The 72089-nt window shown below is 40.0% G+C and overlaps 1 long non-coding RNA gene and 2 pseudogenes across 1 annotated transcript; all 3 read right to left on the bottom strand.

Moving 5' to 3' along the window:
* Positions 1-15562: 15562 nt before the first annotated feature.
* LOC119533351 lies at positions 15563-18792 on the bottom strand. Its single transcript, XR_005216630.1, has 3 exons — positions 18736-18792; positions 18497-18616; positions 15563-15607 (listed from the first exon to the last, which is right to left on the bottom strand). It is a non-coding gene; the product is annotated as an uncharacterized LOC119533351 (long non-coding RNA).
* A 12935-nt stretch (positions 18793-31727) lies between these two features.
* LOC119532790 lies at positions 31728-32439 on the bottom strand (annotated as a pseudogene).
* Positions 32440-52617: 20178 nt separating this feature from the next.
* On the bottom strand, positions 52618-53045 carry LOC119533350 (annotated as a pseudogene).
* Between the last annotated feature and the right edge of the window lie 19044 nt (positions 53046-72089).

Genomic DNA, 72089 nt, shown 5'->3' with positions numbered 1-72089 from the left:
TTATCCAGCAAAACTCTCCTTCAAATTTGAGGGAGAGCTTAAATTTTTCACAGACAAACAAATGCTGAGAGAGTTTGCCAATAAAAGACCTGCCTTACTTCAGATACTAAAGAGAGCCCTACTGACAGAGAAACAAAGAAAGGAGAAAGAGATATAGAGAATTTTAACAGACATATATAGAACCTTACATCCCAAATCACCGGGACACTCAGTTTTCTCTAGTGATCACGGATCTTTCTCCAGAATGGGCCATATGCTGGGACATAGAACAAGCCTCAATAAATTAAAAACAAACAAACAAACAAACAAACAAAAAACAATTGAATATATTCAAAGCACAATCTCTGACCACAATGGAATACAAATAGAAGTCAATAATCTTTGAATTGTAGCTCCACTATTTACTTCCTACGTGATATAAAATACACAAACTCTAATGACAAATCAGTGGTTTTGAACTCAATGTAAAATATGTAATTTTTCACAAGAACTATATAAAGGTGGGGTAATGGAGGAGTATAGGAACATAGTTTATGTGTCCTATTGAAGTTAAGTTGGTATCAAAGAAAAACAAGATTGTTATGGATTTAAGAGGTTAATTTTAAGCCCCACAGTAAACACAAAGAAATTATCAGAGAATATGACCATAGAGATATAAAGTAGAGTATGGGTTAAGAGAAATGGGGGAAGGGGCAATGGGGAGTTAAGAAATGAGTGTAGGGTTGCTGTTTGAGGTGAAGGGAAATTTCTAGTAATGGATGGTGGGAAGGTGATAGCATTACAACATTCTAAATGTGATCAATCCCACTAATGGAGTGCTAGGGAGGGGGTGGAATGGGAAGATTTAGGCTGTATATATGTTTCCACAATTGAGGAAGAAAAAAAAAAGATAGTCTAAATAGATGACAATTGAATGCCAAGGATAATCCTGGATGGGATCTGAGGATGGAGGAGAGGAGGCTCAAAGGGACATAGTTGAGACATAAGGAAAAAAAAAAAAGGAAATACAGAATGTAAGCTTTGTATCAATGTTGAATTTCTTGTACTTCTTAGCTGCACTTAATGGGATTGCATAAAAGAATGTTATTGTTCATGGGAATTGTATATCTGAATTATAGTGTTTGTTCAAGAATGTGTGCAGCTAGCCCTCATATGTTCAGAAGACAGAGCAATAGATGATGGATGGTAGATAGGGAGAGAGGGAGGGAGGGAGGGAGTGAAAGAAATAGCGGTGTGACGACATGTTAAAGTTGATGGATTGGGGTGTCGGGGGAGGGGGATCAGGATATGCTGGAGTTCTGTGTATGGGGTTTATATTGTTTTTGCAACTGTTCCCATAACTTTGAATTTATTTCAAAATAAAATTTAAAAAAAAGATCATATCATCTGCAAAAAAAAAATACAAGGATGGAATTATACATGTATTACTTGGACAGACATAAAGTTTTTAAATTAAAAAATAGATGTAATTATACAATTAAAAAAAAAAAAGTAAAGCCCTGTACAGATATACAGTGTTGAGTGATAATGTGGGGAAGTGGAAACAGTATCAGGCTAGAGGTCAGCATATTGGAGTCCGGAGTTTTCTGCTCAGCCCTGCCACATATGAGTTCAGGGGCTTTGGAGACATCGCTTCATCTGTATGGGACTTGCATTTTCTCATTGAGGAATTGGGGAGGATAGAGCCTACCTTTGTAGAGCTGTGAAAATTAAAAGAGGTAGTAGGTGTGAATGTTTAGAAAGCTGTGGTATGTTGTACAAATGAAAGGAATTGTTTATTCTTGCCTATGTTTGAATTGACTGTGGCCTAATCCAACTCTTCTTGGCCCTTGGAGATTTTGTTTGCACTGTATTATTTTCCACTGGTTTTATGTTGATTTTCAGTTCAAAAATGCCTTTTTTCTGTCTTAGGTCCTCTCAATAAGATAATGAGCCCCTGAGGCAGAGCCTGTGGGGCCAGGTAGGTAGCGGGTTCTTCAGTGTCAGTCACCCCAGGATTTGTATAAAGTGAGTGCTCAGTGAGTGCTGTAGATCCACTGAGGCCACTTGTGGACCCACACCCAACTTCTCAGTGTTACCTCATTTCCAGGAAATATTCTAGTGGTCTGACTCAAGCAAATAAAACGTTGAGATCAGAGGATTATTCTTTGACGATCTCTTCTTTCCTTGACATCCTTTTTCTTTAATTCAGTGAATGAGTCTGGTTCTCTAATCCAATTGTGGAAGTCAGTCACTCATCACAAGTTCTCCCTTCCCACTAGAAATTAAAGTCCTTAATAATAGGTAACTCTTGAGTAAAAATTATAATCTCCATTTCAACCTAATGTGACATCTTAAACTAAAAGTGCAATGAGATTAAGATAACCCTTTTAAAATTTTAAAATTTTAAGGCTATAAATCCATTGCATTTATATATATAGTTTTGAGCAGGATGAATTTCCATAGGGACTAATAGTGGTGAGTCTTGTGAATTTTGTCTGGTTATGAGATTGCTAACAGTAACTCACCACTTCAATCTATTAACTGCTTATTGAGATTCTATGAGTGAAAAACACTGTGCTGACCTTTGCGGGAGACACAGAGAATGATGAGAAGTGGGTTTGGTACTTATGTTAAATCATACCCACTCAGGACCTGCATTAATGGCAGTAGTGGGGCTGGGGATGTGTTCCTTTGCAATTATTTGTGAATGCTTTGCTTTAGTATTTGGAGACCTTGAATCAAACCCCATGACTTCACGCCTGCACACTTTATTTTGGAAAGTCCAAGACTTGGTACTGAGAGTCATGCCTTCCTGTTTTCCTCCTCGCTAACATTGGTCACAGTAATATTTGGTAAGTTTGTGACTTGCCAACAGGATCTCCATGACAGCTGACAGTATTGTTGACATTGGAAAATCATGGAGAAAAGAGATGGCAACAACAGTAAGAGGAGGCAGGAATGATTAGGAGTGGGAAGAGGGCAAGTATGGTGGGATCAAGGTAAATTTTTTTAAGGTGGAAGTAATTTATGTAGTCCTGATCATTTTAAGAAACTTTCCCAGGCTGTTTTGATGGTTGTCTCCCCTTCTTTCTTCCCCAACTCTGATCTAGTTCAACAAATCATTAGGTGGAGGCCTGTGAGTGCCCTCAGATGTGCTATTACAAGATATTAGACCAAGATTCCAATGGTAAAGAAATTTGAGTCAAAGTTATTTCAAATGTTTCCACAAAGACAGAACTTCTTTAATTATGAAAGCCAAACTTATTCAGTCCCTTAAGAGAATTAACAGAAGAGGCATAGTCCAAAGCCAAATCCATGGTGAGTCCATATTACAGGCAGGTTTATTTGGATCCAAACTGGGTTTCTAAACTGTCAATGGTTAATGCTGTGTTTGTGTATGTATGTAGAGCAAGACACGACACAAGGGAGGGGTGAGAACTTGTGACATGAGTTAAACTACTGATGAGCCCTAACACTGTATGTCTTTTAACAGGATGATGGTTAGGCATTGTACATTTGATTAGTGTAAGGTTTTTCTCTTTTATTTTAACAAAGCCTTAGGATCTGGAAAACAGCATAGGAGTATTCCACCAGAAAGTTTCCAGTTTGCTGTAAACGGAAACAATATCAGTATCATGTGGATAAATATGTATAAAGCAGTGTCATTCCTGCCCTGCTCCCCACATGGTGAAGAGAGGATGGGGGATGAGTGAAGACTTGGGAGAACATCAAGTATTCAGGCTCAGGCCACCTCCCCCAACAACCACTTCCAGAACTGCTCATCTGGAGACAGAGGAGAGGTGGTGCTTTCAACCTGCTTAACCATAAGTTCTAGCTTAGCCTTTTTTTATTTTAAATATTAAAAAATAGACATTTTCAAGTACATACAAAGGTAGAAAGATTAGTTTAATAAACCACCAGGTGCCTGTCACCTGGCTTCAACAATCACCAACATTTTGCCAATCTTATTTTATCAATTACCACTTCCCTTTATTTCCTTAAACTTTTAATTTTGAAATAATTTCAAACTTATAGGACAGTTGCAAAAATAATATAAAACCCATACAGAGAATTCCGTCATACTCCTCTGCCCCCAGATACCCAGATTTGCCACATTTGCCATATCTTCTTTCTATCTATCTATCTATCTATCTATCTATCTATCTATCTTCTACCTACCTACCTACCTACCTATCTACCTACCTGCCTACCTACCTATCTATCTATTTACCTGTCTATCTATTTATCTATTTTCTAAACACTTGAGTGTAGGTTGTATACATAATGCTTCTAAAACACTTAATACTTCCAGATGCTTTTCCTCAGAACAAGGATATTCACTTATGTAATCTCCTTAAGTGCAACTTTAAAGTTGAAGAAATTTAACATTGATATAAAGTCTAAATTCTATATTCCTCAATTTTGTCATATGTTTTAATAATGCCCTTTTTTAAAAAAATTCAGTTTTGTTGAGATATATTCACATACCATACAATCATCCATGGTGTACAATCAACTATTCACAGTATCTTCATATAGTTGTGCATTCATCACCCCAATCTATTTTTGAACATTTTCCTTACATCAGAAAGAATATGAATAAAAAGTGAAAGTAAAAAACAACTCCCAAATCATTTCCCCCCATCCCACCCTATTTTTCATTTAGTTTTTGTCCCCATTCGTCTACTCATCCATCCATACACTGGATAAAGGGAGTGTGATCCACAAGGTTTTCACAATCACACTGTCACCCCTTGTAAGCTGCATTATTACACAGTCTTCAAGAGTCAAGGCTACTGGCTTGGAGTTTTTTTCAGGTATTTACTTCTAGCTTTTCCAGTGCATTAAAACCTATATAGTATGTAAGAATGTCCACCAGAATGAGCTCTTGATGCCATTTGAAATCTCTCAGCCAGTGAAACTTTATTTCATTTCATTTTGCATCCCTCTTTAGGTCAAGAAGATGTCCTCAGTCCCACAATGCTGGGTCCAGATTCATCCCCAGGAGTCATATCCTGCATTGCCAGGGAGAGTCATACCCCTGGGAGTCAGGTCTCACATAGTGGGGAGGGCAGCGAGTTCACCTGCCAAGCTCACCTAGCTAGAGAGAGAGGGCCACATCTGAGCAACAAAGAGGTACTCAGGGGGAGACTCTTAGGTACACTTATAAGCAGGTTTAGTCTCTCCTCTGAAGTAATGAGCTTCATAAGGGCAAGCCCCAAGATAGAGGGCTTGGCAAACCAAACCATCCATCTTCAATGTTTATGAGAACATCAGCAACAATCCAGGTGAGGAAGTCCAATACTTCCGCATTTCCCCCCATCTCCCCAGGGGAGCCCTGCACAAATACTTTTATTCTCTGCCGAAATTACTTTGGGATGTATCACCATTTCACATAAAATCACTATAAAATCCTGTATCAAAATAACATCTCTTCCCTTGGTCTCACATGGAGGTTGAAGTTTTAAAACACAGTCAATATTGACGTTTACCCTTTGGCCCAATTTGCCCTAGTCCTAACCACATCTGCTTCATTCATATTTCTAACTGAAGTCTGGGCTCTTTTTCAGCTTTTTTTTAACAGTTGCTATATACGCTAATACTAACATTCATATCTGCCAAGCTCTAGCTCTGAGTTTCAGATGTCACACAGACACCCAAAGTTCCAGAGACTGATCAGGTTATACACAAAGGAATCAGCATCTCAGAATTTGGAGATAGCCATTACAATTCAGGAATAGATGTGATTGCTGTAAAAGTTTACAATCTAGGGACCATTACAATAATCGTTCCCCTGATAAGTTGTGCTCTAAGATTCAATTCTGAGTTTACACATTGTAGTTAGTCCTTATTGGTGAGGCATTATAGTGTTTTGCGGTCGCAGTTGACTCGTCTGGGGGGGGTGGCGGCCGGTTGCTAAATCCTAGGCTCTCGGGATTGCTCGGAGGGTACCGGCGGCGAGGGCTCTTTCCCGGAGGCGAGGGCGAGGCGGGGGACTGGGCCCGGTCCCCGGCGGAGGCGTGCAAGGTGTGGAGGGCGGCGAGAAGGAACAGGCGGGACACGTTTCTTTTAGGGTGAAGAAGCCAAGAGAGTTTATTAGGGGAGAGTACAAGCTTATATCGGGCGGTTTAGAGGGCGGGGTAGCTGTAGAGGTTAAAGGCTTGGATTGGTTCTGAGAGGGCACGGAGGTTGTTTGAAAAGGGGCGGGAGTTGCTCCGGTAACGAAGAGGGTGGAGGGTGCGGGTAAGGCACGGGGGGGGGGGGTTTTCTCCGGCAAGCCCTCCCCAACGGTTGTACTTTGGGGTGAGGAAATGGGGCCTGCATTCGGCTCCACTTTCTCAGGCCCGGGGGGCCGTGGAGGGCGCTACCACCCGTGCCCCACTACCTTTCCTAGGGGCTGATCAGTTCCCCTGGCCCAGGCCCGCCAAGTCGGAACTCGATAACAGTATCCCGCAGTGTTTGCCTTTGTTTCTGATGTACTTCACTCAAAATACTGTCTACAGGATCCATTCACCTCTTTTCATGTCTCACAGCTCCATTCCTTCTCACAGTTGCTCAATATTCCATTGTGCACATAAACCACAGTTCACCATTCTGTTCTCAGTTGATGTACCCTTAGGCCACCTCTACCCATTGCAAATCATGAATACTAGCTCCATAAACACCAGTGTGCAAATGTCCATTCATGTCTCTACTCTCAGCTCTTCCAAGTAGATACCCCATAATGGGGTTGCAGGACCTATGGCACCCACATAATTAGCTTCTTGTGGAACCACCACACTGTCCTCCAAAAAGGCTGTATCATTCTGTCTCCTCACCAGCAGTAAATAGGTAGATCCCTCTCTCCGTGTTTTCTCCAGCACTTTTATCCCTATTTATAATAATGCCCCTTTGAGCCTTTTCTCCTCCATTATTAGATCCAGTTCAGGAAAATGAATTGCATTTAATTGCCATTTGCCTCTTCAAAAAATTGTTGCTCTCTTTAAAAAATTTGTGGAAACATATATACAACATAAACTTTCCCTTCTCAGGGATGTTTCACTCCCAAACATACCATTCAGTGGGATTAATTACATTCACAATATTGTGCTACCCTCCCACTTCCATTACCAGAATTTTCCTATCACCCCCAACAGAAGACCTGTACCCATTATTCATGAACTCAGCATTCCCCTGCCCCTTACCCTTGGTAATCTGTATTCTCCTTTCTGTCTCTATGAGTTTGCATATTCTGGCTAGTTCATATAAGTGGAATCATACATCTGTTCCATTGTGTCTGACTTATTTCACTCAACCTGATGTTTTTAAGGTTCATGTACCAGAACTTCATTCTTTTATATTTCTGAGAAATAGTCTATTGTAGGTATATACTGTATTTTGTTTATCCATTAATCTGTTGATGGACCTTTGGGTTGTTTCCCCCTTTTGGTAATTGTGAATAATGCTGCTATGAACACTGGTGTACAAATATCGGTCTGAATTCCTGATTTAAATTCTTTTGGGTATACAACTAGAAGTGGGATTGCTGGGTCATATGGTAGTTTTATGTATAACTTTTTGAGGAACTGCCAAACTGTTTTCCACAGTTGCTACACCATCTTATATTCTCACCAACAATGTATGAGGTTTCCTACTTCTCCGCATCCTCACTGGCATGTATAATTTTCTGTTGATTTTAATAATAGCCATTCTAGTGGATGTGAAGTGGTATCTCATTGTAGTTTTCTGAAATAATTTTTTTTTTTTTTTTTTAAAAAGAACTTTTAAAAGGCTCTTTATTTAAAGGTAAAATAAAATCTATGGCACTCTTCATAAATATTGCCATATTGCAGTCCAAAAGGTTTTTTTTTTTTTTTTTTAATCATCATTTTATTGAGATATATTCACATACCACGCAGTCATACAAAACAAATTGTACTTTCGATTGTTTACAGTACCATTACATAGTTGTATATTCATCACCTAAATCAATCCCTGACACCTTCATTAGCACACACACAAAAATAACAAGAATAATAATTAGAGTGAAAAAGAGCAATTGAAGTAAAAAAGAACACTAGGTACCTTTGTCTGTTTGTTTGCTTCCCCTACTTTTCTACACATCCATCCATAAACTAGACAAAGTGGAGTTTGGTCCTTATGGCATTCCCAATCCCACTATCACCCCTCATAAGCTACATTTTTATACAACTATCTTCGAGATTCATGGGTTCTGGGTTGTAGTTTAATAGTTTCAGGTATCCACCACCAGCTACCCCAATTCTTTAGAACCTAAAAAAGGTTGTCTAAAGTGTGCGTAAGAGTGCCCACCAGAGTGATCTCTCGGCTCGTTTTGGAATCTCTCTGCCACTGAAGCTTATTTCATTTCCTTTCACATCCCCCTTTTGGTCAAGAAGATGTTCTCCGTCCCACGATGCCGGGTCTACATTCCTCCCCGGGAGTCATATTCCACGTTGCCAGGGAGATTCACTTCCCTGGGTGTCTGATCCCACGTAGGGGGGAGGGCAGTGATTTCACCTTTCAAGTTGGCTTAGCCAGAGAGAGAGGGCCACATCTGAGCAACAAAGAGGCATTCAGGAGGAGACTCTTAGGCACAAATACAGGGAGGCCTAGCCTCTCCTTTGCAGCAACCGTCTTCCCAAGGGTAAAACTTATGGTAGAGGGCTCAACCCATCAAACCACCAGTCCCCTATGTCTGTGGTCATGTTAGCAACCATGGAGGTGGGGTAGGCGAATACCCCTGCACTCTCCACAGGCTCCTCAAGGGGGCACTACATCTTTTTTTTTTTTTTTCCTTGTTTGTCTTTTTTCTTTTTTTTAACTTTCCCTTCTTTTTTCAAATCAACTGTATGAAAAAAAAAGTTAAAAAGAAAACAAACATACAATAAAAGAACATTTCAAAGAGACCATAGCAAGGGAGTAAGAAAAAGACAACTAACCTAAGATAACTGCTTAACTTCCAACATGTTCCTACTTTACCCCAAGAAAGTTACATAATATAGCAACATTTCAGTGAACTTGTTCCTACTACATCCATCAGAAATTAACAGACCATAGTCATTTCTGGGCATCCCCAGAACGTTAAATAGCTTATCTGTTCTTCTTGGATTATTGTTCCCCCCTTCCTTAATTGCTCTCTACTGCTAGTTCCCCTACATTCTACATTATAAACCATTTGTTTTACATTTTTCAAAGTTCACATTAGTGGTAGCATATAATATTTCTCTTTTTGTGCCTGGCTTATTTCGCTCAGCATTATGTCTTCAAGGTTCATCCATGTTGTCATATGTTTCACCAGATCGTTCCTTCTTACTGCCGCGTAGTATTCCATCGTGTGTATATACCACATTTTATTTATCCACTCATCTGTTGAAGGACATTTGGGTTGTTTCCATCTCTTGGCAATTGTGAATAATGCTGCTATGAACATTGGCGTGCAGATATCTGTTCGTGTCACTGCTTTCCGATCTTCCGGGTATATACCGAGAAGTGCAATCGCTGGATCGAATGGTAGCTCTATATCTAGTTTTCTAAGGAACTGCCAGACTGACTTCCAGAGTGGCTGAACCATTATACAGTCCCACCAAGAATGAATAAGAGTTCCAATTTCTCCACATCCCCTCCAGCATTTGTAGTTTCCTGTTTGTTTAATGGCAGCCATTCTAACCGGTGTTAGATGGTATCTCATTGTGGTCTTAATTTGCATCTCTCTAATAGCTAGTGAAGCTGAACATTTTTTCATGTGTTTCTTGGCCATTTGTATTTCCTCTTCAGAGAACTGTCTTTTCATATCTTTTGCCCATTTTATAATTGGGCTGTCTGTACTATTGTCACTGAGTTGTAGGATTTCTTTGTATATGCAAGATATCAGTCTTTTGTCAGATACATGGTTTCCAAAAATTTTTTCCCATTGAGTTGGCTGCCTCTTTACCTTTTTGAGAAATTCCTTTGAGGTGCAGAAACTTCTAAGCTTGAGGAGTTCCCATTTATCTATTTTCTCTTTTGTTGCTTGTGCTTTGGGTGTAAAGTCTAGGAAGTGGCCTCCTAATACAAGGTCTTGAAGATGTTTTCCTACATTATCTTCTAGGAGTTTTATGGTACTTTCTTTTATATTGAGATCTTTGGTCCATTATGAGTTAATTTTTGTGTAGGGGGTGAGGTAGGGGTCCTCTTTCATTCTTTTGGATATGGATATCCAACTCTCCCAGCCCCATTTGTTGAAAAGACCATTATGGCTCAGTTCGGTGACTTTGGGGGCCTTATCAAAGATCAGTCGGCCATAGATCTGAGGGTCTATCTCTGAATTCTCAATTCGATTCCATTGATCTATATGTCTATCTTTGTGCCAGTACCATGCTGTTTTGACAACTGTGGCTTTATAATAAGCTTCAAAGTCAGGGAGTGTAAGTCCTCCCACTTCGTTTTTCTTTTTTAGAGTGACTTTAGCAATTCGAGGCATCTTCCCTTTCCAAATAAATTTGATAACTAGCTTTTCCAAGTCTGCAAAGTAGGTTGTTGGAATTTTGATTGGGATTGCATTGAATCTGTAGATGAGTTTGGGTAGAATTGACATCTTAATGACATTTAGCCTTCCTATCCATGAACAAGGAATATTTTTCCATCTTTTAAGGTCCCCTTCTATTTCTTTTAGTAGAGTTATGTAGTTTTCTTTGTATAGGTCTTTTACATCTTTGGTTAAGTTTATTCCTAGGTACTTGATTTTTTTAGTTGCTATTGAAAATGGTATCTTTTTCTTGAGTGTCTCTTCAGTTTGTTCATTTCTAGCATATAGAAACATTACTGACTTATGTGCATTAATCTTGTATCCCGCTACTTTGCTAAATTTGTTTATTAGCTCTAGTAGGTGTATCGTTGATTTCTCAGGGTTTTCTAGATATAAGATCATATCATCTGCAAACAATGACAGTTTTACTTCTTCTTTTCCAATTTGGATGCCTTTTATTTCTTTGTCTTGCCGGATTGCCCTGGCTAGCACTTCCAGCACAATGTTGAATAACAGTGGTGACAGCGGGCATCCTTGTCTTGTTCCTGATCTTAGAGGGAAGGCTTTCAGTCTCTCACCATTGAGTACTATGCTGGCTGTGGGTTTTTCATATATGCTCTTTATCATGTTGAGGAAGTTTCCTTCAATTCCTACCTTTTGAAGTGTTTTTATCAAAAAGGGATGTTGGATTTTGTCAAATGCTTTTTCAGCATCTATTGAGATGATCAATTGATTTTTCCCTTTCGAGTTTTTAATGTGTTGTAATACATTGTTGTTTTTCTTATGTTGAACCATCCTTGCATGCCTGGAATGAACCCCACTTGGTCATGGTGTATGATTTTTTTAATGTGTCTTTGGATTCGATTTGCAAGTATTTTGTTGAGGATTTTTGCATCTATATTCATTAGGGAGATTGGCCGGTAGTTTTCCTTTTTTGTAGCATCTTTGCCTGGTTTTGGTATTAGATTGATGTTAGCTTCATAAAATGAGTTAGGTAGTGTTCCATTTTCTTCAATGTTTTGAAAGAGTTTGAGTAAGACTGGTGTCAGTTCTTTCTGGAAAGTTTGGTAGAATTCCCATGTGAAGCCATCTGGCCCTGGGCATTTATTTGTGGGAAGATTTTTGATGACTGATTGGATCTCTTTGCTTGTGATGGGTTGGTTGAGGTCTTCTATTTCTTCTCTGGTCAGTCTAGGTTGTTCATATGTTTCCAGGAAATTGTCCATTTCTTCTACATTGTCCAGTTTGTTGCCATACAGTTGTTCATAATATCCTCTTATAATTTTTTAATTTCTTCAGGATCTGCAGTTATGTCACCTTTTTCATTCATTATTTTGTTTATATGGGTCTTCTCTCTTTTTGATTTTGTCAGTCTAGCTAGGGGCTTGTCAATCTTGTTGATCTTCTCAAAGAACCAACTTTTGGTGATATTTATCCTTTCTATTGTTTTTTTGTTCTCTATGTCATTTATTTCTGCTTTAATCCTTGTTATTTCTTTTCTTGTACTTGGTTTAGGATTGGTTTGCTGTTCATTTTCTAGCTTCTTCAGTTGATCCATTAGTTCTTTGATTTTGGCTCTTTCTTCCTTTTTAATATATGCGTTTAGTGCTATAAATTTCCCCCTTAGCACTGCTTTTGCTGCATCCCATAGGTTTTGGTATGTTATGTTCTCATTTTCATTCGTCTCTATATATTTAGCAATTTCTCTTGCTATTTCTTCTTTAACCCACTGATTGTTTAGGAGTGCATTGTTTAACCTCCAGGTATTTGTGAATTTTCTAAGTCTCTGATGGTTATTGACTTCTAATTGTATTCCATTGTGGTCAGAGAATGTGCTTTGAATAATTTCAATCTTTTTAAATTTATTGAGGCTTGTTTTATGTCCCAGCATATGATCTATTCTGGAGAAAGTTCCATGAGCACTAGAAAAGTATGTGTATCCTGGTGATTTGGGATGTAATGTCCTGTAGATGTCTGTTAAATCTAATTCATTTATCAGATTGTTTAGGTTTTCAATTTCCTTATTGGTCTTCTGTCTGGTTGATCTATCTATAGGAGAGAGTGATGTGTTGAAGTCTCCCACAATTATTGTGGAAACATCAATTGCTTCCTTTAGTTTTGCCAATGTTTCTCTCATGTATTTTGTGGCACCTTGATTGGGTGCATAGACATTTACGATTGTTATTTCTTCTTGCTGAATTGCCCCTTTTATTAGTATGTAGTGGCCTTCTTTGTCTCTCAAAACATCCCTGCATTTGAAGTCTATTTTATCTGAGATTAATATTGCTACACCTGCTTTCTTTTGGCTGTAGCTTGCATGAAATATTTTTTTCCATCCTTTCACTTTCAGTTTCTTTGTGTCCCTGTGTCTAAGATGAGTCTCTTGTATGCAACATATTGATGGTTCATTTTTTTTGATCCATTCTGCGAATCTATATCTTTTAATTGGGGAGTTTAATCCATTTACATTCAACGTTAAAACCGTGAAGGCATTTCTTGAATCGGCCATCTTATCCTTTGGATTATGTTTGCCATATTTTTCCCTCTCTCTATTAATATCCTTTATTGTACCCATACCGAATCTCTTTAGTACTGAACCTTTCTCCAAGTCTCTCTGTCCTGTCTTTGTTTCTCTGTCTGTAGGGCTCCCTTTAGTATCTCCAGTAGGGCAGGTCTCTTGTTAGCAAATTCTCTCAGCATTTGTTTGTCTGTGAAAAATTTAAGCTCTCCCTCAAATTTGAAGGAGAGCTTTGCTGGATAAAGTATTCTTGGCTGGAAATTCCTCTCACTCAGAATTTTAAATATATCGTGCCACTGCCTTCTCGCCTCCATGGTGGCTGCTGAGTAGTCACTACTTAGTCTTATGCTGTTTCCTTTGTATGTGGTGAATTGCTTTTCTCTTGCTGCTTTCAGAACTTGCTCCTTCTCTTCTATGTTTGACAGTGTGATCAGTATATGTCTCGGAGTGGGTTTTTTTGGATTTATTCTATTTGGAGTTCGCTGAGCATTTATGATTTGTGTATTTATGTTGTTTAGAAGATTTGGGAAGTTTTCCCCAACAATTTCTTTGAATACTCTTCCTAGACCTTTACCCTTTTCTTCCCCTTCTGGGACACCAATGAGTCTTATATTCGGACGTTTCATATTATCTATCATATCCCTGAGGTCCATTTCGAGTTTTTCAATTTTTTTCCCCATTCTTTCTTTTATGCTTTCATTTTCCATTCTGTCATCTTCCAGGTCACTGATTCGTTGTTCAACTTCCTCTAGTCTTGTACTATGAGTGTCTGGAATATTTTTAATTTGGTCAACAGTTTCTTTAATTTCCATAAGATCATCCATTTTTTTATTTAGTCTTGCAATGTCTTCTTTATGCTCTTCTAGGGTCTTCTTGATTTCCTTCATATCCCGTACTATGGTCTCATTGTTCATCTTTAGTTCTTTGAGTAGCTGCTCTAGGTGTGTCTCTTCTGGTCTTTTGATTTGGGTGCTTGGGCTTGGGTTATCCATATCGTCTGGTTTTTTCATATGCTTTATAATTTTCTGTTGTTTTTGGCCTCGTGGCATTTGCTGAACTTGATAGGGTTCTTTTAGGGTTTGTAGACCAGTTGAAGTCCTTATCTCTAATTTATCAGATCTACAGCTTCGTGGAGTACACTTTCTCTAACTAACCAGCAGGTGGCGTCCACGAGCCACCTGTTCTCCACAAGCCAGATCTCCCCTGCTTAGCCTTTTTGGTGAGTGGGGGAGTGAGTCTTGTGGGGCCCAATTGGTGTACCAAGCTTGCGTGTGTAGTTGGTGTTGCCTGCCCTGTATGTGGGGCGTGTTTCTGGGCAGTCGGGGAGGGGGGGTGGCCCTAACAATCAAATCTCCCTGATGATCCTAGAGTTTTAAAGCTACTGCAATAGTCTAATCCTTCAGTTCAGTCCTGCCACAGTTTATCTCTGCCACTGACCCACAAGTCTTTGGTATTGGCGTATGGCTCCTGAGACTTGCAAGTGGGCCCCTCTTCCAGGCTGTGCACCCCAGGTCCTCTGTTGAGGGATGACTGTGCTATGTCACAGGTGAGTGCCGTCCCCCCAGGGCAGTTCTGGGCTGCTGGGCTGTGTTGGGAGGCTCCCAGTCTGCTCAAATGATGGCTGAATGGGGCTCTGTTAATTCACACTGCTCCCCCTTCCCAGCCCTGGGACATTCAGCTGAGGTTGCAGGGAAGGCTAATGTCCACGCCCAGTTTTGTGGTGTGTGTCTGTTATTTGAAGCACTTCCGTCACACTGGGTTGTCTGGGGCAGCTCTGGGCTATGGGGCTGGCGATGGGCAGGAGTGTTTCCTGTCCACCAGGATGGTGGCTGTGAGCGGACACCCCCCTTTTCTTGGGAAGTTGTGTTGTTTAGTGAATTTTCTCAGCCACTGGATTATTGCCTTTTGTCTCAGAGCTGTCTTAGTTCTGCTCTTGACTTGACGTGCCCAAATTTCAATTCTTTGAAGCTTTCTGTATTGAGCTTCTTAGAGTAATTGTTTTAGAAAAAGCAAAAAGGATTTAAAAAAAAAAACAAAAAAAAAAACGGCCCTCCTCAGAGATCTAATGGGTTATTGAAATGCTAATAGACAAAGCAACCAGGGCCATTAAGGAAAGGTCCACAGGGCAGAGAGATCAGCCTTGCTTCGGGATTTGCATATGCGCCTCAAGGCCTGATCTCCGCCCTTCCCCTTTCTGTGTTCACCAGAACTCCAAAAATCCTCTGCTTTTATTTTGGAGTTTTTCGTGTTGTTTTTTTTCTATGCCTGTCTCCTCTCTGCTGGGCTGGCTGCTCTCAGAGTCTCTGGTGTCTGGTCTCAGTCTATCTATGGTTGGAGTTTGAATCAGTAGAATGAGTTTCCGATAAGAGCAGCCACTGCACTTCTCCCTTCTCCTTCCTGGAGCTGACAGCCCCTCCTCCCCCGGGACTGAGCCTGGCAGGGAGGGGCGCGGGTCCCCTGGCCGCAAAAACTTACAGATTTCGCTGATCTCAGCAGTTCCACGTTTTCATGAGTGTTGTATGAAGTATGCCCAAAGACAGATTGCTCTGTGGTGTCCAGTCCACGCAGTTCCTGGCTTTTTACCTACTTTCCTGGAGGAGTAACTAAAACATACAGCTCACCAGTCTGCCATCTTGCCCCGCCTCCCTCTCTGAAATAATTTAAAGCAAATCCAAAACAACACATGTTGCCACTTGTCAATACTTCAATCTACATCTTTGGTAAGAACTTAAAAAATGTACATATACACCATGCTATTATCACACCTAATAAGAATTCCCACAACTATTATCTAATGCCCAGTTCATATTCAGTTGTACCAGTTCTCAAAAAGTCTTTTTGCAGTTGATTTGTTTGAATTACATCTAAACAAGCTCCGCCCATGCATTTAGTTGATTATCTTCTAAATCTTTCTAATCTATTTGCTTTGAGAAACTGGGTCATTCTGAAGTTGCTTCTTCCTAGAGTTGTTTACCTAATTTCTCTATCCCAAGTCCTTTCTTCTTTGCAGAAGTAAGTTCTAACTAGTACTTGTATCCCCAGTGGAGATGAAGACTTGGCAGAAGAAAGACCTCTGGATTGGGACCAGGAGACCTGCTCTCAGGGCCCATCTCTGCTAGTAATTATCTTTATGACCTTGGGATACACAGTTGACATTTCTGGGTCTCAGTTTCCTTATTTAAAAAAGAAGGGGTTGGGCCAGGTGGTCTGTGAGACCCCTTCCTATGCAGCAAGGGAAAACAGGACAGGAATGACTGCTACACTCTACATTCCAGACTCAAACTCTGAACCTCCCTACAAGGTAAATATAGTTTCTATGTCTGAGCCTGCAAAAACCAACCAACCAACCAAAGCCAGTCAGGTTTGGAGGAAGGGAGGCCTTCCTTACCAGTAGTTTTTCCTGACTTTCCTAACTTGAAGCCTCCCTGAAACTAAGGGAGAGAAAAACCTGGGGGACTGGAGAGGAATTATAAGTGGTCCACTGAGTCATTTCCTTTATCTCAACCTTTCTCAATGCACTGACAACAACAGACAGGCCACTCATGTTTGAAGTTCCTTCATTTGTCTATATAATTCATTAAGGTTTAAGTGGAAAAGATGTCAGGACCAAAGAACATCCGAGAGGGAGGGGACCATAGCAGTAATTTACTCCAATTCCTTATATGATGAACAGACTCATTCTACAGTGTTCCCCAAAGCACTTCTTGATTGTAGGTTTACACTCCCTGTGGAGGCAGCTTATGACCTTCTGCGGCAGTCCGTTCCAATTTCAGGTTAGCCGTTAGAGTGTTCTTTCCTCCGTGAGACTTTGCCTCCTGAAACTCCCACTTTTTGGGCTTCCCTCTTTTCTCTGTAAAATCTCTTAATTGAAGATGTAGACTGTATTTATTCTTGTCTTCCCCAGCCTACAACCTTCAATGGCTCACTGTATTGTGGTGGACTCCTGGCTGCCCCAGCTGCTTTCCTGTGGCTGTGCTCCACTTGTCAATGCCCCTTGTAAAGTGTGGCTCTCACAAATAGACACCACATTTAAGATAGTGACCAGCTTGGAGAGGGGACTATTACTGACTTTGTTAACATACAGTGTATATAGCTCAGGTGTAAAGCCCAATATCCCCTGGAGGATCTGTCTGAAACTTTTCTGTGGAAAAAACATGGTTGCAGAAAGCAGAAGACAGGGACATAGGACTCCTAGAATATTAGTGCTGGAATCCTTCAACTGGAAAACTTATCACCGAACCTTCACACCCTCATTTCCCCACCCCCACTCCTACAACACTATAATTCTGAATTTGTATTTCCAAAGACTTTAGACTGGAAAGTCATCCCGAGGATGCACTTTTGAAATGTTTAGTTATCCTAGACTTCCTTGTCTGTATAGAATGCCTTGGACCAACCTATGTATTAACCCTTGGAAATCTGCCCAACTCTTCCATCATAGGAAGTCTGGATTATTATGATGATTTAGGATTGATTGACTCCTGACACTGGGGGAAATTCTTCTGGAATATGCAAATATCTCCTATAATGGAGAAAAATGTGGGGAAGTTGGAATATATTGGAATAGCCTAAAATCAGAGGATAGCCTCCTGAAGTATTTTAAATAAACTATGGAATGAATGAGACTCAAATGAGATAATGAAGGTAAAAGCCACAGACAAGTTTGAAATTCCATGAGAACATACAGAGCACAGTGTTGTGAGCAGGCTCTTGCCCAATGTACTAGGACTGGTGCTAAGGAATACACTGCAATCTGCTCTAGTTTCTGTAATTTACAGTGCCTACAGTTTTGTCTTTGCCCTTCTCTAATCCTAACTGATAAACTGAACAACTCAATTAAACTTTGAGCTACATTTTTCTCTTAGAGTTGCTATGGTGATTATTTTACTACTAATGACTATAACTGTCTCTCCATGTTTCTTCCTTATGCTTTCCACTCTCATAGACAGTTATGGAAGGGTGTTTCATGGGAGCTGGTAATCTTGATCGCCTTGCTGTGACCTCCATGATGTTTGGACTGGGGTGCCCATTGGAGCAGTGTTGTCCTGGGCAGAGTGGGGAGGGGCTATATATTATTAGCTCTTGACCAAATTTCCTTGAAGCTTCTAGACCCTGCCAGGGCCTCCCTGCCAGCAGTGGTAAGGGGTAGGGGAAAGATGTAGAATATAGGCACAGTTTTCTTTTCCCTGGAGAAAGGCTAACCAAGGAAGGTTAACATGTCCTTGGGTACATTGCCAAAACCTGACTTTCCCACAAACGTGAGAGTAGGAGAAGGAAATAGGACTCTTTGTGTGACACCCAGAGGTCATGGCAACCCACGAAGTCTTCCTTCCTGAGTGAATGTGGTGGTTTCACAGGGACCAATGTAGGAAGGGCACTTCTGTGATGCCAGTGCACTCAGGAGCTCCCAATTCAGCCAAGCCAACCCTTCAACATAAATCATCGCTTCCCAGGTATTTGTTTTTCACCCAACAAAACCATCAGATTCTTACCTGAAATAATGCAAGGAATGTTTTAGAGGAGTCCTGTGGAGCTAGTTCCTTTCCTCCTTCTGCCCTTCTGAGATTCCCATTGTTCAGCAAGGGGTTACTGTGTATTCTAGTTTGCTAATGCTGCAGAATGCAAAACACCAGAGATGGACTGGCTTTTATAAAAAGGGGGTTTATTTGGCTACACAGTTACAGTCTTAAGGCCATAAAGTGTCCAAGGTAACACATCAGTAATCAGGTACCTTCACTGGAGGATGGCAAATGGCGTCCGGAAAACCTCTGTCAGCTGGGAAGGCACGTGGCTGGCATCTGCTCCAAAGTTCTGGTTTCAAAATGGCTTTGTCTCAGGACGTTCCTCTCTAGCAAGCTTGCTCCTCTTCAAAACGTCACTCACAGCTGCACTGAGTTCCATCTCTGAGTCAGCACATTTATATGGCTCCACTGATCAATGCCCACCCTCAATGGGTGGGGCCACACCTCCATGGAAATATCCCATCAGTTATCATCCACAGTTGGGTGGGGCGCATCTCCATGCAAACAACCTAATTCAAACATTCCAACTTAATCCCCACTATTCTGTCTGCCCCACAAGATTGCATCAAAGAATATGGCTTTTTCTGGGGGACATAATACATTCAAACCGGCACACTGTGCAAACCAGGAAACCTCTCTTTCACTCAACAAAGAAATTTAGCATCTCTGAGGCTGTGTCACCTTGCCAGCAGAAACAGTGAATGGCAATAGCGCTGCGAGTCAACACTAATAGCCGACACCAAATTAAACTGCCAGACTTGCTGTGATGTAGCTCTGTCACCTCTTGACACCTCTGATGTGAGTACAGGGGCTTCTGCAGGAAATTCATCAGCTGTAGTTCATGACGCATCATCTTTACATATCTGTCTGTCTACATTTGTCAGCAACAGGCAAGCCTCAAATGACTTCAGTGATTGGTATATAGATTGCATTACCTCCAGACATAGTAAACAAGGTTTTAACTCTTGGAGCTCCTTCAGCTCTGCCTTCCTTGCTGACAAGGCCTGGTTACTGGTATTGCTATTCTCCTTGTGCTTAGAGGGTGGGTTGTAATTGACAAGGCTGATTATGAAGGTCTCCTTTCCTTTCCCTACTAACCAGTATTTCAAATGTTTCCCTTCTTTCCAAGTTAGATACTCTGCGAACACATTCTCTAGATGACTGTTTCTGGAATGTCAACTTAAAACATATATTTGTTTTAAGTTGACATTGTTTTCTTCCCAGTGGAGACTGTTCTTGATTTTTCTATGTCTTCCAGGCAGATTACTTTAGTATAGTAATAGCTGGTAATGTGCCAAGACCAGGGGATTGTTGATTTTAAAATATTTTCAGACTTGAAATTCTTATTAGTCATTACCAGCCTTAGATATTTATTTTGTAGCTTTACTGGCGCTCAAGCTCACGACACCCTCTTCGGTGTAAGTTAAGTAGCTTAGTAGGGGATGCATGCTTTTCTAATGTGATTCCAGAAAGAATAGTCTTAAATATATAAATACTGGTGAGGCAATAGGAGTCTCCAGCTTTTGGTACCATCTTGTAAGTTCTATATTGCTATTTATTTATTTTTTTTGGTGAGGGGCACTGCTGTCAAGGTCAGTACAAGGAAACCACTTTCTGTCTTCTTTTCTGTAGAATGAAGGTTATACTAGTTCACAAACCACGTGTGTGTGTATGCATGTGTGTGTGTGTGTGTCTGTGTTTTACTTAAGGAGACAGTTTCTCTATGGTAAAGATGATGTTTTCTTGTATTTAATTTTTTGATAATTGAGCACTTGATGCTGTTGCCTTCATGATTGGGAAATGGGGAGCCTAGTAGAGCCAATACATGCTGCTCATCCTGGTTTGTGCAGGCCATTTGCAGAGTGCAGGCAGTACTGCCCCCAGGGTGTATTATCTGGCAGTTGCTTATACTTGGGCACCCAGTCAGTTCCTCAGATTCTGGGCCTTTTTTGAAGATAACCCCAAGAGGACATTGCTGGCATTGGTCAGTTATGAGCCCTTCTTGGGGGTGTTGGAGGTGTGAGGATACAGCAGAGGATATCCCTAATACTGGAGGTGGCAGTTCATCCCAGAATGGGCTCTCAAAGGCAGGAGAGATCCTGTTAAATTTCTTGAAATGGTCTGAAATTAGCTTTAAAATAATCTGGGGGTGGGTGGGTAGAAGTGGTAGTGGGGTTATAGATTAAACACGATTGATCTGGAGTTGATACTTGTTAGTGTTGAAGCTGAGTGATGGGTACATAGAGTTCATGCAACTATTTTCTCTACTTTTATATGTTTTAAAGTTCCCATAACATGAAGTTTAAAAAAATATTAAATTTCTTGAAATTTGGTTTATGGATCTGTGAATTGAAATGACACTGGATTTAAGCATTGTTCGTGGACTTGTATTGTTTAATAGATGAATTCACATCAAGCATCTTTAATGTAATTTCACATGGATTGCAAAAAGTATTCAACACAGGCTCTATTTTCATAGTACCTTTTGGACTTCCCTCATTTCATAAAACCACTGGTTTTGATGTCAGACTTAAGCTTAGGTCACTCCACGTGGCCTAAGGGAAGCCTGACATTTGATATACTTACCTAGGGTATTGTCTACTTCAGGAAAATGAGGTTCCTCCTCCCCACCCCGTCACCCTTGAATTTGCCTGACAGTTGTGCTGCAGAGAAGGGGCTTGCTAGGAAGGGAGACAGTGCTCACATGACTGCATCCACATGCATCGAGTTTTAAGGCATATATCATCCTGCTTGAGTTTTATTCCTGTTCTTCAAAACTCTCTCCTGATTCAGAATGCAAGACACCTATTACACTTAAGACATCTATTCTACACATCAAGGCAGATCATGGCATGTAAAGGTTTATGGTATAACAGTGAACCTTTATAACATAAATATCTAACACAGTTCAAATTCCAAGAGGCTTTCATGAATTAACAGACAGCACACCTAGGATGAATTCGCAAAACACAAGCTGCAATTGATTAATACTCAAGACCACAGACTAATATGGCAAAAAACAAACAAACTCCTGTTTCTTTGGACTATTGTGGAGAGTTTAAGACCCAGAGTATAGAGCCAGCATAAGAGAAAGCAGTGAATGAAGTGGGAGAAGAAAATGCTAAAATAAATAAATAAATAAATAGAATAAATCTAATTTATAACTCATATCTTAGAAACAATTGGGAAGAGAGTACTTAGAACATTCATGTAAAATGATAGACATCTCTTAGCAATGAAATAGCTGTGGGAGTCCTTGTTAGTAAGAGACTGATATGCTTACATATAAATTGGAGATGCGTATGAAACATGGAGATGGTTGGAATATGTCACGGGGTGAAAATAAATCAAGACTGGCCACTCAAGGGTATGTTTCAGAGTCTGTGACTTGAAGTGACTGAGATAAACACTTAGCTCACTCAACTGGGGATTATAATGGGAGTGCTGACAACATTCACTAATTAGTATGCTCTGGGACAGCTCTGTAATTGCTGCGGGGGACCTGCTGTCAGTAAACAGCATTGTATTTGGGGGGGAGGGGTCATTACATCGGCCACCTCTCCACACCTCAGAGACTTTGTTTTCCTGGCTCCTAGCAGTCATCTTGCTTCCAGATCTTCCTCTAACACCCCAAGGATCTCAGTGCCCTTCTCCAAGATACATAAAGGATGCTGCGCTTACTGGCAGCCTCCTCCACAGGCAGAGGGTGAAAGATGACACCTGCAAACACACAAACTAATTATAACCCTATTTAGCTCCTGTGGACAAATCTCTCTGCTCATCCCCTTTGCTCTTTCCCACATTTAATTCCTATTTGGTTAGGAAGGAAGGATTGTTTCTGGAAACCAGCCTTTCCTCTCAAGCTCCCTTCAGCCGCCAAACACATGCGAGTCATCCTGTGGTAATTAACAATCTCATCTTTAGGAGTACATTTTATGGTACTCTTGGTCAGGTAAATTCTAAATTAGCTCAGTTAAAATGGGTCATAGGGAACAACACTGCCATTCCTGTTAGCTCCTGGACTTCCGCCAATACATCGTACTATTTCGGGTTCTGGGCTTCTGGCCGAAGGAATCATTACCCAGGATTGTGTGCAGTGAGAGTGAAATGGAGGACACCCAGTAATGGTGCCTTCCCTCCTTCTGGCTTTGCTTTCAAATTACGGTGTGATAAATGAAGGGTTAGAAGCACTGACTGTGGGGAGGGGAGGCTATAGGGATGCTGAGGGAGTGCTTAAGAACCTGAGGTCACTGTCTCTGCAGTCACCCAGGAATGCTGGGTATAGTCTGCTGCCAGGTACTCCCTCAGGATTCCCAATGGCCCTGAAGAGGAGTGACCGGCTTTCCAAACATCTCCAAGAGTGGCTTGACCACCCCAGGCCATGCACATAGGGTAGGATGTGGTGGAAAAGAGTGATAGGCTAGGAATCTGAGGCTGGGCAAGTCATTCTCCCGTGTTTTGTCACCTATCAATTGAAGAGGTTGGGCAATAATGACCCCTGAGGTCCTTTTCATCTCAAACATTAAGGGATTCTGTGGAATTCTCTGCAAACCAGTGGAGTTGTCCTGGGATGCTTGCCTGACTGTCTGGAGACAATCTTGGGCCTGTGGGCCCAGGCTGGGGGACCCCTTTAGAGTAGTTTTTATGGCACAGTTGCTTTTGGTCTGGGAATACGTATTTCTAAGATTTTTTAATGGCCAGTTTTTTTTTCTTTTTAAAAAAACTAACTTTATTTTGAAATATTTTCAAACTTATCGGACAGTTACAAAAATATTACATTCCCCATACATTGAACTCCAACATACCTCTATCTCCCCAGATACCCAGATCCATCAATTTAAACATTTTGCCACATTTGTTGTATCATTCTACCTATCTATCTGTCTATCTATCCATCCATCCATCCATTTTCTGAAAACTTGAATGTATGTTGTAGATGTCATGCTCCTTGAATACTTAATATTGCCATATACATTTCTGAAGGACAAGGATAGCCACTTAAGTGCAGTTATAAAGTTCAAGAAATTTAACATTGATATAAAGCTTATAGTCTTCCAATTTTTTATTGTTTCAATAATGTCTCTTTGAGCCATTTCTCCTCCCTTGTTAGATCCTATCCAGGATCATGTATTGCACTTAATGGTCATTGTCTCTTTAGTTGCTCGTTCTTTCATTTTTTAAATTGTGGGAACATATTACAACATAAACTATCTCATATCAGTCACTCCTTAGCATAAAATTCAATGGGATTAATCACATTCACAATATTGCACTACCCTTACCACCTTCCATTACTAAAACTTTCCAATTTCCTTAACAGAAACCCTATACCCATTGTGCATTAATTCTCCATTCCCCATGTCACCTGCCCATGTCAACTGGTAATCTACTTCCTGTCTCTATGAGCTTGCATATTCTCTGATATTCCCTTTGCAGTTATCATGGGGTTTAAATTTAACACCCTAAATCTATAACAATCTCATTTGTGTTGGTACCAACTTATCTTCAACAGTATCCATAAACTATGTTCCTATACCCCTCCCCACCTTTACATAGTTCTTGGCACAAATTAAATGTTTATGCATTATAAGCCTGAAACCACTGATTTATCATTATACTTTATGCATTTGCCTTTTAAATTCTCTAGAAAGTAAAAGTGAAGTTAAAAACCAAAAATACAATAGTATTGGCATTTATATTTGTTCATGTCGTTACCCTCACTAGAGATCTTTATTTCTTCATGGGACTTCAATCAATTGTCTATTGTCCTTTCCTTTCAATCTGCAGACCTCTCTTTAGCATCTCCTGTAGGGTTGGTTTGGTGGTGACGAATTCCCTCAGCTTTTGATTATCTGGGAATGTCTTAATCTCTTTCTCATTTTTGAAAGACAGTTTTGCTGGATATAGAATTCTTGGTTGACTGTTGTTTGCTTTTAGCACTTTAAATATGTCACCCCACTGCCTTCTTGCCTCCATTGTTTCCAATGAGAAATTGGCATTTAATCTTATTGAGGTGCCGTTGTATGTGACATATTGTTTCTCTCTTGTGGATTTCAGAATTCTCTTTTTACCTCTGGCATTCAACAGCTTGAGTATAATATAATAATATGCTGCAATGTTGTTCTATTTGGGTTTACCCTGTCTGAAGTTCATTGAGCATTCTGGATATTCATGTATCATGTATATTCGTGTCTTTCATTAAATTTGGGAAGTTCTCAGCCATTCTGTCTTTGAATATTCTCTGTCCCCTTTTCTCTCTTTCTTCTCTTTCTGGGATACCCACAATGCATACACTGGTATGCATGATGTGTCCCACAGGTTCCTCAGGTTCTTTTCATTTTTCTTCATTCTTTCTTTTTTTCTGCTGCCCAGACTGAATGATTTCAATTGTCTTATCTGCAAGTTCAGTGATGCTCTCTTCTGCCAGTTCCAATCTACTTTGAACCATTCCAGGGAATTTAAAATTTCTATTTTTGTGGCCTTCAGCCCTGTTTGTTTCCTTTTCATAATTTCCTTCTCTCTTGATATTCTCTTTGTGTTTATCACTTTCCTGATTTCTTTTAGGTCTTTGTCCATGTTTTCCTTTAGCTTTTTGAGCATATTTAGGATCATTTAAAAAAAAAGTCTTTTCTGATATGTCCCAGGTCTGATCTTCCTTGTTGATGATTTCTAATGCTTTAATCTTTTCTTTTGTCTGGGCTACTACCTCTTGTTTATTTGTATATTTTGTAATCTTTTGTTGAAATCTGGACAGTTTGATATTTTAATACATCATTGGAATTCAGACTCTGAGGTGTCTATTCCTGAAGCTTGTATCCAGGTAGTTTTATGACAGAGCTTTCCTTGAATGCTAGGAGCAAACAAAAAAAAAAAAAAAAAAAAAAAAAAGAAAACACCTTTCCCAATCTTTGCAGATAGACCTGTGTAAGTGCTCTCCTTCAGGGCTTATCATAGCTGCAGGCCAAAGTATAGAGACCTCCCTGATCCTTTCTGTTCCTGTGACTTGTCTTGGGCATATGAGAGTAGATCTAGGAATTCCCCTGTTTATATGGATTCAAGTGTTCCCTCTTCCCTAGGAATCACTTTCCTCATGATTCTGGGTGCTGCACTGTATGTCCTATGCTTAGTAATCCCTTGCCCCAGGCAGCATGACTTGACTGCTTTCCCATGACAGAGTTCCATGAGCTGCTTTCTATATGCAGGGCCAAGTTCTGGGGTAGGGAGTCCCTAGGCCACCATCAGATAGATCGGGTCAGACATACATACTCCTAGTATGTACACAGTGTTACTCTGTTCCCTCTGGAACTAGGGCCAGGGATCCACACCAGGAACATGGGCCTGCTCCAAGCCAAGCCTTGCTGAGGGGTGAGGGGGAAACCAGCCAGGGTGCCATGAGAGCCTAACACTTTTAGGTAGCTTTTTTTTTTTTTTTTTTTTACCTGATTCAGTTCTTGTCTTGTTACTGTTTTCTGGAACTCTGGAGAAGATGCTTATGCCAATTCTTGCTGATTGTTCACAGTGTCTGGGGGGAAAATGAACCCTGAAGGGGTCACTCTGGCTTCTTACTGGCCACTTTTGGTGTTCTGAGCCCTGAGGGAGCAAGTAATTCAGCACAAATAGCTCATTGTGTTCTGAATGCAAAAAGAAGGTCACTTAACTTGAAAAAGATATGCAAACATTTTTTGAGAACCTACAAAGCAGTTTATAGATTACTATGATGAGCAAGACTCTCTAAACTTAAGCAGCTTGCAATCTAAAGAAGACTGATACAGACTCAAAGAATTCAAGGGAGTGAAAAGAGGTGTAGAGGGAAGGCTGAGTTTGAGCTGAACACAAAAGTACCCAGGAGAAAGATATGAAATTGCAACGAGAGAGTAGAGGAGCAACTTTTAAAAACACGATGATGTTAAGATCCTACCTAGATCTGGGATGGGGGATGGGGGTGGCCATTTGGTGGTTCCTGAGTTTGGGTCACTGGTATCACTAAGGATTCCTCAGCTTTACCTCCTCTCAGGATAATTTATTAAGCAAGGATTAATTATTTATTCCATCCTATAATCTGATTTTTTTTTTTTTTAAGAAGGGTAACTGTATTTTAAGGAGAACTCTCCAGTGTTTTCTTACTGCAGAAACATCATTGCTATTGGAAGCAAAAAGCTGTCTATTACCTGAGCTTTTTCTGTATTTGTCCCTGGTGTGCAAGGTTCAACATTTCTGAAGGCTGTGGTTGTTTCATTTGTAAATTGGGAATAGTTGCATAGATTTGCATCATGATGACATGAGAATTGCTGAACACTGTGAAAATGTGGACTTCCTCTTTGGCTATCTATCCTTGACTCTGAACATCTAGATAGAGATAGAATATTTGGATAGTGGCTCCAACAAGAAGGAGGTGGCTGAAAGTCTACACTGCTTCAAGTGTTTGATTTCTTCCTCTTCACAGTCAACTGAACTAAGTAAGTTTTGTACTCAGACCCCAGGAGGATTGACAAAATGAAAATAGGAAATGGACCAAATTTTATGACTTCCTTTCTTGCTCATGGCTCTGGATCTGTCCTTTCAGAGTCTGGGAGCTCCAGATCAGTGGAGGGTATTTCCCAGGTTCTTAAAACTGCCTTTTGCTTGGTCTCCATTTCTTCTCCTTTTGCTTTTTCCCTCTCCCTTGCTTTTTCTCTGAGTAAAAAGCTTTTTGGAAATGGTCCCCACAGATGGTTTTGGTTTTAGGGCTTTAAGATGAATGATATTGCTGCTCTTTCTAAGCATCATTTAAAAAAAATTAAGTGCCTACATATATGTGACCATGCTGGGCTCTGGCCCAAGAGTTCTGCATAGATGCATCTTAATTCTGAGGGCACTGCCGAACAAAGAAAGAATTGCCATGATCACTTGCCTAGAACAAACCAGCAAACAGCTGAATAAATATATAGTGGGTCACAGTAAGATTTAAAAGGAAGCCATGAAAGTATTATCATGCATAACCTTACAATGTAACCACACTTTCACTTGTCTCTGAAATGTACATTTTAGGTGTAAAAGTAGATACACATATTCATATATAAAATATATATTATACATGTAAATGTGTGTGTCTCAGAGCAAAGTATATTTTAAAGGTAGAGGGAAGGACCGGTTTAAAGCTCAGAAAGGAGTATTATACATTTTATGGTCAGGGAAGATCAGCAAAACCATCAAGTTCTCTGATCATCCCAGGGAATGACAGGACTTCCTAGGGGAGGTGGACTAAAGGAACTGTTTAGACAAGAAGTCTTCAAGCTGCTTTGCTGCATACCAGGGATAGTTCAGGATAAAGGCAGGTGGCTAGAGCCAACTTTGTGAGGGGAAATGAAGAGGGAGGCGAAGTTGGCGAGAAGTCAGGCCATGGAGGGCCTTTAGGCTGGGCAAGGGGTTTGGTTTTTATTCTAAGTGAATGGGGAGCCACTGTGGGGGAAGGTGATGGAGGAGAAGGGAGGCTTTGAGCAAAGGATTGAAGAGATTTGAAGAAAGTTTTAAAGTAATGCCTCTGGCTGCTGTGTGGAGAGCAAGGCTGGAATCTTAGAGAGCAATTTGGAGTTAATGAGCTAGTCCAGGAGAGAGGTGGCAGTGGCTTAGTTGAGGATGTAAAGATGGAGATATGTAGACATATTTGAGATATATTTTGGAGGTACAGGTGGCAGGATTTGCTGATTGTATTTGGGGTGTGAGGAGAGAAGAATCAAGGATGTCTACATTTCAGACTTGGGTACCTGGGTTGACTGTAGCACCATTACTGAGAGGAGGAGCTGGCCTAGATTATGGGAGAGAGATGGGACAGAGGGGGCTTTGTAAGAGTGGGAGGCTGAGGGGGGAAGGGCATTCTGCAGACACAATCTTGCTTTGAAGATGGCTTGAAGGAACATGTATAGCTGCTTGAGATGTTAAGAATGGGGGCCTGAAATCAGACCACTAATCTGCTGTGTATTTGGGGGCAGGTTACAGATCTTCACTAAGCCTCAGTTTCATTGTCTGCAAGGTGAGAATAATAATAGTGCATACTTCAAAGTGTTGCTGTGAGAATTAAATGAGATAATCCATAAAAAACAACTCAGTGCTTAGTCCAAGTATCTGAACTGCAAGGCAGTGGCATGTAGGAAGAGTGGAAAAACAATAAGGAACTTTTAGGTGTATACACATTACCTTGATGTGTATGCAGCACTATACTGTAAGGTTGGTATAGTAAAACTCTATAATAATTGACCCTTCAGTAATTGAATTCAGATATAGCATGACTGGTGACTGGCTCTCTCTTCTGTTGGACAGTTGTGGTCTAGAGATCAGGGAACTGCTGCCACTCCAGTGCCCACCCCTAAAAGGCTACTCACAAGGCAGTGGAAAGTAGAGTCAGCTGCTGCCAACCTTCCTCAGCCAGAGCTTATATTTCTGGCAAACCTACTTTGGCAGAACCTAAATTATATCCAGAACCCTAGCTGCAAGGGAGTCTGAGAAACATAGTTTGAAGACTTTGAGTCTCTGTGATATAGTGTTGGGGAATGGGATGAACATAGGCAGGGGACTGAAATGTGCTTCAAATGATAAAGAGTTTGGATTGGAGCCACATGGCAATGAGAAACCACTTTGGAGCATTAGTAGTGGACTGGTGTGCTCATCACATCATCAGATAAGACAATTTTGGCAGCAGTCAGAAGATTATGATGGAGGGGGCAGTCATCTATACAAGAGTTTAATAAAATTATGACAATAACCTAGATCACAGTAGATGAGATATTCAAAAGTTTGTGGAATTTTAAACCTAAGAGATAAAAGAGAAAATGCCACCCACATTGAAGTATATGCAATATTTATTTTAAAATAATCATACACTGATTTAAAGATGCACAGTTAAATTAAAAAGATAAAAGAAAAACAGCAGCTACCATTTTACTAAGTTTTTATTATATGCCAGGCATGTTTTATTTACTTTACGTATGTATTAGTTAGGATTCTCTAGGGAAACAGAATCAATGAGAGGTGTCTATGACTATAAAATTTATAAAAGTGACTCATGCAACTGTGGGTATGCATGAGTCCAAATTCTGTAGAGCAGTCAGCAAAGTGTCAACTCCAAGGAAGATGTCCGACGAACTCCTCAGGAAATGAACCGGCAACTTCAACGAACTCCTCAGGAAATGAACTGACATCTTCTACGAACGTGTTTGATGAATTCCTCAGAAAACAAACTGGCAACTTTGATGAACTCCTCAGGAAGCGCTTCGCTGGGCAAGTGAAGGTCCTCTATCTGTCTCACATATAAGTCTTCAACTGATTAATTGGATTAAATCAGCCAATTGCATTCTTTCATTGTGGAAGACACGCCCTTTGGTGAGTCATCAGTCACAGCTGCAGTCGATTGACTGATGATTTAATAAACCAGCCTGTTGGTTTATTAACCAGCCACAAAAGTCCTCACAGCAATTGTTACACCAGTGTTTGCTTGACCAGACAGCTGGGTGCTATCACCTGGCCAAGTTGACACATGAACCTAACCATCACAACATATTATCTCACTTAATCCTTAAAACAACCCTATGTAGTAGGTATTGTGACCCCCATTTTACAGATGAAGAAACTAAATCTAGAGACATTAAATGACTTGCCCAAGGTACATAGTTAACAACTACAGATGATCAGATTATAATAAGGGCTGGGTCCTACTCAGCATCTAGGCTTGTCTGATTTCAAGTCTTTTTCCCTATTGTTCTAGTTTGCTAGGTTGCCAAAAGCAGATACCATAAAATGGGTTGGCTTATATTAATGGGAATTTATTACAAGCTTACAGTTCTAAGGCTGTGAAAATGTCCAAATCAAGGCATCATCAAGATGATAACTTCTTCCTGAAGACCAGCTGCTGGCAATCCTTGGCTCCTCTGTCACATGGCAAGACACGTGGTGGTGTCTGCTGGTCTCTCTCTTCTCTTTCAGGTTTCTTTGCTTTTAGCTTCTTGCTTCTGTGGCTTTCTCTCTCTGTCTGAATTTCATTCTCTTATAGAGGACTTAAGAGGATTACAACCCACCTGGAATGAGGTGAGTCACATCTTAAGATCCTACTCACAATCCTACTCTCACAGGAATGGATTAACTTTAAGAACTTACTTTTCTGGGGTACATACAGATTCAAGCTATCACACGTATGCAATATATCTTCATTTGTTTATGAAATGTTGTGTTTGTTGTATGCAATATTTTTAAATAATTTAAAAGAAAAATATGAATTTTGTAGTATTTTAAGATGGATGAGTAAAATAATTAAGGTCATATGTTTATGCAATACTTCTGAGACCCAGAGTCCCCAAAATGATTTCTGAAACCATTGATAGAAATGTAATCATCATTAACATACCTCTTGCCATTAAGGGCAAACATCAGAAGACCTGCTTCAAATGCCAGAGGAAGATGAATATATGTCCTTGAAAAGAGGACTGTCATTTTCACAAGGGAAGGATGGAATTCAAGTGGCCTTCCTCTTGTTAACTTTTTAAAAATATTGTTTATTAGCACAATAACAAATGCAGACTTAAGTAGGCCACAACGTATAACCAATCCACCAAGCAACTCCTATTCTATACCTTATAGCTAATAGCTTAAGGTATTTCACTACAAGTTGTCACAAGTCTTGATTCAAACTTTTATTAATCTTTTCACAATGAAGTAGATTGGCATATAAAATAAAGTATACAACTACTCATTTCCTATATGGTGTCGTATAGCCATGTATCTATTATATATATGTATGAGCTGACATTCTCTAAAAATGTCTGTTAAATGCCAATGTTCGCTCCCAAGAAGGGAAAAACAAATTCCATTTTTCTTTACAATAGAAAAGTTGTAGCCTTGGAAGGACTTCAAATAAATGGCCATGTGTGTAATCTGTACAAAATTAGGCTGTTTCAAATTTATATAAGAAACTGAATGCAAATGTCTAAATGTACATTCTTTTCTATACTACATTTCAGCTAATATTGTAGAACTTATGACGGTTTTAAAAGATGCTATTACCAATTCTGTCTACTATAGCAAGATGCCTTAAACTACAACAAAATCTTAGGAAATAAGACTGAATAATAAGCTATAGAAATACCCTACTCTTTACAACTCTCTCCCACCCCCACCCCAAGTCATAAGCAGCTCTCTTTTGTGATGAATAGTATAAGAATTGTGAAAACCCAATTTATGTAGTGTATCTCTTGGTCTACTGTCCGGCCATTCTGTCATGTTCTGCTCTGTGTGGCAATACTTCCCACCAAGGGATCGGCAGGATTACAGTTGTAAGAAGTAGATAGAAAGGAGGACTTTAGAAATGGTTAGTGCTGGACTCCAATTATCTTTCAATATGTCCAAGCAAATAACTCCTTGACTGTTAATATTACAGTGATAGATTCTTGTCTGAAATGTAACCTTTGGAGATTTGAAGGGATGTTCTGCTGTAAAAGTGCTATCAAGGAAGAATATGTCATCCTCATACACGGATCCTGAAGGCCCTAGAATGGTTGATCTCCATTCATAGATATTATCACCTCTGGGATGAGTAATGCATTTAGGTGGAGGGTCTAAAGTGATGTCCACCAGTTCCTTCTGAATCCTCTGGACAGGAGTTTGGAGTTTTTGCTCATGCTGACTTTACTCTCCTTCTTCTTGGGGGTGTTTGCTTCTTTCTCTGTTTGCTGGTTGGAGGGCAAAGATGAGGAGCTAGTGCTCGCTCTTGAATCATCATCCGATATAGTGAACTCCCCACCCCACCTCGCAAACAGCCCCTCTCTTTGTGTCTGGCCCCTCTGTGCCGCCGCGGTGGCTGCTGCTGTGGCTGCGGCTGGGCCTGGCCACTCGTGTCTCCTGTTGACTTTTGATCTGTAGACTTGAGGACATGTTCCTGACAGCCTCATTTAGCCTAAAAGACTGGTTGTAGAGGGGGAACTGACAGTAAGCTATGTTTTGAAAACAAGTGCTTTTCATGCCAGTGTGATGTAGAAGTAGCTTTCTTTTATATTAAATATAAAATTTATATCTCTGTCTCTTCTCAAGTCTTTGCCTGACTCCCATTAACTGGGAAAAATGAAGATGATGATTCCCTAATTTTTGGCAGTTGGCAGCTCCATTTATAATAAAATTAAAGCCATTAAAGGCAAATTTGGGTGATTTAAGTACATTTTCTTTTAAATGACTTTGAACAGTTCTTGTATCTCTTTGATTTCTGAGGTAGCACTTTCTGGCATTGGATGTTGTAAGTTCCTGGAATTATGTACCTCTTTGGGCTGTATAAGCTTTTCTCCCTGGAGACCTGAAAACTGTCTTGTTTGAGATGGCATACAGGTAACCCTCTTTATAAGGTAGAGGAGAGACCAAATGGCTTCTTCAGTTTTCTTTATGCTTTTATAAAATGATTTATACACCATTTAATACTGTGTCCTTTGCCTTCAGTTTTTTCCGCCTGTATCAGTCACTGTCTTAGTTGTGAACAACATATAAACTTTGGCTAATTTAAGTGAGAAATATAAAGGACATTAAAAGGCTGGAGAAACACACTTGATGTCAAGTTTCTAGGAGCATCATCTGCACCAAACTGCAAAAACTGGCCCGATGGAAAACCTCTGAAGCTGTTGAGCAAAGTTTCTGCAACTGCTGCAGCCACCAGCCCTGATGCCACTTCTGTGCCAGCAATTCTACCTTGAACTACCATAAAGCCACCACCAATGCTGCTTCCTTCACCATCCAAAACTGGATGTCTCTGCCACTCCTTTCTCCAGGAACAAGGGAAGTTCCTCAGCAGGCCTGTTTCATATATTGTATACTTCCAAAGCACAGTTTTCCCTTTGTGTGCCTGATTTGCAGAATCTAAATCTCATGCCTGTGTCCTAGCTGCAAGGGAGGCCTGGCATTTGTGTTTTACTTTGGAAAGGTTTGATTCACAATGTAAAGATTTCCCCAGATGTGGGAAGTCTATTCAAAAGATAATGGGCACTGTGAATGTGGCAGGGAATTTCTTGTTTCCAAGCATATGAAGGAGGAGCATGTGGGCAAGGAAAAATGAGAGGAAACGTTTACTGAGAAGCTATGTAGCAGATGCTTGTTGGTGTGCCACCAATATCTGTGGGAACTCCCCATGTGTTGGGGATTGAATCATGTCCTCCATAAAGCCATGTTCAAGTCCTAACTCCAGGTCCTGTGAATGTAAACCCATTTGTAAATAGGACCTTTACAGATGCTGTTTTTAGTTACAGTGGCCAATTCAATGAGGGCTGACTTGATCCTTTTTAAAGTGAAAGAAATTGGACATGGAAGTAGAAGCCAGAAGTTAGCAGAAATCAGAGGAGCAGACACAAGGAAAGAGAGGTGACCATGTGGTGGAGAATTGCCAGAAAGCTACAGACTCTGGGAGAAAGTGAGTCCTGCCAATATTTGATGTTGGACTTATAGCCTCCAAAATCAAGAGACTAAATTCCTGTTGTTTAAGTCAACATATTGTGTGGTATTTGTCATAGTGGACCAGGAAACTAAGACAACATATAAAGGTGTTTCAGCCACTTGCAACTGGCAGTCCCTGCATCTCTTTGCCTGAAGGCACTGACTGAACCCAGGGAGGGAGTTAACTTCTGGGGGAATTAACGTCTCCTCCCACCCCTAGCAGTTGTCAATCAGTCACTGACCCCATCACCCTTGCACCTTGAGCAGGGTAACCCAGAAGCTTTTGTTTACACTGTGTCCCAGAGTTTCTCCCTGGATTAAGTTCCAATCTCCCACAGTCATAGCTGGCTTCATAGCAGACTTTTATTGACTTTCTTCCTTTCTGGTCTCACTTCCTCACTCTCCTGGTGTTTCCTGTACCTCCCAAATACACTACTAGCACCTTGTCTTGGGATCTGCATCGGGGGGGCCCACACTAAGGTGGCCTACTTTGCCATGCGTGCAGTCATATTTATTATCTCAGTTAATTCTTTCAGCACCTTCATGTAACAGTTTATAATGAGGAAAGCCAGGTTCCTTTACCAGCCATGGCTTTGATAGAAGGCTTCTCTCTCACGCACTCTGAAGTTTCTCTCAGAGGCGAGTTGCTCCTGGGCTGGGCCGTGCCTCCAGGTTTTCAAGCTTGGCAGCAAAAGCCCTCACAGCTTCTCTTCACTGCCTCCAAGGATATTTCAGGCTAAACACAATCACTCCTAGGACTGTCCTCTTGCAAAAATTGTTGCTAAAATACTTTAAAAGGGTTTCAGCATACTTTCTGAGCTTCCTCTTCACTTCTTTTGAGGTGGCAGAAGACAAAATAGAATAGGGGAAACAGAATTTTTTGAGTCCTTACAATGCCAAAAAAAAAAAAAATGTAGATTCTCTGCCTGCTAACACTAGATATTCTCTCAACAGACGGAGGTGATTTCTGCATTGCTCTAAAAAAAGAAATAAAACAACCATTGTTCTGTCACTTTTCTTGCTTGGAATTTTTTTCAGGTGATTTTATATCCAGCAGTGCCACTGTCAACAAGTGACTGGCTGTGCTTATTTACCTGAAAACCTTTACAGAGGAACCTCGGCGGAAACTCTTTTCTGAAAGAACCTGCGGACCCTATAAAGAGCAGAAAATTTTCTGCATTGGTTTTTGACATGGACAGGAACAGGGTTTCAGTACCCCTTTCAAGCACGCTCTTATAAGAGTGGCTTGAAAACATGGAGAAATAGGACCCTTTTCAGAAGATGCTCTCTCCCCACAGGCCTTCTTTTGACTGGCTCTCACTGCCGACTGGCCTTTCTATCTCTCCATGAGTGTTGGTTTCCCACACTCCTGCCCCTTTGCTCTTTCCTGATAAAAGTCAAATACTCCCACTGCAGTACCTTTTCTCTAAAAACACTTGACCCACAAATTCCACAAACTCTCTGTTTTCAAGTTTTGGAAAATGGAGGCACAGAGGAGAGAAGTGACATCTTTAGAGCTGTTCGTGGTGCTGAAGGAAGGAGAGGTACCTTGGAGACTGCTCTGTTAAGAATTAGAGAGGCTTTTGTACCACTTAGTGTGTAAAAAAAAGCACTAGAAGGGGCCAGTGTGGAGGGCGCTTGAAGACGAATTCTACAAATACGGTAGAGTATAAAGCTTCCCCCCCTTTTTTTTCTAAATTATTCTTCATAAAACAGGGAATTGCCTTATAGTTCAGTCAATAACAAATATTTATTGAGTGCCTACTATGTACTAGGCAATGCTCTGGACCAACAATTAGAAAACTATTTCTGTAAAGGACCAGATAGTAAATATTTTAGTCTTTGCAGGCTATACAATCTCTGCCACAACTGCTCAACTCTGGCATTGTAGTGCAAAAGCAGCCAAAGATAATACATAAATGAGTGGACATTGCTATGTTACAACAAAACATTATTTACAAAAGCAGGTGGCAGACCAAATTTGACCCACAGGCTGTATTTTGCCAACTTTTGCTCTAGGTATTGGAGGGTACAGTAGTTAACAGAACAACCTTGCTGCCTTCCAGGGACCCACCTTCTGATGAAAGTGCTCTTTAAAATCTGAATCCTTACCAATGAGTACTTGTGGCTTGGGAGAAATGATTTAGTGGATTTTAAAAAGGCCTGGGTGGAAGTTAAGATGGTATGCCCTGGAAATCTATGTGAAGTGGCCCAAAAAGTGGTTTTATAAAGACACTGATGTCAAACATGCTTGTGATGAGTTTAAGTAAAATTACTTCATGTAATGTGAGATTGATAAATAAGCAATTTTTCTAGATTGATATATTATCATGTAGATCTCCCTTAAATATGAATGTGAATGAAATTAATATGTTAATTGTTGTAAGTAAACCTTTGACTATTTCATAAAGATTCTAGAAATGGTATGTTCAAGGCAGCCAGAATATTTTTTTGAAGATCTTCTCTGTGGGAAAATGGAAGACTGCCTTGCATTTCATCACCCAAGATGCCATCACCTCACTCCTTGACCTAGCTGTTTCATGCATCCACTCTTGGTCCTCCTGCACCCAGAAGACGACTCTCCACACAGCTGTCAGAATGATTATTTGAAAATGGAAATCAGATCATGTGGCTCTCTTGCTCAGAACCCTGCAGTGGGTTCTCATACACTTTGAGAATAATATCGAAAGCCCTTTCCCTGGCCTATAAAGCACAATGTCATGGCCCTTGCCTTTCTCTCCAACTCTATTTCCTACCACCTTTCTCCTCCCTCACTGTCATGCAGCCATACTGACCTCCTTGCTGGTCCTTGACTCAGGGCCTCACATTTGCTGTTCCTTTTTACTGCATGACTCTTCCTGAGATGTCCATGTGACTGGCTCCCCCAGTTCATCCCGGCTCAGTGCCACTTGGACAGAGAGGCCCTCCCTAACCACACTTCTGAAACAGCCCCTCATCACTCTCCGTCCCTTTAATCTGCTTCATTTTTCTTCATAGCACCTGCTACTCTCTGACCTTGTTATATATACTTTTTTTTAATATTCATTTTATTGAGATGTATTCACATACCACGCAGTCATACAAAACAAATCGTACATTCGATTGTTCATAGTACCATTACATAGCTGTACATTCATCGCCAAAATCAATCACTGACACCTTCATTACCACACACACACAAATAACAAGAATAATAATTAAAGTGAAAAAGAGCAATTAAAGTAAAAAAGAACACTGGGTGCCTTTGTCTGTCTGTTTGTTTGTTTGTTTCCTTCCCCTATTTTTCTAGGCGTCCATCCATAAACTAGACCAAGGGGAGTGTGGTACTTATGGCTTTCTCAATCCCATTGTCACCCCTCATAAGCTACATTTTTTTTTTTAATCATCATTTTATTGAGATATATTCACATACCATGCAGTCATACAAAACAAATCGTACTTTCGATTGTTTACAGTACCATTACATAGTTGTACATTCATCACCTAAATCAGTCCCTGACACCTGCATTAGCACACACACAAAAATAACAAGAATAATAATTAGAGTGAAAAAGAGCAATTGAAGTAAAAAAGAACACTGGGTACCTTTGTCTGTTTGTTTCCTTCCCCTATTTTTCTACTCATCCATCCATAAACTAGACAAAGTGGAGTGTGGTCCTTATGGCTTTCCCAATCCCATTGTCACCCCTCATAAGCTACATTTTTATACAACTGTCTTCGAGATTCATGGGTTCTGGGTTGTAGTTTGATAGTTACAGGTATCCACCACCAGCTACCCCAATTCTTTAGAACCTAAAAAGGGTTGTCTAAAGTGTGCATAAGAGTGCCCTCCAGAGTGACCTCTCGGCTCGTTTTGGAATCTCTCTGCTACTGAAGCTTATTTCATTTCCTTTCACATCCCGCTTTTGGTCAAGAAGATGTTCTCCATCCCACGATGCCGGGTCTACATTCCTCCCCGGGAGTCATATTCTACGTTGCCAGGGAGATTCACTCCCCTGGGTGTCTGATCCCACGTAGGGGGGAGGGCAGTGATTTCACCTTTCAAGTTGGCTTAGCCAGAGAGAGAGGGCCACATCTGAGCAACAAAGAGGCATTCAGGAGGAGACTCTCAGGCACAAATATAGGGAGGCCTCGCCTCTCCTTTGCAGCAACTGTCTTCCCAAGGGTAAAACTTACGGTAGAGGGCTCAACCCATCAAACCACCAGTCCCCTATGTCTGTGGTCATGTTAGCAACCATGGAGGTGGGTTAGGCGAATACCCCTGCACTCTCCACAGGCTCCTCAAGGGGGCACTACATCTTTTTTTTTTTTCCTTGTTTTTCTTTCTTTCTTTTTTTTTTTTTTTAACTTTCCCTTCTTTTTTAAATCAACTGTATGAAAAAAAAAGTTAAAAAGAAAACAAACATACAATAAAAGAACATTTCAAAGAGACCATAACAAGGGAGTAAGAAAAAGACAACTAACCTAAGATAACTGCTTAACTTCCAACATGTTCCTACTTTACCCCAAGAAAGTTACATAATATAGCAACATTTCAGTGAACTTGTTCCTACTATATCCATCAGAATTTAACAGACCATAGTCATTTCTGGGCATCCCCAGAACGTTAAATAGCTTATCTGTTCTTCTTGGATTATTGTTTCCCCTTCCTTAATTGCTCTCTACTGCTAGTTCCCCTACATTCTACATTATAAACCATTTGTTTTACATTTTTCAAAGTTCACATTAGTGGTAGCATATAATATTTCTCTTTTTGTGCCTGGCTTATTTCACTCAGCATTATGTCTTCAAGGTTCATCTGTGTTGTCATATGTTTCACGAGATCGTTCCTTCTTACTGACGCGTAGTATTCCATCGTGTGTATATACCACATTTTATTTATCCACTCATCTGTTGAAGGACATTTGGGTTGTTTCCATCTCTTGGCAATTGTGAATAATGCTGCTATGAACATTGGCGTGCAGATATCTGTTCGTGTCACTGCTTTCCGATCTTCCGGGTATATACCGAGAAGTGCAATCGCCGGATCGAATGGTAGCTCTATATCTAGTTTTCTAAGGAACTGCCAGACTGACTTCCAGAGTGGCTGAACCATTATACAGTCCCACCAACAATGAATAAGAGTTCCAATTTCTCCACATCCCCTCCAGCATTTGTAGTTTCCTGTTTGTTTAATGGCAGCCATTCTAACCGGTGTTAGATGGTATCTCATTGTGGTCTTAATTTGCATCTCTGTAATAGCTAGTGAAGCTGAACATTTTTTCATGTGTTTCTTGGCCATTTGTATTTCCTCTTCAGAGAACTGTCTTTTCATATCTTTTGCCCATTTTATAATTGGGCTGTCTGTACTATTGTCATTGAGTTGTAGGATTTCTTTGTATATGCAAGATATCAGTCTTTTGTCAGATACATGGTTTCCAAAAATTTTTTCCCATTGAGTTGGCTGCCTCTTTACCTTTTTGAGAAATTCCTTTGAGGTGCAGAAACTTCTAAGCTTGAGGAGTTCCCATTTATCTATTTTCTCTTTTGTTGCTTGTGCTTTGGGTGTAAAGTCTAGGAAGTGGCCTCCTAATACAAGGTCTTGAAGATGTTTTCCTACATTATCTTCTAGGAGTTTTATGGTACTTTCTTTTATATTGAGATCTTTGATCCATTTTGAGTTAATTTTTGTGTAGGGGGTGAGGTAGGGGTCCTCTTTCATTCTTTTGGATATGGATATCCAACTCTCCCAGCCCCATTTGTTGAAAAGACCATTATGGCTCAGTTCGGTGACTTTGGGGGCCTTATCAAAGATCAGTCGGCCATAGATCTGAGGGTCTATCTCTGATTCTCAATTCGATTCCATTGATCTATATGTCTATCTTTGTGCCAGTACCATGCTGTTTTGGCAACTGTGGCTTTATAATAAGCTTCAAAGTCAGGGAGTGTAAGTACTCCCACTTCGTGTTTCTTTTTTAGAGTGTCTTTAGCAATTCGAGGCATCTTCCCTTTCCAAATAAATTTGATAACTAGCTTTTCCAAGTCTGCGAAGTAGGTTGTTGGAATTTTGATTGGGATTGCATTGAATCTGTAGATGAGTTTGGGTAGAATTGACATCTTAATGACATTTAGCCTTCCTATCCATGAACATGGAATATTTTTCCATCTTTTAAGGTCCCCTTCTATTTCTTTTAGTAGAGTTATGTAGTTTTCTTTGTATAGGTCTTTTACATCTTTGGTTAAGTTTATTCCTAGGTACTTGATTTTTTTAGTTGCTATTGAAAATGGTATCTTTTTCTTGAGTGTCTCTTCAGTTTGTTCATTTCTAGCATATAGAAACATTACTGACTTATGTGCATTAATCTTGTATCCCGCTACTTTGCTAAATTTGTTTATTAGCTCTAGTAGGTGTATCGTTGATTTCTCAGGGTTTTCTAGATATAAGATCATATCATCTGCAAACAGTGACAGTTTTACTTCTTCTTTTCCAATTTGGATGCCTTTTATTTCTTTGTCTTGCCGGATTGCCCTGGCTAGCACTTCCAGCACAATGTTGAATAACAGTGGTGACAGCGGGCATCCTTGTCTTGTTCCTGATCTTAGAGGGAAGGCTTTCAGTCTCTCACCATTGAGTACTATGCTGGCTGTGGGTTTTTCATATATGCTCTTTATCATGTTGAGGAAGTTTCCTTCAATTCCTACCTTTTGAAGTGTTTTTATCAAAAAGGGATGTTGGATTTTGTCAAATGCTTTTTCAGCATCTATTGAGATGATCAATTGATTTTTCCCTTTCGAGTTTTTAATGTGTTGTAATACATTGATTGTTTTTCTTATGTTGAACCATCCTTGCATGCCTGGAATGAACCCCACTTGGTCATGGTGTATGATTTTTTTAATGTGTCTTTGGATTCGATTTGCAAGTATTTTGTTGAGGATTTTTGCATCTATATTCATTAGGGAGATTGGCCGGTAGTTTTCCTTTTTTGTAGCATCTTTGCCTGGTTTTGGTATTAGATTGAAGTTAGCTTCATAAAATGAGTTAGGTAGTTTTCCATTTTTTTCAATGTTTTGAAAGAGTTTGAGTAAGATTGGTGTCAGTTCTTTCTGGAAAGTTTGGTAGAATTCCCCTGTGAAGCCATCTGGCCCTGGGCATTTATTTGTGGGAAGATTTTTGATGACTGATTGGATCTCTTTGCTTGTGATGGGTTGGTTGAGGTCTTCTGTTTCTTCTCTGGTCAGTCTAGGTTGTTCATATGTTTCCAGGAAATTGTCCATTTCTTCTACATTATCCAGTTTGTTGCCATACAGTTGTTCATAATATCCTCTTATAATTTTTTTAATTTCTTCAGGATCTTCAGTTGTGTCACCTTTTTCATTCATTATTTTGTTTATATGGGTCTTTTCTCTTTTTGATTTTGTCAGTCTAGCTAGGGGCTTGTCAATCTTGTTGATCTTCTCAAAGAACCAACTTTTGGTGATATTTATCCTTTCTATTGTTTTTTTGTTCTCTATGTCATTTATTTCTGCTTTAATCCTTGTTATTTCTTTTCTTGTACTTGGTTTAGGATTGGTTTGCTGTTCATTTTCTAGCTTCTTCAGTTGATCCATTAGTTCTTTGATTTTGGCTCTTTCTTCCTTTTTAATATATGCGTTTAGTGCTATAAATTTCCCCCTTAGCACTGCTTTTGCTGCATCCCATAGGTTTTGGTATGTTGTGTTCTCATTTTCATTCGTCTCTATATATTTAGCGATTTCTCTTGCTATTTCTTCTTTAACCCACTGATTGTTTAGGAGTGTGTTGTTTAACCTCCAGGTATTTGTGAATTTTCTAAGTCTCTGATGGTTATTGACTTCTAATTGTATTCCATTGTGGTCAGAGAATGTGCTTTGAATAATTTCAATCTTTTTAAATTTATTGAGGCTTGTTTTATGTCCCAGCATATGATCTATTCTGGAGAAAGTTCCGTGAGCACTAGAAAAGTATGTGTATCCTGGTGATTTGGGATGTAATGTCCTGTATATGTCTGTTAAATCTAATTCATTTATCAGATTGTTTAGGTTTTCAATTTCCTTATTGGTGTTCTGTCTGGTTGATCTATCTATAGGAGAGAGTGATGTGTTGAAGTCTCCCACAATTATTGTGGAAACATCAATTGCTTCCTTTAGTTTTGCCAATGTTTCTCTCATGTATTTTGTGGCACCTTGATTGGGTGCATAGACATTTACGATTGTTATTTCTTCTTGCTGAATTGCCCCTTTTATTAGTATGTAGTGGCCTTCTTTGTCTCTCAAAACATCCCTGCATTTGAAGTCTATTTTATCTGAGATTAATATTGCTACACCTGCTTTCTTTTGGCTGTAGCTTGCATGAAATATTTTTTCCATCCTTTCACTTTCAGTTTCTTTGTGTGCCTGTGTCTAAGATGAGTCTCTTGTATGCAACATATTGATGGTTCATTTTTTTTGATCCATTCTGCGAATCTATATCTTTTAATTGGGGAGTTTAATCCATTTACATTCAACGTAATAACCGTGAAGGCATTTCTTGAATCGGCCATCTTATCCTTTGGTTTATGTTTGTCATATATATTTTTCCCTCTCTCTATTAATATCTTTTAATGTACCCATACTGAATCTCTTTATTTTTTTTTTTTTTTTTTTTTTTTTTTTTTTTAACTTTCCCTTCTTTTTTCAAATCACCTGTATGAAAAAAAAAGTTAAAAAGAAAACAAACATACAATAAAAGAGCATTTCAAAGAGACCATAGCAAGGGAGTAAGAAAAAGACAACTAAACTAAGATAACTGCTTAACTTCCAACATGTTCCTACTTTACCCCAAGAAAGTTACATAATATAGCAACATTTCAGTGAACTTGTTCCTACTACAACCATCAGAAATTAACAGACAATAGTCATTTCTGGGCATCCCCAGAACGTTAAATAGCTTATCTGTTCTTCCTGGATTATTGTTCCCCCTTCCTTAATTGCTCTCTACTGCTAGTTCCCCTACATTCTACATTATAAACCATTTGTTTTACATTTTTCAAAGTTCACATTAGTGGTAGCATATAATATTTCTCTTTTTGTGCCTGGCTTATTTCGCTCAGCATTATGTCTTCAAGGTTCATCCATGTTGTCATATGTTTCACCAGATCGTTCCTTCTTACTGCCGCGTAGTATTCCATCGTGTGTATATACCACATTTTATTTATCCACTCATCTGTTGAAGGACATTTGGGTTGTTTCCATCTCTTGGCAATTGTGAATAATGCTGCTATGAACATTGGCGTGCAGATATCTGTTCGTGTCACTGCTTTCCGATCTTCCGGGTATATACCGAGGAGTGCAATCGCTGGATCGAATGGTAGCTCTATATCTAGTTTTCTAAGGAACTGCCAGACTGACTTCCAGAGTGGCTGAACCATTATACAGTCCCACCAACAATGAATAAGAGTTCCAATTTCTCCACATCCCCTCCAGCATTTGTAGTTTCCTGTTTGTTTAATGGCAGCCATTCTAACCGGTGTTAGATGGTATCTCATTGTGGTCTTAATTTGCATCTCTGTAATAGCTAGTGAAGCTGAACATTTTTTCATGTGTTTCTTGGCCATTTGTATTTCCTCTTCAGAGAACTGTCTTTTCATATCTTTTGCCCATTTTATAATTGGGCTGTCTGTACTATTGTCATTGAGTTGTAGGATTTCTTTGTATATGCAAGATATCAGTCTTTTGTCAGATACATGGTTTCCAAAAATTTTTTCCCCCATTGAGTTGGCTGCCTCTTTACCTTTTTGAGAAATTCCTTTGAGGTGCAGAAACTTCTAAGCTTGAGGAGTTCCCATTTATCTATTTTCTCTTTTGTTGCTTGTGCTTTGGGTGTAAAGTCTAGGAAGTGGCCTCCTAATACAAGGTCTTGAAGATGTTTTCCTACATTATCTTCTAGGAGTTTTATGGTACTTTCTTTTATATTGAGATCTTTGGTCCATTTTGAGTTAATTTTTGTGTAGGGGGTGAGGTAGGGGTCCTCTTTCATTCTTTTGGATATGGATATCCAACTCTCCCAGCCCCATTTGTTGAAAAGACCATTATGGCTCAGTTCGGTGACTTTGGGGGCCTTATCAAAGATCAGTCGGCCATAGATCTGAGGGTCTATCTCTGAATTCTCAATTCGATTCCATTGATCTATATGTCTATCTTTGTGCCAGTACCATGCTGTCTTGGCAACTGTGGCTTTATAATAAGCTTCAAAGTCAGGGAGTGTAAGTCCTCCCACTTCGTTTTTCTTTTTTAGAGTGTCTTTAGCAATTCGAGGCATCTTCCCTTTCCAAATAAATTTGATAACTAGCTTTTCCAAGTCTGCAAAGTAGGTTGTTGGAATTTTGATTGGGATTGCATTGAATCTGTAGATGAGTTTGGGTAGAATTGACATCTTAATGACATTTAGCCTTCCTATCCATGAACATGGAATATTTTTCCATCTTTTAAGGTCCCCTTCTATTTCTTTTAGTAGAGTTATGTAGTTTTCTTTGTATAGGTCTTTTACATCTTTGGTTAAGTTGATTCCTAGGTACTTGATTTTTTTAGTTGCTATTGAAAATGGTATCTTTTTCTTGAGTGTCTCTTCAGTTTGTTCATTTCTAGCATATAGAAACATTACTGACTTATGTGCATTAATCTTGTATCCCGCTACTTTGCTAAATTTGTTTATTAGCTCTAGTAGGTGTATCGTTGATTTCTCAGGGTTTTCTAGATATAAGATCATATCATCTGCAAACAATGACAGTTTTACTTCTTCTTTTCCAATTTGGATGCCTTTTATTTCTTTGTCTTGCCGGATTGCCCTGGCTAGCACTTCCAGCACAATGTTGAATAACAGTGGTGACAGCGGGCATCCTTGTCTTGTTCCTGATCTTAGAGGGAGGGCTTTCAGTCTCTCACCATTGAGTACTATGCTGGCTGTGGGTTTTTCATATATGCTCTTTATCATGTTGAGGAAGTTTCCTTCAATTCCTACCTTTTGAAGTGTTTTTATCAAAAAGGGATGTTGGATTTTGTCAAATGCTTTTTCAGCATCTATTGAGATGATCAATTGATTTTTTCCTTTCGAGTTTTTAATGTGTTGTAATACATTGATTGTTTTTCTGATGTTGAACCATCCTTGCATGCCTGGAATGAACCCCACTTGGTCATGGTGTATGATTTTTTTAATGTGTCTTTGGATTCGATTTGCAAGTATTTTGTTGAGGATTTTTGCATCTATATTCATTAGGGAGATTGGCCGGTAGTTTTCCTTTTTTGTAGCATCTTTGCTTGGTTTTGGTATTAGATTGATGTTAGCTTCATAAAATGAGTTAGGTAGTGTTCCATTTTTTTCAATGTTTTGAAAGAGTTTGAGTAAGATTGGTGTCAGTTCTTTCTGGAAAGTTTGGTAGAATTCCCCTGTGAAGCCATCTGGCCCTGGGCATTTATTTGTGGGAAGATTTTTGATGACTGATTGGATCTCTTTGCTTGTGATGGGTTGGTTGAGGTCTTCTATTTCTTCTCTGGTCAGTCTAGGTTGTTCATATGTTTCCAGGAAATTGTCCATTTCTTCTACATTATCCAGTTTGTTGCCATACAGTTGTTCATAATATCCTCTTATAATTTTTTTAATTTCTTCAGGATCTGCAGTTATGTCACCTTTTTCATTCATTATTTTGTTTATATGGGTCTTCTCTCTTTTTGATTTTGTCAGTCTAGCTAGGGGCTTGTCAATCTTGTTGATCTTCTCAAAGAACCAACTTTTGGTGATATTTATCCTTTCTATTGTTTTTTTGTTCTCTATGTCATTTATTTCTGCTTTAATCCTTGTTATTTCTTTTCTTGTACTTGGTTTAGGATTGGTTTGCTGTTCATTTTCTAGCTTCTTCAGTTGATCCATTAGTTCTTTGATTTTGGCTCTTTCTTCCTTTTTAATATATGCGTTTAGTGCTATAAATTTCCCCCTTAGCACTGCTTTTGCTGCATCCCATAGGTTTTGGTATGTTGTGTTCTCATTTTCATTTGTCTCTATATATTTAGCAATTTCTCTTGCTATTTCTTCTTTAACCCACTGATTGTTTAGGAGTGTGTTGTTTAACCTCCAGGTATTTGTGAATTTTCTAAGTCTCTGATGGTTATTGACTTCTAATTGTATTCCATTGTGGTCAGAGAATGTGCTTTGAATAATTTCAATCTTTTTAAATTTACAGAGGCTTGTTTTATGTCCCAGCATATGATCTATTCTGGAGAAAGTTCCATGAGCACTAGAAAAGTATGTGTATCCTGGTGATTTGGGATGTAATGTCCTGTAGATGTCTGTTAAATCTAATTCATTTATCAGATTGTTTAGGTTTTCAATTTCCTTATTGGTCTTCTGTCTGGTTGATCTATCTATAGGAGAGAGTGATGTGTTGAAGTCTCCCACAATTATTGTGGAAACATCAATTGCTTCCTTTAGTTTTGCCAATGTTTCTCTCATGTATTTTGTGGCACCTTGATTGGGTGCATAGACATTTACGATTGTTATTTCTTCTTGCTGAATTGCCCCTTTTATTAGTATGTAGTGGCCTTCTTTGTCTCTCAAAACATCCCTGCATTTGAAGTCTATTTTATCTGAGATTAATATTGCTACACCTGCTTTCTTTTGGCTGTAGCTTGCATGAAATATTTTTTTCCATCCTTTCACTTTCAGTTTCTTTGTGTGCCTGTGTCTAAGATGAGTCTCTTGTATGCAACATATTGATGGTTCATTTTTTTTGATCCATTCTGCGAATCTATATCTTTTAATTGGGGAGTTTAATCCATTTACATTCAACGTAATAACCGTGAAGGCATTTCTTGAATCGGCCATCTTATCCTTTGGTTTATGTTTGTCATATATATTTTTCCCTCTCTCTATTAATATCTTTTAATGTACCCATACTGAATCTCTTTAGTACTGAACCTTTCTCCAAGTTTCTCTGTCCTGTCTTTGTTTCTCTGTCTGTAGGGCTCCCTTTAGTATCTCCAGTAGGGCAGGTCTCTTGTTAACAAATTCTGTCAGCATTTGTTTGTCTGTGAAAAATTTAAGCTCTCCCTCAAATTTGAAGGAGAGCTTTGCTGGATAAAGTATTCTTGGTTGGAAACTTTTTTCACTCAGAATTTTAAATATGTCATGCCACTTCCTTCTTGCCTCCATGGTGGCTGCTGAGTAGTCACTACTTAGTCTTATGCTGTTTCCTTTGTATGTGGTGAATTGCTTTTCTCTTGCTGCTTTCAGAACTTGCTCCTTCTCTTCTGTATTTGACAGTGTGATCAGAACATGTCTTGGAGTGGGTTTATTTGGATTTATTCTATTTGGAGTTTGCTGGGCATTTATGATTTGTGTATTTATGGTGTTTAGAAGATTTGGGAAGTTTTCCCCAACAATTTCTTTGAATACTCTTCCAAGACCTTTACCCTTTTCTTCCCCTTCTGGGACACCAATGAGTCTTATATTTGGATGTTTTATATTATCTATCATATCCCTGAGGTCTCTTTCAATTTCTTTGATTTTTTTCCCCATTGTTTCTCTTGTGCTTTCATTTTCCATTCTGCCATCTTCCAGGTCACTGATTCGTTGTTCAGCTTCCTCTAGTCTTGTACTATGAGTGTCCAGAATCTTTTTAATTTGGTCAACAGTTTCTTTAATTTCCATAAGATCATCTATTTTTTTATTTAGTCTTGCAATGTCTTCTTTATGATCTTCTAGGGTCTTCTTGATGTCCTTTATATCCTGTGCCATGCTCTTTTTCATGTCCTTTATATCCCATGCCATGGTCTCCTCATTCATCTTTAGTTCTTTGATTAGTTGCTCTAGGTACTGTATCTCGTCTGATTTTTTGATTTGGGTGCTTGGGCTTGGGTTATCCATATCGCCTGTTTTTTTCATATGTTTTAAAATTTTCTCTTGTTTTTGGCCTCTTGGCATTTGCTTAACTTTATAGGGTTCTTTTAGGATTTGTAGACCAATTGAAATCCTTATCTCTAATTTGTCTGATCTACAGCTTCGTGGAATACACTTTATCTCACTAACCAGCAGGTGGTGTCCATGAGCCACCTGTTCCCCTCAAGCCAGTTCTTCCCCGTTTTCCTTTGTGGTGAGTGGGGGAGTGAGTCTTGTGGGGTCCAATTGGTGTACCAAGCTTGCGTGTGTAGTTGGTATTGCCCACCCTGTATATGGGGCATGTGTCTGGGCAGTCAGGGAGGGGGGGCGGCTCTAACAATCATATCTCCCTGGTGTTCCTGGAGTTTTAAAGCTGCTGCAATAGTCTAATCTTTCAGTTCAGTCCTGCCACAGTTTGCCTCTGCTGCTGACCCACAAGTCCTTGGTATGGCCTCTGAGACTTGCGAATGGGTCCCTCTTCCAGGCCGTGCACCCCCTGGTCCTCTGTTGAGGGATGACTGTGCTATGTCACAGGTGAGTGCCATCCCCCCAGGGCAGTTCTGGGCTGCAGGGCTGTGTAGGGAGGCTCCCAGTCTGCTGAGTGGACTCCCCCTTTTCTTGGGAAGTTGTGGTGTTTAGTGAATTTTCTCAGCCACTGGATTATTGCCTTTTGTCTCAGAGCTCTCTTAGTTCTGCTCTTATCTTGACCTGCCCAAATTGCAAGCCTTTGAGGCTTTCTGTATTGGGCTTCTTAGAGTAATTGTTTTAGAAAGAGAAAAAAAAAAAAAAAAAAAAAGGGGCCTTCCTGGAAGATCTAATGGGTTATTGAAATGCTAAGAGACAAAGCAATTAGGGCCTTTAAGGTAAAGTCCAGGGGCCAGAGAGCTCAGTTTTTCTTTGGGATTTGTATATGAGCCTCAGGGTCTGAGCTCTGCCCTTCCCCTTTCTATGTTCACCAGAACTCCAAAAAGCCTCTGCTTTTCTTTTTGGGCTTTTCTTGCTGTTTCTTGCCATTCCTGTCTCCTCTGTGCTGGGCTGTCTGCTCTCAGTTCTCTGGTGTCTGGTCTCAGTCTATCTATGATTGGAGTTTGGATCAGTAGAATGAGTTTCTGATAAGAGCTGCCACTGCAGTTCTCCCTTCTTGTTCCCAGTGCTGACGGCCCCTCCTCCCATGGGACTGAGCCTGGCAGGGAGGGGCACGGGTCCCCTGGCTGCAAAAACTTACAGATTTTGCTGATCTCAGCAGTTCGACATGTTCATGGGTGTTGTATGAAGTATGCTCAAAGTCAAATTGCTCTGCGGTGTCCAGTCCACGCAGTTCCTGGCTTTCTACCTACTTTCCTGGAGGAGTAACTAAAACATACACCTCACCAATCCGCCATCTTGCCCCTCCTGTATATATACTTTTGTATATTTAACTGTTGCCCCCACTGGAATGTAAACTCTGTAAGGACTTTGTCTTTTCTTTTTCAAATGGTGAATTCTTAGTGCCTAGAACCATGCTGTGCCTATAGTAGGCACTTAATAGATATTGCTGAGGGAATGTATAAGTAAGTGAATGACTATATGGTATCTATTGAGTAACCATTATGTGCCAGACATTGTTCCTGCTGCTTCTATGTATGTTATTATGAAAGTGCTTTTGCATATGCTATTTCCTATGTGATACAGAATGAATAGATCCCAATTTAGTAGAAATAGATCACAAATGTTATTTGAGATTATAAAATCATTTAAAAGAAAAATGAAGTTCATCTGCCTTGGAGGTCTCTACATAGCTGTAACATGGCTTTTGCTTTAATTTTGGTTAACTCCAGCCTTTCTCAATATCCTGGGGCTTCATCCTCCCTCTCTCTCCAGAATACTAAGGAAATGGGCAAGTTTTCACTTTGTTTCCCATTTTCGATTTGAAGACCTCTTTTTTAGCCTTCTCAGTGGAATTGGGATTCCCTTAATATACTTTTCACGGATTTTACATCAGTTTGGATGCTCAAGGCAGGGCAATTCCACAGTTACCAAGCCCAAAGTTCTAATATGACTCTTGCCCTAATCTAGAAAATCCTTTGGTCTGCTAAACTGTTTTTCCTAAGCAGATTATTTCCATGAACATTTGCTACTCCTTTTTGCTTTTAGACTCAATTCCATGGTTTCAATCCACTGACTTATTTCCAAATTTCTTTTAGTATCTATAGAGATACATGCTGACCTAGAGCCCCCTAGGGCCCCCTAACATAATCATGGTGCTCTGCTCAAATCTGGCAGATCATTTCTTCTTTGTCCTGAAGAATTACTGGCCAGGTGGCTGAGAAGGTCACAGAGAAGTTTGCACCTGGCACAATGACCTTTTCATTAGATACTCCTTTTCCTCTGCACCACTCGATCATGCCATCCTTCATCCAGGTCTTCCCACTGGCAGCTCTTTCCATCTAACCATCCACCTTTGCCTTCTCCACATGTTCACTTTGAATGATCACACAGCCCCTCCATTGTCTTCTTGTTTCCAGGCATTGTTTTGTCACCTTTTAGGCTTGCTCAGGTATTTCATTTTGATGCTTCCGTCCTTCCAAATGATGCCTCAACCTCTCCAAGTGGGTCGGCATTAATCTTTGTGATGATTCCTGAGCTCATGAAGGATTTCTTTTAGCCCCTGGACCAGGCCAGATCTCAACTCAATGGCCTCCTTTTTCATGTCTCTTTGAATGCTTTCTTTCTGATAAGCACATCATTTTGAACTCTTTCATTCCTCCTCTAGTGTGAGTCACAGTTGCTTGGAATCGCCAATCCAATTTCTTTTTTTTAAATGCAGTTTTATTGTAGTGTGTTCATATATCATACTGTTATCCAAAGTGTACAACAATTGTTCACAGTATCATCATATAGTTATGCATTCATCACCACAATCAATTTTTGAACATTTTCATTATTTCCAAAAAATAAAAATAAAAACAAGAATAAAAATTAAAGTAAAAAAGAATACCCCAAACATCCCATATGTGCCCCCCCATTATGCATTTGCTTTTTGTCCCCATTTTTCTACTCATTTGTCCATACACTGGGTAAAGGGAGTGTGAGTGATAAGATTTTCACAGTCACACAGTCACATAACATAAGCTATATACTTACACAGTTGTCTGCAAGAAGCAATAATACTGGATTGCAGTTCAACAGTTTCAGGTATTTTCTTCTAGCTGTTCTAATAAACTAAAAACTAAAAAGGGGTATCTATGTAATGCATAAGAGTTGCCTCCAGAATGACCTCTTGACTCCATTTGAAATCTGTCAACCACTGAAACTTTGTTTCATTTCTCTTCCCAGAAGGCTTTCTCAATCCTACAAAGCCAGGTCCAGGCTCATTCCAGGAGTTGAGTCCCACGATGCCAGGGAGATTTACACCCCTGTGAGTCATGTCCCACATAGGGGGGTGGGCAGTGAGTTTACCTGCAGAGTTGGCTTAGAGAGAGAGAGGCCACATCTGAGCAACAAAAGAGGTTCTCTGGGGGTGACTCTCGGGCACAATTATAAGTAGGCTTAGCCTCTCCTTTGCAGTAACAAGCTTCATAAGGGCAAGCTCCAAGATTGAGGGTTCAGCCTATTAAACTGGTAGTCCCTAGTGCTTGTGAGAATATCAGGGGTCCCCCAGGTGGGGAAGTTTAATACTTCCATACTTTTCCCCAGTCCCTCAAGGAGGATTTGCAAATACTTTTTTTTTGTAAGTTTAAAATATATTTGACATGACATTTTCTTTATTATAGATCTTAAGTTAGCTGTGGCTATTCCATTCAGAAATTAGAAAACATCTTTTCATTAAGTTGGGGATATCCTCCTCTTCCCCAGACTCAATAGTGTGAGAAAAGTATAATTTATAAAAGTTATTATAAAATTAACTTTTCATTTGTACATTTCTAATTTAAGTGCTAACAATGTTCAAAACTGTAGCTTACAGCTTATATGCATCTTTTAAAAATAAAATTACATCTTTTTTAACACAACTTTTGCATAGTAAAAATAGTCTATGTATCTTGACATTGAATCTGTCTTTTGTTTGAGAAATTGTCTATATCTTTACATAAAAACACTGTCAACTAAGTATCCATATTTCCAAAGTTAAGATAATTGATTATCAACTGAGTATCTGCAGCTACTAATCTTACAAACTGAAAGCTGCTGTTCAAACCCATGTTCTAAAATATGCATTTTGGAATTGCTTTTTTTTTAGTGAAAGTGGCAACAAAAAAGGATGAAATGAATGTATGAGATTAGTATAAAATACACATGGTACATAAATATGAAAATCCCTCAATCATTTTGACTTCAGGTGAAGGTTTCTGCCTTCCTTAAATTTTATCAAAATCACAAAAGAACATCTGGGTAACTGGAACATGCAGATCTGTACAGTACTCATACTTGTTCATGCTAGGGCTCATCGTAATACATGATAATTATGTCAAACAGTTTAATTAATACATCAATTTGCTGGAAAAGGTCACAGAAGAAAAGGAATTTCTTTTTTTACAACAGCAGATATTTACCCTTCAGTTCCCTGACATCAAAAGAATAAAGTGGGTTAACAATTTACTTGAAATACTTGAGTCACAAGTTTTTAAAGAAATATAATAAATACTTTAAACCAAACATTGAACTGCTTTAACAAACCACACTTTTGCTTAATGAAGGTTTATTTTTCTTAACAGATGATAGCTAAGTCCAAATTGTAGAACAATCCTCAGAAAAACTAATATAAAATACGGACTTCAATTTAGATATCATCAGTGTCTTCATCATCATCGCTGATGTAACCAAACTGGATTTCATCATCAGCTTCAGGACCAAATGTATCTGTTTCATTTATTTTAGCATGCTCCAGAAGCTCACCATATGTCTTCAGACTTCTAGCTTCATCTGCGTTGTATTTAAAAATTACACCAGCTTTGTTATCCTGATAGTCCTGTAGACCAACAAATATAATGTCTGAGGTATTTATTCAAACTTTTTTTTTAAATTTTCCTCTAATATGACATAACCTCTTTACACCATCAAAACACATTGCTTCTAATTATCCATTTCCCAACATTTTGATTACCTGTGCATACTCTTGTCCATCTTTAAACACCGTCTTTTCTCAGAATCATTCTCATTTTTACCTCTATTCCTATTTTTACCTCTCTTACCTTTATTCTTAGGCATTGTGATGATGACTGGATTGCTGAGTTGTTGACTCATTTTGGGTAGGGTGGCAGCAGCAACTGCTCAGTGAGTTGCAAAGGGCGACACCAGAAATCTCATGGGACAAAATAGATACAGTAGGCCCTGGCATGAGTGCTGATCGAGACTTGATGGCTGCAAAAGGCATCACAGCCTCCAAATACTTTTTATTCTCTGCCCAAATTACTGATGTATCAGGTCTTCACACTAACCTGTACAAGCCAACCAGATCTCACTCCCTATTCAAGGTTCCATGTAATTATGGTGTTTGAGTAAATTGACCATACAAGTTAAATTATATAGTGTGCTAGAGAAACTACAGATTTTGCACCAAATACACATCACTTCCTTTGGTCCCACACAGATACTGAAGTTTTAAAACACAGTTAATATCATCCTCTACCCTTTAGTCTGATCCACCCCAGTCTCAACCAAGTCCATTTCATTCATATCTCTAATCAAAGTCTGATCTCCTTTTCAGCCTCTTTAATACTTGTTGCATGGGGCAGTGCTAACCCTCACAGCTGCCGAACTCTGGCTCCTAGTCCCAGGCACCATACAGACCCCAAAGCTCCAGGGACTGACGAGGTTACACACAAACAGCTCAGCATCTCAGAATTTAGAAATAACAGTTACAACTCATAAACAGATTTGACTGTTGTAAGAACTTACAATCTAGGAACCTTTACGTAAGCCTTCCCCTGATAACTCATGCTCACAGATTCAGTTCTCAGAGTTTGTACTTTATAGTTAGTCCATATCAGTGAAGTGTTATAATGTTTCTCTTTTCATTTCTGGCTTATTTCACTCGACCTACTGTCCTCAAGGCCCATTCACCTATTTGCATACATCACAGCTTCAATCCTTCTTGCTGCCACTCAATATTCCGTTGAATGTAGGCACCACAGTTCACCATTCCTTTTGTTGGTCGATGTACCTTTAGGTTACCCCCATCTGTTGTGAATCATGAACACTGCTGCCATAAACTCCAGTGTGCAATGTCCTTTCTTGTCCCTGCTCTCAGTTCTTCCAAGTATACACCCAATAATGGGGTTACAGGACCATAGGGCAACCCCACAGTTAGCTTCCTGTGGAACCACCACACTGCCCTCCAGATGAGCTGCATCATTCTACTTCCCCACGAACAGTAAATAGGTACATCCCTCTCTCCACACTTTCTCCAGCACTTGTATCCCTGTAATTACATTTTAAATAGGTTTATTCACACACCATACAACCCATCCTAAGTAAACAATCAGTGATTCCCAGTATAATCATATAGTTATGCATTTACCACCACAATCTTTTTGAGGACATTTCTGTTTCTTCTACAATGAAAGAGGGAGAGGAGAAAAGGATGAAGAATAAAAAAGACAGAAGAAAAAAATATATACAATGAAAAGATCGTGCAATACCACCACCACCAAAAATCCCATACCATTCCCTTATATCTCCCTCTTATAGACATTTAGTTTTGGTATATTGCCTTTGTTACAACTAATGGAGGCATATTACAATGTTGCTGTTGACTATAGACTCTAGTTTGCATTGATTGTATTTTTTCCCCTATACCATCCAGTTTTCAACATCTTGCAATGTTGATATTCATTTGTTCTCCCTCATGTAAAAACATTCTTATATTAGTACACTTAATCACCATCATTGACAACTCTACGCTTCACTAAGTTATACAGTCCAGTCTTTATCCTCTTTCTTTCTGGTATCATACATGCCCTTAGCCTTCCTCTTTCACCCGTATTCACACTCATCTTTGTTCAGAGTACTTACAATGTTGTGCTACCATCACACGGTATTGTGCTATCTATTTCTGGATCTATACAATCATCCTGTTGACATTATGTACTCCTTCAACATCAGATTCCTAATCTATACCCTCTTTCTATCTCAACTTTAACTTTCAAGTTTTGCTCATTAATGTTAGTTCATATTAGTGAGACCATATAGTATTTGTCCATTTGTTTCTGGCTAGTTTCACTCAACATAATGTCTACCGTCTACCATTTTGTCTTTTGGATTTTATATGTCATGTCTTATTTTATTTTTATTTATTTTCTTTCTCTCTTTTTACCCTTACTGATGGTCTTCATTTATACACTCTTCTTCGAACCTCTCTCTCCTGTCTTTTCCTATCTGTCTATAGTGTTCCCTTTACTATTTCTTGTAGAGCAGCTCTCTTGTTTACAAACTCTCTCAGTTTCTGTTTGTGTGAAAATATTTTAAACTCTCCCTCATTTTCGATGGACAATTTTTCCAGATATAGGATTCTTGGACAGCAGTTTTCCTCTTTGAGTATCTTAAATATATCATACAGTGCCTTCTCGCTTCCATGGTTTCTACTGAGAAATCCGCACATATTCTTACTGAGCTTCCCTTATATGTGATGGATTGCTTTTCTCTTGATGCTTTCAGAATTCTTTTTCTTTGACATTTGATAATCTATTATTAAGTGTCATGAAGTAGGTCTATTTGGATCTGTTCTTTTTGGGGTATGCTGCACTTTTTGGATCTGCAATTTTATGTGTTTCATAGGGATGGGAAATTTTCAGTGATTATTTCCTCTATTATTGTTTCTGCCCCTTTCCCCTTCTCTTCCACTTTTTGAACACCCATGACATATATATTCATGTGCTTTATGTTGTCTTTCAGTTCCCTGAGACACTGCTCATATTTTTGCATTATTTTCCTTATCTGTTCTTTTGTGTGTAGGATTTCAGATGTCCTGTTCTCCAGTTCATGAATCCTTTCTTCTGCCTCTTCACTTCTGCTGTTGTATGTCTCCAATGTGTTTTTCATGTCTTCTATTGTGCCTTTCATTCCCTTAAGTTCCGTCAATTGCTTTTTCAAACTTTCAAGTTCTTCCTTAAGTTTGCCCAATGTCTTCTTTATGTCCTTCATCTCTTTTGTCATATCTTCCATCAACTCTTTGATTTGATTTTTGAACTCATTTAGCATATTTTTTTGAGGATCTTTAATTAGTTGTTTCAACTCCTGTATCTCATTTGAAGTGTAAGTTTGTTCCTTTGACTGGGCCATATCTTCATTTTTCCTTGTGTGACTCATAATTTTTTGTTGTCTAAGCTCTGTTTTCCTTGATTACCCTAATCAGATTTTTCCAGACCAGACTGGCCCAGGTCTCAGGAGGAGGGTATAATCAGTATCAAGTTTTCCTGAGGATGAGACCTAGCAGGTTGTCAGACTTTCCTGTGAGGCCTCTAGACACTGTGATTTTCCTCTCCTGCCCAGCAGGTGGTGCTTGTCAGCCCACAGCTCCCCACTGATGTAAAGAGGTATGATGCCTCTAATTCTCAGTGGACCCCTGTACCGGCCAGGGGCTGAGAGTGTTGGAAGGCAAGCTTAAATTGTTTATTTTTTTCCCAGGCCCTGGGGTCTAAATCCTCTGAAGGAGGGCACCCCTTAAGTTGGGCCTAACTCCCCATTTTATTAGGGAAGATATGCTGTTTAGGGAATTATCTCCTACACTTGACTTCTTCCTTTGTCTCTCTGACTCTCTTAACTCCACCATTGCCTGGGTTATTGCTGACAATTGTAAATGCCCGAGGCTTTCTATATTGAGCTACTTAGAATGAGTGAAAAAAAGAAAAAAGAAAGGAATCCCCTTTTCAGAACCAGTACCTAGCCCCCCAGTTTTGCTAGTTGACTGGAGTTGGTACCCTGTTCTATGTGTCTCTTTTCTTTGGGCACAGCCATTTTCCAGTATTCTGAGCTCAGCTGTCTCCAAAAGCCTCTATTTTTATTTGTTATTATTATTTTTTCCCATCAGTCCTGTCTCCTTTCTGTTGAGAGACACTTCAGGGCTCCTTTCCTGCTTGCTCCTGGTTTATCTTTACTTGTAGCTTATATTCAGTAGTCCAAATTTGTTAATGAAACCACAGTTGGAGCTTGGTTGAGTTACTTTCCCTTGCTCCTAGTAGACTGCTTCTTTTTTCCACAGGGAAGTGTTCCAACTCAGCCTGCCACACCAATGGCAGTTTGGGGGAGCTTAACTCACAGTTCTTTGCTGCAATCTCAGCCATTTCTGGTATACTATGTATGTCAAGTTACAGATGTCACCCAACAGTTGTTCCAGGCTATTTGCTAGTTGCCCCAGGCTATTTAGTTGCTCTAGAGGACTAACTAAATTCCACACGTTCCTATGCTGCTGTCTTGCCCTGCCTCCTCCAATATCTTTTTTAGGTACTCTTGGTAACTAGCCTGCCGGTGAGATCACAAGCTCTGCACACAGACACCCCTATTTTCCTGCTTTAGTTCCCAGAGGATGTGGTCCTTGGATGAAGAGAAACCCTCCATACCATCCTGCTGGTCTCTGGCTCTTGCTAAGATTTTCAAAAGGAATATTTACGTCTCTATACCTGCACCAGGATGTGGTGGTTTGTGTATAGACAGAGGAGACACAACTCTGGATTTTAATGCTGACTTTGTCATTGCTATTCTCTGCAGTTTTTGAAAAGCAAATGCTTTTGAAAACTGATTTACCTTTTTAGTAGAAACAGGGTAGCACTGGGGTCTCAGCTAATGTACCATTAGAGAGGGCTAAGTTTGCTAAATGAAGATTCTTTCCTTTTAATTTGACTGTTACCCAGGATCCTTTCTATAGTTTATTTTAAGAATCATAAATACTGTAGCAATGCTTTTCTTTAGCTTTATCTTAAATTGGTATATGCTCCTTGCAGAAAATTTGGGATGCACAAAAATATATAAAGAAGCAAGAATAAAAAGAACTTCATCTGTTATTTCACTGCCAAGGGTCAAGGCACTCTTAATATTTTGGAATTTTTTTCAGTCTTTCTAAAATCTGATGACGTATTTCGGTGTAACCATTTCTATCAAATTTTGGCAACCTACAAATTGATATAGGACTACATTAAAAACCTTGAGATGTTTACCACTGTCTATTGCTTTAAATACAAATTTTAATTCAAATTACTTCCCAGCCTTATAGAATCAGTAGATTTCAGCCCTGGAAGTGATCTTACCTGCCTTCCGTCTGACCCCTCCTAATTTATGCATGAATCTCCTTGTTTTCCTAGAAAGTGCCATCTACGTTCTGTTTGCTTGGCTATGACCTTTGCTCGTGCCATTTCTTTTGTCTGGAATGAGCTTCCTCTATCTCTGGAGGTTTACATTATCCCCTTCTTTCAAGTCCCTTTCCCAAAGCCTTACTTGAGCCCTTCATGTGGATATTTTTGGTTTATTCTTTCATCCATTTGTTTATTTATTCACTTGAGCAGTGCTATGCTCGGGGTGTAGAACACAATATTTATGAATACTTAATCGTTAATGAAATTTCCGGTTTCAAAGATACTAGCAGAGGTAGATATTTCATATTGTGGGGAACTGGAGACTGTTCTTTTTCTCTTTTGATGTGGGGGACTATGACATTTCAATATGCCTTTGGTTGTGCAAAGGTAGAGTGCAGATCCTGATCTGGAAAGAACAGTTTGAGACAAGAAGGAACCAAGCTCAAAATAATGTAAAATGTTTACTGGGACAGAGTTGCATCTCTGCAAAGAATGTTTTAATAGTGACTAGGAGAAGAAGGAGAGATTTCCTCCTCTTGCTGGAGAGAAGAGGGTATCACTCACTGGTCTCTAGGTGGGGAACTCCTGTCCATGGATTTAAGTTGACTTTGAAACATGGCAGCATGTGTATTGGGGGATAAGGAGAGAAATGCCCAGAAGGAAATTCCCTTCAGAGGTCTGAGTCCATGATTCTCATGGCACCAAGGAGCAATGAGATCTCACACCAAGTTTTGAGGATTTTTTTCCTATGTAGTAACTCTTCTCTGGTATTCCTAAACCTTCAGTAAAGATCCCTTGAACCCCACAGTCTGCTAAGGCTGTGCTGTGGGAAATTAAGGGAGAGTCAGTGTCCTCACTTGGGGAGAATTAGTACCTAGTGTGCCCAGGTGGCCTGGAAACGTTGGCTATGTGATGCCGAGCAGTGACCCTTTAGTAGTAAATCAGATCTAGATATGACAAATGGCAGCCAAAATGATTCTTGGGACACCAATCCACACGTTGGAGACCCCAGAAATACCTGGGAGAAGGAAATCTGATTAAAGACCGAAGTTTTTAGGAAGTAGGCTAAGGTGGAACAGGGAGTCCACAAGATTGGTTTTTGCATTTTAAAGGAAGGTCAGTCTCAGGGCTAGAGAACCGAAGACTCAACAAATATTTGCTGACCAACGATGCTGTACCTGGCAGTGTGGTAGTCACTGGGGATACAAAGATATCCAAAACAGTCTTTGTCCTGATAAAACTCACAGAAACATGCACTGAATTATCTTGTGGTAACTTGAAAATACGACACAACAAGGGAAATGTAATGGAGATAGGTACACGATACCATTTGACTGCAAAGAGTGGAGTGTCTGATTTTGCCTGAGAAGGTGAGAAAAGCCCAGGAAATGTTCAAGGAGAAGATGTTATTTAAGCAATTCAGGTAATATGGGGAAAGGAATTTTAGGCAAAGGGAAAAACGAGCTTACATAAAAGTGTGAAAGATCATGGCTTTTGGGGAAGTGGAGTAGTTTAGTAGATAGGAAGAGTAGAAAGCCTGGTTGTGGGGAGGCACTTGGAGTAGGGGACAGGCAAAAGCTTATATGATACAGTAAGGTCTTTGGATTTTATGACATAATAACACATAAATTTAAGAATTGTATGCCAAAGAATTACATGATCTAATATGCCTTTAATGATAAATTACTCTGTTGTCAATATGAAGGATGTCTTAGGTCATATTCCCTAGAAGTAAAGCCTGAGATGGGGATTCTTGGGGAAATGATTTATTGAAGGAGGGCTCTCTGAAAAGAATTATACCATATAGGTTGTCCCTTCCGGCCCCACGGCAGGGATGGTGACCAGGTAAGATATCCCCAGGTAATATGGCTCCATCTGTTGTGAACAATCCTACAGAGAGGGGTGTAGTAGGTGTGAGCTGTTAGCAGCCCAAACCTGCAGCGCCCTGGAGTTGTGTGCACTTGGATGGTCAAGGGGACCCAGCTGGACTCCAACAGCACTGGCTCTAGTGGATGCAGTACAAAATCATTGCACTGGAAGTGAAGGAACAACTATGAGTTGTCAGTGAAAGTGATGTATGGCAGTGAAGAGAGAGTGGGTGGATTTAAGAAATATCTGTGAGGTAGAATTGATGGAATTTGAATTATGATGGTGGTTGAGGGAGAGAGAATTCAGGAGAATCTCAGTTTGAGGTTTGGGTGACTGGATGCCTATTGTCTGGGTACTATTCTCTGATTTAGGGGTCCAGGTGAGGAGTACATTTGGAGTTTTGGATTTGTTCTAATAGAATTAGGGTTTGTTGCCAGACACCCAAGGAGCAGTGGTCAGTGGTCAGGTGGACACCCATTGCCGTAGTTCAGGGGAGAGAGCTGAGCTGGAGAGAGAGTGTTAGATATTACCAGGGGAGCCTGACAATCAAAGCTGAGGGGCTGGTGAGATTACCCAGGCAGAGGAAGACAAGGAGAGGGCTGAGCACAGACAATGTTTCAGACAACTACCACAGTGTTGCATTGCATTTGTTAGTGAAATCCTTATTCTAGCTCCCAGGCCCAGTTTCCCAACAGATGTCACTGACAGGGAATGAATGGTCTGAAAATGACAATGGTTGTTCTCCCTGAAATTATGACTTGGAGGTTTGTTGAGTGAGAGACAGCAGTTGGTCCCTGGTTTCTTGTTTCTATTCCAAGTCTTAAGTTTTAGCCAGGGGTCTGTGTATCTGGGCTGTTTGTGTGAGATTCCGAAAGGGGAATGCAGGGGTCCTAGTGGATCATCTCTCTCCAGGAACTTCTGGGTAGATCTGAGAGGACAGAACACCCACACAGATTGTTGAAATGGTGGGGCAGTACTTTTGTTTACACAGCCCAGGACTCCTCACCCCTGGGGAGAACAGGGCTAGAGAAATTTCTTTTACTTTCAGCAGCTTTGCAGTCTCCAGTCTTATGGATTCCCAGAGGATTTTGGCGGTCTCACCAGGGTTTCCTCTGGTAAACTAAATGAGTTAGGCAAAAAACATTTGGGCCTCAAAAATACTTGGGCCTCAAGTTTTTGATTTGTCAGGGTAATTTATGGAAATGGGGGGAAAAAAAAGGCCCTGATAATATCACACATTTGGGCTACAGAAAGGCAGAGTTCCATGTTGACTTAAAATTCTTTTCTCCTTTTTCCATTGTACCAGCCTGCCCCAATTTCTGTCCATGGAGTGTTGCTACCTTTAATTTTTAATGGGTTAACCAATGCTCCAGGATGGATGTGATGGGAAAAAACATGCTCTGGATGTGTTAAAATGTTACATGGCTCCACCTCAGGCAGCTGAGAGATGGTGATTTATACCCAGAAATATTGACATATTCTGATGAAGTACCCTGTTATTGAAACATTTTGGCAGACCTAGTATTTCCATCTCTGTGTAGTAGAAACTTCTGCACTGACATCTATTGTGGAAAGGTGGCATTTTCTAGCTTTATTGAGGTATGATTTACATATAACAAAATTTAGTAATTCTAAGTATATAGTCTGATGACACGGAACAGTTCAATCACCCTAAAAGTTTCCTCCTGCCTCTTTGCTGTCGATCTCCATCTTGACCCTTGGTGCCAGGTACCCTGCTTTCAGCCACTATAGTTTTGCCTTTTCTAGAATTCAAAAATGGCAAATATAAAGGGGCAAATTATCCCCCGTTAAGTTAGGTGAAATACTAGCATGCCTAATCTTAAGAAAATCTACAGATATACAGGATTTTTATTAGTTTATGTGGCTTATGTTTTTAAGAAAAGCAAAGAGAGAATGGTCCATCCAATAAGACATGGTCTTTGGTTAGCAGAGAGGCAGGCTTTTCCTATACCCCTGAACTCCAGTAGACCATTTAGGTTAACATCAGGATAATTCAGGTCAAAAAATTCCAGATCATTTGGGTTTCAGTGGTATTTTGGACCTGGAGGTTCTGGCTAAATGGAATTCTTCACTTAATGAAAATTGGTGCTATAACTTGTCTCATGAGGTCCTGGGGCCTAGGGAAGTGTGATTATTAGCCAAACAAACAAGATAGTTTCCAACTTCTATCTCTAGTTAGAATGTTTACCTTCCCTATCAGCCGGCAGTTGCTTAGAATTGTCTCTCACCTGACTCCCACCTGTTTCTTTCCTCTTTTTTTTTTTTAGATTAGAGAAGTTGTGGGTTTACAGAAAAATCATGCATAAAATATAGAGTTCCCATATACCATCCTACTAATAACATTTTGCATTGGTGTGGTCAATTGATGGAAGCACATGCTTATAATTGTACTATTGTACATGGTTTAAGTCAGGGTTCACTGTTTATGTTGTGAAACACAAAAACCCATGAATTAAAAAAATTATTCTAGTAACATATATACCACATAAAATTTCCCCTTTTAATCACATTCAAATATAGAATTCAGTGCTTTTAATTACATTCATAATGTTGTGCTACCATTACTACCATCCATTACCAAAACTTTTCTATCTTCCCAAATAGAAACGGTACATTTTAAGTCCTAACTCCTTATTCCCTACTCCCAACCCATCCCCTGGTAACCTTTGTTCTAGATTCTGACTCTATGAGGTTGCTTATTTTAATTATTTTATATCAGTGAGATCTTACAATATTTCTCCTTTTGTGTCTAGCTTATTTCACTCATCATGATGCCTTTAAGGTTCATCCATGTTGTCACATGTATCAGAACTTCATTCCTTTTTAGGGCTGAATGATCTTCCATTGTGTGTATATATACCACATTTTTTTTTTATCCATTCATCCATTGATGGGCACTTGGGTTGCTTCCATCTTTGAGCAATTGTAAATAATGTCACTATGGACATTGGTGTACAAATATCTGGTCAAGTCCTTGCTTTCAGTTTTTTTGAGTATATACCCAGAAGTGGGATTTCAAAGTCATGTGATAATTCCATGCTTAAGTTTCTGAGGAACTGCCAAACTGTCTTCCACAGAAGCTGCACCATTTTACTTTCCCACCAGCAATGAATGAGGAATGTTCTTATTTTTCCACATCCTTTCCAACACTTGTAATTTTCCAATTTTTAATATCAGCCATTCTAGTGGGTATGAAGTGGTATCTTACTGTAGTTTTGATTTGTATTTTTCTAATGGATAATGATGTTGAGCATCTTTTAATGTGCCTTATGGCATTTGTGTATCTTCTTCGGAGAAATGTGTATTCAAGTCTTTGACCCTAAATTGGGTTGTTTGTCATTTTGTTGTAGAGTTGTAGGATTTCTTTATATATACTGGATATTAAACCCTTATCAAATGTGGTTTCCAAATATTTTCTCCCATTGGGTAGGATGTGATTTTACTTTCATGATAAATTTCTTCAATGCATAAAAGTTTTTAATTTTGATTAAGTCCCATTTATCTATTTTTTTCTTGTGTCTAAGAAACCAATGTGTAACACAAGGTCCTGATGATGCTTCCCTATGTTTTCTTCTAGTTGTTTTTATACTTGTGGCTCTTATATTTAGAGCTTTGATCCACTGTGAATTGATTTTTGTAAATGGTGTTAGGTAGGGGTCTACCTTCATTTTTTTTGCAATTGTAGATCTAGTTTTCCCAGCACTATTTTTTTTTTTTTTCCCAGCACTATTTTTTAAAGACAACTATTCTTTCCCTATTGAGTGGTCTTTGTCCCCTTGTCAAAAATCAGTTGGCCCTAAATGTGAGGGTTGATTTTTGAGCTCTCAATTCAATTCCGTTGGTGTGTATGTCTATCCTTGTGCCAGTACCATGCTGTTTTGATTACTGTGTCTTTGCAGTAGGTGTTAAGATTGTGAAGTGTGAGTACTTTAACTTTATTCATTCTTCTTTTACAAGATGGTTTTGGCTATTTGGGGTCCCTTACCCTTTTGTATTCCAAATTTGATGACTGATATTTCCATTTCTGCAAGGATGGTTGTTGGAATTTTGATTGGGGTTATGTTGAATCTGTAAATTGCTTTGGGTAAGATTGACATCTTAACAATATTTGTCTTTGATAATCCATGAACATGGAATATCCTACCATTTATTTAGGTCTTCTTTTAGCAACATTTTGTAGTTGTCTGTGTAAAAGTCCTTTATATTTTTGGTTAAAATTTTTCCTAGATATTTTATTCTTTTAGTTGCTATTGTAAGTGAAAGTTTTTCTTGCCTTTTCTTCTTTTTTTAAAATTCAATTTATTGAGATAGATTCACATACCATGCAGTCATACAAAGCGTACATTCAATTGTTCACAGTACCATTATATAGTTGTGTGTCCATCACCAAAATTAACTTTTGAACATTTTCATTACCACACACACAAAAATGATAAGAATAAAAATTAAAGTGAAAAAGAACAATTAAAGTAAAAAAGAACACTGGGTGCCTTTTTTTTTTTTTGCCCCCATTTTTCTACTCATCCAACCATACACTGGACAAAGGGGAGTGTGGTGCATATTGGCTTTCCCAATCACATTGTCACCCCTCAGAAGCTACATTTTTATACAATCATCTTCAAGATTCAAGGGTTCTGGGTTGTAGTTTGATAGTTTCGGGTATTTACTGCTAGTTATTCCAATTCATTAGAACCTAAGAAGGGTTGTCTATATTGTGCGTAAGAGTGCCCACCAGGGTGACCTCTCAGCTCCTTTTGGAATCTCTCTGCCACTGAAGCTTATTTCATTTCCTTTCACGTCCCCCTTTTGGTCAAGAAGATGTTCTCCATCCCATGATGCTGGGTCTAGATTCCTCCCTGGGAGTCATATTCCATGTTGCCAGGGAGATTTACTCCCCTGGGTGCCAGAGCTTATGTAGTTGGGAGGGCAGTGATTTCACCATGCCAAGTGGCTTAAGAGAGAGGGCTACATCTGAGCAACAAAGAGGCATTTGGGAGGAGGCTCTTAGGCACAATTATAGGCAGGACTAGCCTCTCCTTGCAGCAACATCTTGCCAAGGTATTGCCCCTTTTATAGATGAGGAAACTGAGGCCCGGAAAAGTTGTGACTTTTCTGAGGTCACCCAGCTGGTGAGTGATGAGCCAATAGTCTCTCTGTTATTCCATCTCTTTCTCAGTGGATTTGGGAGGAGAGAAACCCTGTTTTGGAATCTGTAGGTGGCAACAATGGAAAGGGCCACTTCCTGGAGTCCAAAAGTTACAGAAAGAGGGTTAACAGGTTGTTTGCCTGGGAGTTTGTATGAGCCCTTATACCCACAGCTACAGGAGGTAGCCCTATCTCCTCCTCCCTTTATCCTCTGTAGACCCCATTTATACCCCTCATAGTCTCTCAGTTTCTTTCTCATTCCTGATATCCTTTTTTCCTCATCCAAAATCAGATGAGTTGTGCTTGGGGCCCAGGAACCATTGATTTGGAGCTAGGGGAGCTGGGTTTCCAGTCCCATTGCCTGGCAGGTGGAAGACAGGAGCCCCATCTTGCAGCTTCTAAGGGGACTGTGCTCCTGGGAACACAGTGAAACCCTGACTCAAGGTTCTCCTGTGGCCTCATTGACAGACACAATTATTATAAGTCTCCCTAGAAAGCAGCCATGTACTTCCATTGTGGTGTCTGTATTTGCTGAGTAAAAATTGGAACCCAGGGCCTGAAAAACTCAGGAGTCCTTGGAGAATGTCTTGGTGAACAGGGGATGTTTGGCTCTCATAAGTTTAGATTTATTTGAGCTTGTTAACTTATCTGAGCTAATCTGGGGTCTATTTACCATGACAGCATTGTTTCTATGGAGAAGGAACTCACAAACTTATCTTTGGGACTCTATCCCTTTGGGGGAAGGCTGGTTTTGTGTGGTTAATAAACACATATGGATATATATTTGTTTCTACCTTTATTTTCACCAAATTAAAGGTTGGAATTGGGCTAGGTGCTAAAGTTAGGAGTGAAGGCTTCAGTGAGGAGATACTGCCTCTGGAAAATTTAGAGGGGAGGAGATATCTGGGCAGAATTAGGGAGGCACCAGGCAGGGGAGATGGTACAAGAGATGGGATTCAGCTCAAGCACAAGCACAAGCACAAGCACAGTGGTGTGAAACAGCAGGGTGGGTTCAGGGAATTACAAGTAATTTGGCATACATGGAGCATACATTTTGAAGGGTGTGTGGAGAGGAGAGAAGCTGGAGAGGGAGGCAGGGCTCATAAAGAACATAGTATGATCAAAGAGGTGGTCCTAAGTGTATGCAGTTTAAAATAGTACATACATATTTGGTGAAGGACCAGGGATTTTTTTTTTTTTTTTTAATTTCAAATTCATTGCTGACCCATTTTTTTGTAAAATACAATGAAAATAAGTTACTGGTAAAATGAAATAAAATCCAAATAGATAAAAACACAAGCCCCAAGTTTTTGCTAATAGTTTCAACAGACAACAATGCTGTAAAATTGCTGTAAAAATCTCTAAATGCTTGCTCTCAATTTCTGTAGTTATTTGTGTAGACCAGGAACAAACAGTTCATGGACCACCTGGTCTGCAGCCCACACTTTGACTACCACTGATCTGAAAATAACCTGACATAGCTTGTGCTGAAGACCTCATGGTTCTTTGCTAGTGAGTACTGGCTGTCTACCCGTGGGTATGGATCTATCTGTGTGTATGTATCTGTCTGCTGGTGGAGAACTAATTATTGGCACAGCCTCTGCTGCATTTGTATGGCACAGAATTAAGGGACACCTTTGGAAATTAACCTGATTCTTGCTCAGGTGACTTACACTATCTGCAGTGTTCAGGCCCACCTAGATGTTTGTCTCTATCCTGTTGATTCCATTTGCTGTAAATGCAACCCGGATTATGTGAACAATGAAAGTGCATTCTCAGCTGGTGAATGTTTCTCTGACTGGGCGTTGCCTACCTCTCTCCTTCAATGGCAGAGCTAGGTAGCCCAATCCGCATGGGGGGTGATGTAGAAAGTGTTACCATCTAAACTGGACTCATGTCTGATCATTTCCTGAGTTCATGAAGCAACTTTGATTGCACTGAATGTTCTTACTTATGACTGGTGTTGCATTAAGCTGGGGCTTCTAACTAACAGAGTGTGAGTGAAGCTGGGCAGGCCAGAAAGCCCTTTGCTATGTCTTCACTCGTTTCCCTGAAGTATATTGGAGTTCCGGAGTGGGGAGAAAGAAAGACAGCTGGAAGAGACTCTAGAGTTAGCCCTCCTCTCTCTTCTTCCCCCTGTGGCACGGGTTTTGGGATAACCTGGGAAGTAGGGTGTGTACCATTGTTTTTAAATGCTGGGGCAATAGCAGTGTCTGGCTCTTACACATACCCATATATTAGTTTATCTTGCTTGTAGTTTTAAAAAATGTATTACTGGACATTCAGAGGCTTCCATGACATTCTCCGAGGGTAGCCACTTTCTTCCAAGAGATTCCTTCTCCCTTTCATAGTATGGCATCTGTGCTGGTGCTGGGGAATTCTGAGCCTGGGCTAGGGTAAGGCAAGTTATGTCCCAAGGGTGCAAAATTTAAGGAGAATCTGGGAGTAAGCCCTTCCTTAAGTTTTGTGCCCTAGTGCCTAGCTTGTCTCACCTTAGTTCCAGTCCTGCTAGGATTTTATAAATCATAGAAATGACCCTCAGAAAAGGCACACCTTTCATTGAGACAGAGAGAGAGCCCACGACGCTTTATGCCTTTGACAAAGCTGGCCAGTTTTTGTTGTCTTTGGCACGGAAAATAAACTGTAAGCAGCTGCCCAGAGTCCTAGTTGAACATATTAGTTTTCCTGAGGGACATGTCAGGTACAATCCACATGCCAGGGATCGGGGAGATGGCAGCAATGCTGCTAATTTGAAAATACTTCTGTGGCACTTAGCAGGGTGTGATTTTAATTCATTTTTTGTCCCTTGGTAATCATAAAGTGCTTTCAGCCTGTGAATATCCATTTTTGACCAGCATACTCATACTTCATCTGGGGACCACATTTAATGGCCGTGGTAATGATAGGGTTCACAGGGGAATTGTGTAAGGTACAGATATTTGCTTTGTTGAGAGAAGCATGCCACTGATGCTAATTCACATGACTATTCTGTAAAATGAATTTTGGATCTGAATATTTGCCTATATGTTATTATTGTTTGTGTATATACACATCTTAGCAGGGCTTATATTTGTATAGCTCTTTGGGTTTATCAAAATTTTTATTAAGATTATTTCATATAATTCTTGGAATAATCCTATAAAATTTACTGAAGCAGCTTAGTGTAATGGAAAGAGCACAAACAGTGTCAGATTGTTTGAATTCTGCCTTTGCCAAGCTGTGTGACCTTGGACAAGTTACTCTCTGAGCCTCAGTTTCCTCAATGGTAAAATGGGAATAGTCATGCCCACTATAGAGGAGGCTGTTGGGAGGATTAAACCAGACAATACATATACAGTCCCTGGTGCAGTGCATGGTGCATAGTGGTAACTCAGTAAGTGGAGGTTCTGTCTTTCCTCTCTTCCCCTAGCCCCAGATTGGGTGCAGGGCTTTCCACTACACTGTCTTGACAACACTGCAGACCCGCACAGGCTTTGTGATAGTGCTAGTGGATTGAAGCAAAGGGGGAGAAAACTGGCTATTCACTCTGAACATCTTTGAGGGACTGATTGCATAATTGCTCTCCAGTAAGCCCAGCCATGGTGTGGCAGAGTGGCCCCTTACTGCTGGGGATTTGCTTGTTTTGCAAGTAACCCTGGGCAAAAGAAAATTGGGCTGATTGTGCCTCTTGGAGTCCCCTTACTATTCCTGGTGGCTCCTCTGTCTGGGTGAATGGGCTCTGTTTTTCTTTTCTTTTTCTCTACCTTTTGCCTTCATCCTCCATGCTCCTTGCCTGTTATCAGGGATTTTCCAGTTGCTTCCTGAGAGCCTACTGGCTTTCTCCTGGTAGTCTCTAACCCACCAGAATTTACGGGGAAGAGGAGCCAGTACTGTGTTCCCATTTGTCTCCTTGTCTTACTTGGGACTAGCAGGCAGCTGTCGAATTTGCCAACTGAGTTTGGAGAAAACATTGGAGATTCTATTCTTTAACCCATAGGAATGCCAAAGAATGGGAACCCACAGCACTATCTCAGGTTGATTAGGATTTATTATTATTTTTAGGTGAAAAGAGCTTTCCACAGACCTCAAGCAGAGCACAAAGATCCAGTCCTGGCTGTAGAACAACTGAACATGGGGTCAGTGGACCAGAGTATCTGTCCTGGCTTTGCCACTTAGTACTAGCTTGGATTAGCCACTTGGCCTGTATCCGAGCCTCAGTTTTCCTTAAATGTAAAATGAGAAAGTTAATAACAACCTGGCAGGATTTTTATTCTGTGTGAATAAAGCAAGCAGGTAGATGAAAAGGCCTTGGCACTGTGGAATCAGCCATTATTATTTTGGGTCATGGCACACTCCCTCAATTGTCCTCATGCCTAGAGGTGAGTCTTGATCAGACTGCTTTTGTCCCACGCTGTCTTAGATGCCAAAATTCTCTCCGTCCTAGGGGAATTCTGAGGGGAAATCATACAATCACATATTATACTCATTGAGAATGTGAAAATCTGGCCCCTGACATGTGTGTGCTCCTTAACAGCTGCCAGTTGCTTTCTGAGGCCCAGAGTCCTGTGTGGGGGCCGTCCACTGGAGCCTGCCCCCGGGATTTGAACACGACAATCTTGTGGGCTTTCAGGGTCACAGCAGTGGGGGCCAAGAATGCAGGGCTGGAGTGAATACTGCTTACAGAATGAGTTCAGAGACACATAAAGCACAATGACAATATCCAGATTTAGTCTCCCTACTTCTAGAACCCTGCCCGCTGCCATTGGGAAACTACAAGGCAGAAGCACTTAAAGGTTCTTATTAATGGATTTGCTCAATGACTAACTGGCTGCAGGTTATGCTTGATTCATAGTGTATTGTTTCCAACAGGTAAAGCTTGGCTGTTACAGTCAAAGAATCCAGCAAGATCTCTTCTCTGTCCCATGACATCATCTCATATTCTCTCTTCCCATCCTCTCCAATCACGCCATCTTCCTCCCAAACTCCCTTCTCTCTAATGATCGCAGCTGCTCGTGACACCTCTGGGGAGCACATAGGAAGTGGAATCCCCTGCTGCCAAATCCTACCTCTGAGTCATTTATTACTTCGGAAGATACCTTGTTATTAAAGCACCAAGGCTCATGTTTCCCCCTTTTCCTTAAGGAACAAATTCCATCATAGTCAAGGCCACACAATTAGTTGTACAAGAGCAGAGCAAATACCTGATGAGATGGGTCCTCATTTAGTGCAGTTCTGACAGACGCCAGTGATTGCTTCTGGTAGCAGCAGCCACTGCAGACGGTTGGGTCCCCCCACCTCTCTCTCTCTTTCTTTCCTTCTTTCCTCTTTGTTCATCCTCTCCTTTTCTTTCTCTCTTTCTTTCTTTCCTCTCTCCCTTTATCCCACTTTCCTCCTCCTTTCTTTCCCTCTTCTCCTTCCTCCCTCCATCCTTCCCTGTCTTCCTTCCTTTTTGTAAGCATGTATTTCTTCTAAGCATTAGAGACAGAATGCTTTTGGAAAAATATAAATGGGCATAAAATGATTTAAAGATGAAATGATAAGAAAATGCAAGGTTATTTATTGTACTAAATAGCACTGAATTAAAACTACTAAAATATTTGGGGACAGTTCTTTTTCTTCTAGTAATAGGCATATCTTCAAAATAAAGCAGTTAGTAGTCATAAATTGCTTTTTCCATCTTTTCCCAAAAGAGTATTAGAAATATTCTTATCATTTGGCACAGTGCTCACTAACATGGCCACGGCAGCAGAGAAATCACTGGTATATCTCCCGGGAGACTGTTTTCCCATCTTGACCTCTCTGAGATTTCCATGGCCGCTCAGAGCCTTTAATGACTGGTCATCCAGGGAGGGGTCAGTCAAGTCTCACATTGTTGTGGGGGTAAAAGGAAAAGCTGGGAAGCCATTTGTATCATTTTATAGAGAAAAGGGTTAAAGATGGCAAAGTATGAACGCTTCTTAAAGATAGCTCTGGGGAACATTAGGGCCCGTTAGAATCTGCCCTGATCTGTGTCTTTAAACCTCAGTAGATACCATCCCTTCTCTCACTACAAAGCCTGGGGTCTGCTAAACACCCACTTAGGGTAATTATCTTGGAGCTTGTATTTTTCATCCACCCTTGGTCTTTGCTCACACTATTCCTGCATTTATGCAGCTCCTGACTCTTTCTTAGCTTTCTTCCACATTTCTAGGACCAGTTGATGGATATAACTGCTTTGATGTTGACCTTTGAAACTGTGGGGACAGGGCTTGGCTTCCAGGTCTGCTTCATGCTAGTCTTCTGATCACAAGTGGGCCCGAGTCTCTGAGCTTCAGTCCAGCTTGCCTTCTTCCTGACAGGCAGGCCAAAGAGCAGTGCCTTTAGTGTTGAACATCTCCATTTATTTTATTTTATTTTTTTGTGTTCACTGGATACTTGCTGATATTAATATCTGTGAAGGATTTCAATGGTCAAAAACATCGGGCTGTGTGACTACTCTTCTATATTCCAATTCACCGTTTATTCCTGTTGTGTTTAAATCATATGGGCCACTCTCTCTAAGCCCACGTGGAATAGGGAACCATGTTAAGGGGCCTCCTTCCAGCTGGAGAGTGCAGAGCTGACTTTGGGCTCCATCTCTGTGCTTCTTCCACTGGACCTCATGGCTGTGCAACCTTGGACAAGTTCCCTCATGTCTCTGGGTTTTAAATTTCTCTCTAGAAAATGAGAAATTGGGCTTGAGAAATTCCAGCAGTTTTGGCCATAAAATTCTCATCTCCCTACCCACTGGAGTTATGGAGCTTCTGGTAAAAAGTCAGCCACTTAGACCCTCTCTCTCTAAGCCACCTCGGCAGGTGATCTCACTGCCCTCCCCCCTACGTGGAACCTGACTCCCAGGGGTGTAAATCTCCCTGGTAACATGGGACATGACTCCCGGGGATGAGTCTGGACCTGGCATCGTAGGATTGAGAAA

This window comes from Choloepus didactylus, chromosome 4 (assembly GCF_015220235.1).
Source record: "Choloepus didactylus isolate mChoDid1 chromosome 4, mChoDid1.pri, whole genome shotgun sequence".
NCBI lineage: Eukaryota > Metazoa > Chordata > Mammalia > Pilosa > Megalonychidae > Choloepus > Choloepus didactylus.
The sequence above is the reverse complement of the archived record's forward strand: the minus strand, read 5'-3'. Positions and strand labels throughout refer to the sequence as shown.